The sequence below is a fragment of the Apodemus sylvaticus genome, chromosome 3, assembly GCF_947179515.1.
Source record: "Apodemus sylvaticus chromosome 3, mApoSyl1.1, whole genome shotgun sequence".
Lineage (NCBI taxonomy): Eukaryota > Metazoa > Chordata > Mammalia > Rodentia > Muridae > Apodemus > Apodemus sylvaticus.
Window position 1 is genome coordinate 143,844,664 of NC_067474.1, and position 70,545 is coordinate 143,915,208.

General features: G+C 49.7%; 2 protein-coding genes and 1 pseudogene across 2 annotated transcripts; all 3 read right to left on the reverse strand.

Moving 5' to 3' along the window:
* Nucleotides 1-1,109: 1,109 nt before the first annotated feature.
* Nucleotides 1,110-10,544, reverse strand: Tinagl1 (tubulointerstitial nephritis antigen like 1). Its single transcript, XM_052177508.1, has 12 exons — nt 10,432-10,544; nt 9,588-9,902; nt 8,686-8,749; nt 4,778-4,870; nt 4,481-4,595; nt 3,423-3,546; nt 3,191-3,341; nt 2,901-3,090; nt 2,770-2,815; nt 2,410-2,533; nt 1,804-1,849; nt 1,110-1,705 (listed from the first exon to the last, which is right to left on the reverse strand). Exons 2-12 carry the CDS (start codon nt 9,892-9,894, stop codon nt 1,565-1,567), a joined length of 1,401 nt encoding a protein of 466 aa, XP_052033468.1. The 5' UTR covers nt 9,895-9,902; nt 10,432-10,544; the 3' UTR covers nt 1,110-1,564.
* Nucleotides 10,545-26,585: 16,041 nt separating this feature from the next.
* LOC127680116 (10 kDa heat shock protein, mitochondrial-like) lies at nt 26,586-26,875 on the reverse strand (annotated as a pseudogene).
* A 12,391-nt stretch (nt 26,876-39,266) lies between these two features.
* Nucleotides 39,267-49,376, reverse strand: LOC127680117 (antizyme inhibitor 2-like). Its single transcript, XM_052175683.1, has 9 exons — nt 49,236-49,376; nt 48,281-48,454; nt 47,107-47,279; nt 45,792-45,926; nt 44,369-44,534; nt 43,404-43,551; nt 40,743-40,843; nt 39,820-40,037; nt 39,267-39,323 (listed from the first exon to the last, which is right to left on the reverse strand). The coding sequence occupies exons 1-9, from the start codon at nt 49,374-49,376 to the stop codon at nt 39,299-39,301; spliced, it is 1,281 nt and encodes a 426-aa protein (XP_052031643.1). The 3' UTR covers nt 39,267-39,298.
* Between the last annotated feature and the right edge of the window lie 21,169 nt (nt 49,377-70,545).

The window sequence follows — 70,545 nt, forward strand, 5'->3', positions numbered from 1 at the left end:
AGGAACATGTGGGAACAGAGAGAGCCAACTGGACACAGGGAGCAGTCCTTTTATGTGTCACCACACCTGGTGGCTACGGTTAACGGCCTCGATTGCGAGGTGCCTGGGAGGACCCTAGCGATCGCCCATAAGCCAGCAGTCTGGCTACGTGCTCATCATCTGAGGAGCAGAGAGGACCTGGGGCTCTCACATTCTGACAGAGTTTCACGTAACCCAGGCTGGCCTTGAACTTGCTCTGAAGCCTTCTGCACCACCGAGTACTGTGACTGTAGGTGTGTACCACTGAGACACGGGGCAGGAGGCTCATCCGTCACACAGGTCCCTGAGTCCTTGATATTAGACTGGGGTCCGGGAAGGGAGAACAGCTCTGATCATAGGAGACCTTGACAGAAAGAGGAGGGAGGTTAAGAAGGACAAGAGAAGGGGTGGGGAGGAAAGAAGGAGGAGAGAAGGGGAGGGGAGGGGAGGGCAGAGAAGGGAGAGGAGACAGAAGGGTTGCTTACCACCAGCTATTAGGCACTGGGAGCCTGGGGATATACATCGGAGAGAGGGCTGTCAGGTGGGCCCAGCTGGTCTCAGGAGCAGGGAAAGGCCAGGGTCAGTCCCTGCCTACTGGATTACTTCTGCTAATTGAAGGGCTAGACGGCACCCTCCCATTTGTCACCCAGTGCTGCCTCAGCGTCCGAAAGGTCCTTCCCAAGCCAGGGCAGACATTCTCCGGAGGTCAGAGGTCATGCTATCCATGTCCCTTCTACAAGTGGCTGGGCACCGAGGATTGTGATGGGAAGGACACTAAGATTTCTTCTTTACCCACCCATGCCTGCCACCCAGTGGTGTGCCCTTCTCTCCCGCCCCTCCCCCTCCCCTTTCTGTCAGGGTCTCACACACTCCAAGGCTGTCCTCAAGTTTGCTACCTAATCCAATGATAACCCAGAACTCAGATCCCTGTGCCTCCACCTCCCAAGTGCTGGGAGCACAAGCTTGTACTCTTGTTCCCAGCTTACAGGCAGTTCTTTCTGTTGTCTAGCCATGGGCCACCCCAGCTCTGATGTGGTTTTTGTTTGTTTGTTTGTTTTTGTTTTCACCTTGAAGACTCCCAGACACTATAATTATCAATACTTTGGTTTTATTTTAATGAAAAGAAAAATAAATATCTTTAAAGAATAAGAAAGCAGTATTGAGGATGGAAAAGAACAGCTGGAATGGAGGCGGGGGAGATGGGCAGAATTCACCAAAAAGAAGGAGAGGATGAGGAAGAGGGTGGGTAGGAGGATGGAGAGGTTGGGGTGTCTTAGCCCCCGTGGTCTTGGGCTGGCCGACCAGGGGTCTTGGATCTATATTCCCTGCAGTTTCCAAACCGGGCCCTTTCCAGTTCCGGCTGTGACATCTGGGGGTTTCTGCCAGCCTCCCACATCTTTGGCTCCCAGGTGGGGTTCTGCCCTAGCGCAGATCTGAGTCTGAGGGGATTAGCACCTGGTCCCAGAGTGCAGCCGAGGCTTCACCAGGCGTGGCTGCCAAGGCCTGTTCTGTGGCTGTGGATCCCACCTCGCCCTGTAGCTGAGACTCAGTGGTGCCCCATGTCCTCCATGCCCACGCGGCCCCAGACGCCCAGCACGAAGGTCTCGATGTCACACTCGTTGGTGCCACGCACGATTCGGAAGTGGCCCCTCTCACCCCACCATGGGCCCCACGAGTTGGCAGCAGTCTGGGAGTGAAGAGGAGAGAGACATGAGGCAAAGGATGGGCGAGGGAGCACTCAGAAGGGCAGGGGGCTCGGGACTCGGCCTCGCACCAGAGACTCACCCAGTACTTAATGGTCCTTCCATCCGGCAATGTCTCCTCTCCCCACCTAGCGGCAAAGCAAGAGATGCGGTGGCTGCTTGTACCGGGTCTCAATACCTGGAACGCAGCACCCCCAAGCTACTCCTGTGGCTTCTGAAATCTGAGCATAGCCAGGGATCTGACGTGTGTTTACCCCTCTCTGCACAGCCTGTCACTCAGTGATTGGCCAGAGTTGGGACAAGTTTGTGTTTTGAGACAAACTAGCTGTGAAGTTACTACACAGACAAAGGTGGCCTTTTAACTCCTAATCCTTCTGCCCACATCCCAGTGCTGAGATCTCGGATGTCCCCCTCAACACCATCCCCTCCACCCACCACCCACCCCCGTTAACTCTTGACTTCTCTATTTCAAGGGGAGAGTCTCACTGTTCCCAGACACCCTTCAAAGCTCCCCACGGTCCACGCACCCCTGCCAGCAGCCCCTCCTCTCTGTGTCTGTTTCCTCTTTGGCAATGGGATGAGGGAGGAGCGGCCTCAGCTTGGCAGAGAACACCAAGATTTTCAAAGAATTCCCAGTGTAAACGCTGCCGCCACAGCTCCTAGTCCCTTGTGCCCTCAGGAACCTCACCCTGTGATCTTGACGGAGTGAGTCCCGTGTCGGCGGTACTGCTCTGGCCTCCCCTGGCTCACAGGTGTGTGGCTGTAGATGCCACGCTGGTACAAGAAGAAGTCCTCGTGTACTTCCATGAGTGCTGTGGGCAGAGACAAAGGCAGGGCTCAGCCTGTTACCCTGAGCATCCAGACATCAGGGGCTCATGTCAGAGACATTGACCTCACTAGGGGCTTATTGCAAAGAAAGGGTAATGGACCGGTTGTCCACTCCTATTACAACTGCACTTGGTTCCTAAAGCCGGAGAATCCTCTTAGGCCCTGTGCCCAACCTCCAGCAGGAAGTTTCTGGAACCAGAGAAAGCCTGGGGATATTTACCTTGAACGGGGCCATTTTCCATTAGCTCCTTCATGATCTCCTTCTCCTGGGGAGGAAGGTCCATCAGTGTAAGGTTTATCAGACCAAGACCCCAACCCTAGCTTCCACTCCCTCCCCATGTTTGGACTTACATCGGAGCCCAGGCGGTAGGCAGGCGTGACCTGGTAGATGTCATTGGAATCAACTTGACCATTGGGGCAGCGGGAAGTTGCCTGGCGCTTGCCCCGCCCCATGGCACGGCTGTGCATCATACAGCGCGGAGTGGGGCTAGCCTCGTTCTGCTCACGGCCAGAGAATGGGTAACAGTTGTCAGATACCACCCTAGAGAAGGAAGCAGGAGCCGTAATGCGGTGCCACCGCCAAAGCCCAGGCTCTGCAGGGTGCTCCACCCTCTGCCAGTCCACGACCCCTGCGTGCGTACCCTCGACGCCGCAGGAACCACCAAGCGCCATCGAGACGCCCACCTCGGCAGCCCTGCTGGTGGTGAGTATCACAGGACAGCAGGTTCTGCGGTGAAAGGATGGGTGTCATGTGTCCCATAGAGTGGATGGAGACGCGGTCAGACGCGACAGCTAGTGGGGAAGGCAGAAAGGGCTGTCAGAAGTCAGACCGTGGCCCTCCTCTCTGGTGCCAGCTCCTGCCCCTGGACACACCTGCTGTGGAGAAAGCCCAGGAGCCTGCACAATTGCCCTGGTCCAGTGGCTCATGGATCAGGTTGGGCCACTTCTCGGAAGCCTCAAAGGCAGTGGGTAGCACTTCCCCTTGGCCCAGCACCGTCTGTAAGACAATGGCGATCCCACTTGCTTTCTAGCATGGCCCAGCCGTCCCACCAGCCCACATCTTGGAGGCACAATGACAGTCCAGAGCCTCCAGCATTTGGAGCTGGTGTCACCCTTCTTCTCGGGGTTGGGAGATGGCATGCCCGTCACTTCCAACTTGAGTGGAATAGCCAGCCCTGTTCAGGGGCTCCCAAAGATTACACGTGGGGTAGGTAACAAGGCACCGCAGCCAGGGCCACCAGCTTCCCACTTTCTTCTCCTACCACTTGTCTTTGTACCTTCTGATCAGCCACACCCTCCTTCCTGCCGTGGCAGTGGCCTCCAGGCCCCAAAGGACAGGGGCGGGAAGAAACAGTAAAGTCCCGTGACCAGGCAGGCCGCCAAGACAAACTGCAGAAAATAGCAAGCAGCCCCAGGGAGAAAGGCAGGGCCAGGGGCTGGTCACCCTGGCCTTGAGCAGAAGTCCCCAGGCCTCTCCCTGTCTGCTTTGATGGACAGTAGAGCCCCGCCCAGGCCTGCTGCATGGGAGCCTTTACCTTCCCCCACTCTCCCTTTGACTGGCAGGGCCTGGTGGAAAAACAGAAGCCCCCTCCTCCCTAGGGGCATCACTGAGTCGGCATTTTTTCCGAGAATTGTTGCTTTCTGGCCAGAGCTTTCTGTCGCTCTTTTCCTAAAATACCAAGGTGACCCCCGGCCCCTTGGGTCTTGCCCCAGCTGTACTGGACCCAACATCAATTTTCCCAGGCTGAGGAGACAGGAGGGCCTCTGCAAGCTCCAGAAGGTTTAGAAGCACAGTCCCTCCAGAGAAGGCAGCGATGTGTCCGAGGACACATGGCCTCATCCTGGATGCCAGGACAAGAAGAGGTTCATCGTCCCCATGCGCTAGGCCGTTGGGAGACAGATGGTAGAGATGTGGGCGAGAACCGACTTACATAAATCTCATTCATATTCATGACAGAGGAAGATGGACGGATTGTGCCCAGGCGGTAGCGAATGCCCTCATCCAGGGTCATGCCCCAGAAGGCACTGTGGTTCCCAGCCTGCCACCTGGAGGAGAGAAGGGAAGTCACAGGCCAGTCAAGGCCAGAAGCGCTGGCGCTGTGTGTGATGGCTACAAAGCAAAGGAGTCAACCCCAGAGTGTGCGCCTAGCACAATGACCGTGTGTGATGATCACGTATGTGGACATGTATGTGCCGTCCTGTGCCCACTGATGCCCAGGCCCTCTCACCCGTAGTTGCCCCGGTTGATGGCTTTAATCATGTCTGGGTCCACTAGACACGGCTCCTGGTCACACTCCCAATGCCCCTTCTCATGGCAGGTGCTGGAAAGGAAAGAAAGGAAAGAAAAGAAATTGTGACTAGGGGCTGGGGGTCTGTGGAGCCCCAGAGGTGCACATGGGTCTGGGATTCTGAACCAGTCACTAGAGTGGAACCCCTGAGTGGTCCCACCCGGCCTGGTGGCTTCAAAAGTCAAGTTCACAATTCTCAAATTCGTCTCCGCTGCCCAGGATCTCACGTTCCTCAGCATCACCATTGAGGGTGTGTGTGTGTGTGTGTGTCAACAGGTTCTGCTTAATGTGAGTCAAAGTGAGTCCCAGATCCTGTCACTCCCTGCAGCTCAGACTCAAAGCCTGGAGTCACCTTTGACCCCTCACGCGTCGATCCAGTGCACTCCAGGTCCAGACCATGACCTCATTCTCTCAGCAGCCACATCGGCCCAGCCACCTTTCACCTGATCGCTGCTGCATCTCCCTGCTCCGCCCTCTGCCCTGCGCCACCCCACGTGCCTGAAGGAGATGTTTACACACTGGCTGCCACGCCATCCTTCTAAACCTAAGGCACCTCATGCCTCTGCTCTGCTCCAACCCTCCACTGCCTTCACACTGCAGAAAAAGAGCCAGAGTCCTTGACATCAACACGTGCTGTGGGATCTGTTCTCCTGTCCTGCCTGGCCCCTGTTCCTCCCAGGCCTGGATTCTAACCACAGTGGTTATTCACACCTGCCACACTCCTGCCCAGGGCCTTTGAGCCACTCTCCCCACCACGTCTTCCCAGGTTCCCACTCATTTTCTTCAAACGTCACTTCCCAGAGAAGAGTTCTCTGGTCAGCTGTTTTTTTTTTCTGTACTCTTTTTTTTTTAAATTTACATTTCAAATGTTGCCCCCCCCCTTCCTGGTCTCCCCTCCAAGAGCTCTTTACCCCATCCCTCCTCCCCTTTGCCTCTGAGAGGGTGCTCCCCCACCCCCAGCATCCCCTTTCCCTGAGACATCCAGTCTCTACAGGATTGGCTCATCCTCTCCCACTGGGGCCAGACAAGGCAGCCTTCTGCTACATATGTGCCAGGGGCCTGGCACCAGCCCATGTGTGCTCTTTGGTTGGTTGTTCAGTGGTCTCCATACCTTCTGCCCCAATCCCTGCCTCACAGTGTCGTCCCTTAGCCACCGACACCTGGTGTTCTACTGTTTTCATCCCCCACCCCACACCGACCACTTTTTTCTCTCAAGTATCAGAAGCTGGCCTAGAACTCACTATGTTGCCCCAAATGGTCTTGAACGTCTGACCCTCTGCCTCTGTACTGCCACGTCAGGCTTTAGGTGGGGCTGAGGATCAAACCTAGGGCTTCTTACCTGCTTGGCTGGCACTCTACCACAGAGCCACCTCCTCAGCCCACTTATCCCCATTCCAGGGGAAAGCCAGTAAGCAGTGGGCATTCCATAAATGATACTTTCATTGTCTTTGGGACTGGACCCAGGCCTTGTGGGTGTTAGGCAGAGATTCTTCCCCAGGCCATGGTCCCAGTCCACTTTTGACTGTCTTTTGAGACAGGGTGTCACTAAGTTATGCAGGCTGGCTTGGAAATGACTCTGGAGTTCCAGCTACCTTTGGACTTGGCATCCTCCTGCCTCAGCTGGGATTATAGACCTGCATCCTCCTAGTTTATGGCTTTTGAGTGTATGAAAGTGGCTAAGCCCATGGACTGGCCCTGTTTTGCAGCCTTGGGGAGGTTATTTTAAGAGCCCCACCGCCTCTGTCTATGTTCTCATCCGCTGCAAAGCGAGGACAATACCTAGTACCACTTTCCAGGGATTCCACGGCACGCCTCTGAGGTGCTTGACCCATTGTGAGTGCCTTCGGCTTTCATTGTTCACGCATCAGGAACCCTGGGTCCTCCCCCCCCCCCTCTTCCACAGCTCATGTCCAGCTGATCACACCTCCAGATGTGCAAGGGCATTTCAGATTAAAGCCACCCAGCCTTCCCCTGGTCTGCTCCTCCCGCTGTCCTCATCTTAGAGGTCAGGTGCTGAGGTCTATGGCGAATCTGACATGGGCCCCGTCAGTGCATGCCAAAGACATATCATGAACCCATCTTCACGCCCCCTCCTGCTCTGATGTCAAACCAGGTCAGCTCGCTCAGCAATCCCTGCCCCAGATGCTCTGAGGCCAGGCAGAACCATGAGTGATTTCAGTTAGACTCTTGAAGGAACTTCCCTTAGATACTCAGAAACTGGAGCATGGCTGAGCCTTCTCCAGTCTCTGATGCTTGAGGGTCCCACCGAAAAGAGCTCACCTCCATCCTGCCTTCCCCGTGCTTACGTCCCTTACATCTTACACTCCATCATAAGGCCAGGGTCCCCCTTATCTTCCCTCCCTGTGTAATATCCGTGGGAGTTCGGCGTGACATCACATGTGTTGCTTTCCCACGCCCTTCCCTGTGACACTACAAGCTCCCATGGATCAAGGCCCGTGTCTGTCTCCTTCCAGCTGTAACTCCTGGGCCCGACACAGTCCCTGCGACACAGTAGGTCTTCAGTAATTAGGCATCTGCTGGAGGCCTGAATTCTAGGGATTCTACAATGTTTTTACAAGCTCATAACTCTGCTATTACAAGATGCTAACCAGCCTCCTTCCAGGCACCCCAGGGCATCCGCCTCCAATGCCACCTTATAAGGAGCCTCAAGGGGAGCCAAGCCCCAATATGGCTGGCTCTTTAGCCCTGATGCCTGCGGGTGGTGCTCAAGAGAGCAGGAGAGGGCTGCGGGGGGTAGGGAGGCCCCCTCTTCTACCTTCCTCAGCACCCCTCAGCATGACCTCCAGAAGAGCTCCTGTGTGGTGTTGTCCAGTCTGGAAGGCACATAGACATTCTCCCACTCCCAAGTGGGGTTCGTGGGGCCACCAGGACCGGTCCTGAAGGGGTCAGCTAGTACTTTCCAGTCCCCATCTCATGAGTCCCAGGGCTGCTCAAGCAGGTCTAGACAGGACTGGTAGCAGCAGGTCCCAGCATTCCAGAGGGGCCTGGGAACGTTAACCCCTTGGCAGCCACCCTATCAGAACAGCAGAATTCTGCAGACATCCTGCCCTTCTGAGCGCACACACACATACACACACACACACACACACACACCCTCAGCACCCACGCACACATGCACGCATGGTCCCCATTCCCACAGTGACCCCGGCACCCCTCACCCAGTGAGGCAAAGCGAACAGCTATGCGCAACACATTCCTAAAAGTTTCCTTCTCCCAGGGGCCTCCTAGTCCAGGCAGAGGGAGGGGTGGGGCAGGCCCAGGGCAGCAGAGACCCTGATGTTTCCAGTAAGACCTCCATAGTTCCCACCTGCTCTGCTGCCCAGCTCAGACTGAGGATGGGCTAGCCATGGCCCCCTCCTCCCCCTGCCTGGAAGCGGGGGGGGGGGGGGGGTTGAGGATAGGGAGAGGGCACATTCCAGGGAAGGCCCTGCTGCTGGCGGCTGCCCAGCTCAGTCATCCCTGACCCTCATCCCGCCCAGGACAGCGGATGCTACAGAGGCTTCCTTCCTGACGTCCCCTTGGACTCTCCTGTGACAGCAAGCCCAGCTGGGAGGGTGGCCAGCCCAAAGCAGGAGTGGAGAAAAACTCCCGGCTTAGGTGCGGCCCCCAGCCAGGCCACGAGGTCTGACCCCTCCTAGGCTTGTGACTAGACTCCTATTATATGAGATGGCGTGATCAGTTTGAAAGTTTCCATATTACTGATGAAAACACTTGAGGCCCAGAGAACAAAAAGGACTCATCCCTGGGAAATGGGTGATAGGGTTTGGTGCCAAGTCTGTTTGCCACATGGTGCTCTAAGTGAGCCCACCCCAGTCTCTCACACTCACCATCGATTGCAGTTGTCCCAATAGGTTCCGAAGACTGGGTAGATCCGGCCTCCATGCATGCATCCTACCAGAGGGAAAGAAGGAAAGAAGAGATGGCCAAATCCTCAAGGCCAAGTAGCCTCCAACACCCCCCGCCAAGCGGGTGTTAATCACAAACCAATCCCAGCCCAAGGGAATCTAGATACAAACTATATCTTAGGACATCGGTGGTCCGTTGTGCCACACACAGGCTGCCACACACGAGCTGTTCAGGGACTCTGTTTGGGTCTGTGTCGTTTCACCTGGATGCCAGCCATGACATTCTTGGTACCCTTTGTCACACAAATGAGTTGGGACTTGCCCATGGGCATGGTGGGAACTTTAGGAAAGAAACTGAAGCCCAGGGAGGGCAAGCAACCCCCTTTAAAAGGCACAGCATTTTGACATAGCAACTCAGGCATGGGTTTTCCTTAGCCCAAAGCCCAGCAGGCTGTGGGAGGCTGCAGGAAGGACTTCCCGTAATTCTCCTACTGGGACAGGGAAAGGGCACATAAAGGCCAGTCTCAGAGGTACAGAATCCTAAGTGAGGGTAAAATTGCCTGGCTATGACAACCTGGCCTGCCCTGTGTGCTCTATCAGCAGCAGGGTGAGTCAGCAGGCGGGGCTGCCACCTTCCCCACACTGACTGAGAGATAGGGCCTGTCTGCCCTGCCCTAGGGCCTAACAGGACTACTATTTCAGTGTTGCTTGAAAGAGTCAAATAAGACCACGCGAGGGACTTCCAGAGCGGCAGGAAATAGGGTGAGGATTTCTTTCCTACATTTTTCAAAGCCTGGAAATGTCCACTATCAGCCTTGTTCCTGAGCCTCGTTGGGACTAGGATTAGACAAGGTGGCCGCCCTGCTGGCTGTCTTGGTGCCCACCTTGGACGGGAGGGAAGGGGGGTGGAATCCCCAGGCAGAAGTCCCAGAAGTCAGGGCAGCAGTCAGAGACGGTGCGGTTGCAGAAGAGGTCACAGTAACAGGTGGCTCCCAGGTAGGGCAAGGCACACTCGTCAGCACGGCCGCGGCAGCACATGTCCTGTTCCTGGCAGTATCTGCCGCCGGCGTCCCGGATGCCCCGCAGGTGCAGCCCTGGCGCCAGCTCCCTGCGCCAACGACTCCGCCGGGCTTCCAGGGCAGCCTGGCCAGCTAGCAGCAGCAACAGCAGCCCCAGCCGACATGCCCACATGGTGCCTCCTGGGCCCGGGGAGGGCAGAGGTCAGGGGTCAGAGGTGTTGGGTCTGGAGACTCCCTTACACACTTCAAGGGAGGGTCTCCCTTCACGTGTCCTGGAGCCTTTCTAGGAGGCTCAGCAAAGCGTGGGACCCCGACTCCTGAGCCCCCCCCCCCGGGGGTGGGAAACACAGCACTAGATGTCAGTTCACTCGTGGGACAAGGGGATATGCAGAAAGAAGACCCCCCCCACCTGTTTAGGGGCTGTCAAGGACAAGGAAATGGGACCTTGACATTTCCAGCACGCGTTCTCCTCTCCTGCCCTTGGTCCCTCTACCCCTCTGCCGCATCTGAGTTGAATTGTTGGCTCTGTGTGTCTTTCCAATCCTGTTTCAGCCACCTCCCGATGCATGCCCCCACCCTTCTGTCCTCGGCGTCCCTCTGACCCTCTCCTCCGCGTCCCTCTGCCCTGAGTCCTTCTCCCTCTGTGTGCCCCCTCCTCCTTGCTCCTTCTCTCTACACCCTCTGCCCTCTGATCAGGGAGCGTCCCTACCTGGTGAGGGGTGTGGGCTGGACCCAGGCTGCCCTGCGCGCCTCCGCCTCCAAGCTGGAGACCGCCAGACCGAGTCAAGTGAGGAGCGCAGGGCGGGACGCTTTTTGTACCGCCCTGCCGGCAGCACCCGCCCCAACCCGGGACTGTGGGAGGGGAGGGCGGGGCCCGCTTGTAGGTACCTGGAGTTGCCCAGCCCTGAGGGGATAGCTTAAGGACAATGTGTATGCGACTGTCCTCCCTGGGGGTCTCTTGTCAATGGAAGCCTCTTCCTAGGGACCAGAACTGCAACTCGCAGAGAAATTGTGGACTGATCCTAGGAAGGACTTTCCAAGCGATTTTATGGGGCCGAAAAGTGGGTAAAGAAGCAACTACGATCAACGTTCGGAACTTGATAGGGACCAAGAGCTAGGGACAAAAATCTCTAAGCCGGGCCCCCAGGCTTCTTCAGGAAGAAAAATAGCCATGCACATCCTTGTCCCAGTGACCCTGGGCTGGGGGCCACTCCAAGCCACAGCAACTCCCAGGAATGACAGGAATTCCCAAGGGATGATTCAGGAAGCTGCTTACGCTCAGGGAGCTCCGGGCAGCCCCTCCCCAGGAGGTGGGTGCGGTGCGGGGTCTGAGCGTGCCCAGCCGCCCCTTGTGGGGTCTGCCCTCCCCAGTGTGCTGGGCACCTTGCCCAGCACCACCCCCTCCACCAGGCCCAAGGGCATCCTTCTTGGCACAAGGTCCCATGGCGGGCCCCCACATCAAGGGCCCTGGCAGCTGGGGCCCCCTGCAGAGCCCCCTTCCGTTTCTGGTCTAACCTTTGCCTTGCCCTCACACAATGGGGCTTCTGTCCCTTGAGACCTTCCGGCTGTCACTTCGAGCTTCTCCTTTGTGCAAGCTCCCTCTTCCAACAGGTTAGGCCCGGGGCCAGAGGGCTTTCTAGGCGGAGGAAGGACACCACACCTAGACAGTTATCCCAGCCTCCTCGGGGGCAAGCAGGAGCACCGGGATCTTCTTAGTTCTCCACACCCCCCTTAGCTGTCACTCTGCAGAGGGAGAGAGAGAGAGAGAGAGCAGTCGGTACAAGGGGTTCTTGTGGCTGAGCTACTACCCCCTGCTGTGAGGCATGGGTGGCGAGGCACCAGGGGGTGCTGAAGCACCCAACATACAGACCTATCCATTCGTATCCTGCAAGGACCCGAGAGCACAAAGCCTAAAAGATAAACTGAGGCTCAAGAGAACAGACACGGGCTGGAGGCAGCTTCCTTGGTAGAGTGCTTGCTTAGCAATGTAAAGAGCCCTGGGTTCGAGTTCAGCATCGTATAAAAATGGGGATGGTGAGAATGGCTCCGTGACTAATGGGGCTTGCCACTAAGTCTGACGACTTGAGTTCAGCCCCTGGAATCTAGGTGGTGGAAAGAGAGAATAGTTTCCATTAAGCTGTCATACTTTTAATGCACACAAACGGTATGCACACACACACACACACACACACACACACACACACACACACGTGCTGTAGCAAATGTCTGTATTCCCAGCACTCAGGAAGTGGAGGCAGAAAGATCAGAAGTCCAGGTGTGTAACTTGTCCAAGGCCACCTTAAGCTTTGTGAGACTCAGGTGGTGGGCGGGGGGGGGGGGGGTCAGGGGGGCGGGGCACAAGAGTGCAGACTTACCCAAGGTTACCTAGCTAGAACACCGGCTACCCAGTGTGCTCTCTCCCCAGAGGCACCCTTAGTCACTATGACAGGCTTCCAGATCCTGCAGGTTGGGAACCCCCCACTTTCCTACTCCGTCTCCATTCATCAAAGCACAAGGCAGATAGATTCCTCGGAACTGCCAACATCATGTCCTCTGGGAGAGGCTGGTGTCAGCAGAACAGGCCTGGGTACCTGCTTTCATGGGTCGGTCTTACAGTTCTGAGAGCTGGAGGCCATAACGTTGGGTCTACCTTTACCCAAGAGCACCCCTTCCCTGTTGTGTGTGACTCTTCTCTGGCACGCACATGTGTGCTTGTGTGTGTGTGTGTGTGTGTGTGTGTGTGTGTGTGTCGCTATGTCCCTGTGTGCCTGGACCTTTTGGATGTCTTCTGGTTTTTACCTGCCTACCAATTTACCTGTCTGCCTGCTAAGCTCCAGTGTTTCTGACAGTGTGGACAGTGTGTGTCTCTGTGACTGTCCTGGGTCTGTCAGCGTGTCCAGTGCCCATTTGTGTAAGCTGCTGGTGTCGAAACGTGGTTGTTCCTCTCCAACTTGTGAACACCTGTCTGCTAGATGCGTGGACGAGCTGGGGGGCAGGGATGGGAGGGGTAGCTGTTTGCCTGTCTGCGTCTGTCTGTCCATAGGACACAGGAACTGGGGGGCAGGGAGGAGGGCAGGGCCGGATCACCCCTCCGCCCCTCACCCCTGTCATCACAGAGTTTGGCTCTGAGCCCACCTCAGTGGAATCTCATGACTCACTAGATTCCTTGGCCAAGAAGCAGAGGAAAAGGGCAGGGCCAGGGGGTGCCAGAGACCCCCACTTTCCTGTTCCACGGAACCGTCCTGGTGACTCACTTTCTAATTCATGCTCAGAATGGGACCTTGTCCTAGAGGCTTCAACAGAACAGCAGGCAAAGGACACCAGCAAGGTTCCCTCTGTGCCCAGCCGTCCTCTGAGACTCTGTGGTGACTATCCTCCCTCAGATGGGACCCTTAGCAGGCTGTCCCTCTCTAGGCCTCGTTTCCCTGCACGTTACCACAGCCTCCCAGGGCCTTCTTGAACTTTCTTCTTCCTACAGATGAGGGGAAGCCAGCCAGGACTGGTAACGTGTCTAAAGACCCACAGCAGAGGGCTCCTTTTGTTTTCCTGTAGAGACGCAAAGCTCCTCTCCACTGTTCCTGGAATTCAGAGACCGTTTCGTTCTCAAGAGGCTGACCAGGGCAGCCATGCTCCACTGGGTGTCTGGAATTGAGCAGTCCAAATGGCACTCGGGCCAGGGCTAGTAGGCTTCTGTGTGCCCCTTGGTTATCTGGGCTTCAGGCAGTGATGCTGGAGACTGAGACACAGATCCACACGGGAAGCGATATCACAGTCTATGGGGTGTGTTGTTGTGTGCTGGACTTCCCTAAGGTTAAGGTATGGTAATTGTGCTTGAAGACTCTCCTGGCACATGCAATCAATCTCAGGACTAGGAGGTAGAGGAGGGAGGTTTAGGAATTCAAGATTGTCCTGGGCTATATAATAAGTTAAGGGACAGCCTGGGCTACTTGAGACTTTCTTTTTTAAAAATAAAAATAAAAGTTTTAATCGAGACCTAGTGGTACACATTAAGTGTATTGGAATACAGAGGTTGTGGGAGACAAAATACTGGTCGTGAGGGCTCAGGCTGTACCATCTCATGTCCTGCTTGTTCTGGTAGCTCGTTTTTGTGACAACCTGACACAAGGTAAAAATTATTGAAGAGGAGCCCCAGTTGAGAAAATGCCCCCATATGTGGGTGGGGCCATCTCTGGGCTTCTATAAGAAAGCAGGCTGAGCAAGCCATGGGGAGCAAGCCAGTCAGCAGCACCCTCCATGGCCTCTGCATCAGCTCCTGCTCCAGCTTCCTGTGCTGTTTGAGTTCCTGTCCTGATTGCTGTCGTGGATGACAGTGACTCAGAATTGTCAGTCAGTCGAACAACCCTTTGCTCCACTGGTGGCCTATTGACCATGGTCCTTTCATCACAGCAACAGAAACCATAACTAGGAAAACTTGTGTTAGGTTCCTTCTATCTGCTCAGTAAGGACTTATGGAGCTCCACCTACATACTGGGCTCTGCGACAGAAATGGAGCCTCGAGGGTTGATGTGCACAGACCCGGGTCCCACTGGGAAGTCCGAGAGGGGGATGAGCAGATGAACAGACATCACCAACACCGAGTGAGGTGAAGCTCACTCGAAGCCTGAGGACCTGACTGATGTAGGTCACTGTGGTCCCAGAGGCCAGGCGGTGTCTGAGCTGACATCCGCAGGAGGAGACTCGGGAACAGGCCTCGGGCTGGGACTGGTACTTAAGGACTTTGGATGCTCAGAAACAAAGCCCTGAGGCTGGCCACAGGTGAGTGTGCTGGAGCAGGAGGGCAGGGACAGAGGAGCTGGGGGCTGGGCTACTGCTGTAGAAAGGGGGCGGGTTGCCTTCTGCCACCGAAGAGATTTAAATCTGAATAAAGCCCAGGATGATGGCTCACACCTGTAACCCACTTGGGAGGTAGAGGGAGAAGGAATGTAAGTTTGAGGCCAGCCTGGGCTACCTAGGGAGAATCTGTCTATAAATAATCAATTAATCAATCAATTAATTAATTAACCAATTAATCAATTAACTGGTTTATACATGCAAAGGTCCTTTCTGCTGCTTGGTAGAAAACAGACTGTCATGGGCCTAGAATGGATTCTGTTTATTTGTTTGGTTTGTTTGTTGGTTGGTTGGTTGGTTCAAAGATGGGTTTCTCTGTGTAGCCCTGGCTCTCCTGGAACTCTCTCCATACACCAGGCTGGCCTCAAACTTAGAGATCCACCTGCCTCTGCCCTGCAAGTGCTGAGACCAAAGGCATGCGTCACCCCCACTGAACTAAGAATGGATTCTTAGAGGCTGTGTAGGAGGCAGCAAGGAAGCCCAGGCTGCTGGTCTCTGGGCTAGAACGAGCCACTGGTAGTGGGGATCAGAAGTGGGCCTGTTTGAGGCATATCGTGAAGGTGAAATTAGCCAGACTTGCCACAGAACGGGATGCCAGGAGCTCGAGAGACTAGAAATCAAGCAGGGCTGCTGGGTTGAAGGTCTGGCTGCCAAACCCCTGCTCTCCTGCCCACTGAGGGGCGGAGCTCCCTTGAATCTGAGTGAGCTCAGGAGAGTCTCCATGGAGGGAGCCAGGGTGACCTGTAGGGGACTCACAGTGAGGGTTGGAAAGGAGAAAGCCACCCCAGGCCCTGGAGTCTTTATAAACAGGCTGGCAGGGAAGCCAGATACAGGGTATGTTCCCTAGCTGTCCCGGCTGCTTCTGAGGAGGCAGAGGCAGGAGGAAGGAAGATTTGAGTCAGAGTTCAAGCAGGTTCAACATAGTGCAATATCGTCTCTAAACCTCTGACGGGGAGGAGGGGGTGGCCCGTGAGATGGAAGAAAACCAGGTGTGTCCAAAAGACAACAGGGATGGTTTCTAGGAAGGAGAGGATTATGGGTACAGCTGGGACACAGTCAGTTTATGGGAGACCCTGGGGGCAGTCCTGAAACTGAAAAAGGAGGGAGAGGTGAGTTTTGTGCTGTGAGCATACATCTATCCGGATTAGCCCACAAGGAAGTTGGAGCGAGTTGGCTGGGGCAACCTTACTGAGGAGGCGGGGAGACAGAACAACACACGGACACGACGCCCACCAACCCCAGTGGCTGCACAGCAAGTGGGGCAAGGGACTTGGAGGACAGAAGCAGAGGCGGCTCGTTGGTGAGCCTTCATGTGACGGAAGCAGAGAATCAATACTGGATAGAAGGGACACGAGGGTCAAGTGAGGGTTTTGTCCAAATATGGGAGATATAAAACCAAACCATGCACACGTGCCTGTGAGCCCAGAACTGGGGAGGGAGAGGGAGGAAGATCAGAAACTCCAGGTCATCCTCAGCTACATAGCACGAGGTCAGGGCCAATCTAGGCTACATGAGACCTCATCTCAAAATAAAATAAAACCATGTTCTGTGCTAACAGAGATGGCCTAGAAGAAGGAGCTAAAGATGTGGAGAAAGGGTTTACCGAGGAGGGAAGTCCTGTGTGTGTGTGTGTGTGTGTGTGTGTGTGTGTGTGTGTGTGTGTTAATGGTTGATGATGATGATGTTGGGGAATTGAACCCAGAGCCTCTTGCATGCTGTGTCTCTGGCCATGCAGGGTGACTAATTGAAGCCACTGACCCCGGCTACATAGTGACCCCAATTTGCTGTTAGCTAGCTATTTTGTAGAATGTTATCTCTCACACTCACCAAGCACCAAGGATGAATCTTTTCCTAACTAACATTATTAACTCTGCTTAGAAATGAGAAAGTCAAACCTCAGAAAGATTCTTGAACTTGCTCAAGACCACCCATCAGTCAAGGGACAAAGCAGGGTCAGGGGCCCATGCCCCAAGAGACCCAGTCACGCTGTTTCTGCAACAGCCACAGTCTTCAAAGGATTAGGCCAGCTCTCACACTGATAATTAGGTTGCCAGTTGTGTGTGGAAGTGGGGAGGTACGGAGGGAAGACACAGCTTTCTCACTGTGTCATATTTCTGGGCCCAGTCTGTGTCAGGAGTGTTAGGAACCAGCTGAGCCTGCAGGGCCCTGGGTGCTGAAGTTGGCTTGCCGTGTACTGACACCGTGTCTCCACCAATAGTCACGTCTAGAGTGTTAGTTCTTCAAACCCTATGCCAGGAATCCTGGGATACTCGGAGCCGACACCCCTCTTGCTCCTTTTCTACAGCAATAATGGAGACTGCTAGCAAACGCTTTCCCCTGAGATGTACCCCCCCCCAGCCCTTTTTACATCTTATATCAAGGCAGACCTTCAACTACAGTCTTGAATTCATGCTATAGCCCAAGGAAGCCTTGAACTTGGGATCCTTTTGTCTCAGCTTCTCCAACTGGTCCCACTTCTTATCCTTAATTCTTGCTACTCGGTCGGATCCACTTTCACTGAAGCACGAAGTCCAGGATCAACAGCTCGCATCCTCCTCATGCGGAGGAGCTCAGAGGTGATGGTCTCCCGGCAGGCGCCTGTTTACAGGAGCCTGTGGTCCAGGCTCCTGGAGCTGGCACTATTCCCATGCCTGTTTACAGGAGCCTTTCCATATCTCACTTACATTTCCGGGAAGTCTCCGTTGTCCCAGCCAGGAAGATCAACAAACACAAGAGCACGGGATAAGTGCAAGGTTTCTCCCAGGGCCAGCGGTGTGGGTCACACTTTCCCTTTTTGTCCCATATCACAAACAGTAAGCCCCCAGTGTTGGGATGAACCCCAGCCCTGTGAGGAATCTCTTTCTTTCTCTTTGGAGAAAGCATCAGCACATGGACTGAAGGGGTGGGGCCTTCAGAAGTCCACGCCCCATCCCAGTCCCTGGCTTTAGAGACCGGTTCTGAGCTGGGAAAAGGTCTTTGTAAACTGGGTGTGCTGGTACTTCTAGCCCTTGGGAGGTGGAGGCAGGAGAATCAGGAATTCAAGGCCAGCCTGGGGCTACTTGAAGCCCTGTCTCAGAAAAGGGGAAAAGAAAGAAAGGGAGAGAAGGAAGAAACCCCACATTTTGTCACCTTAAATGGTCAAGTTGGTGGAAATGTTATCACGCCCACGAAGCTAACAATGGTCCCCACCTGAAAGATGCACGAGACCTTAGATCCTGTGTGTCAGTTGAAATGTGCTAAGATCAAATCCAAGTAAGGAGGGAACCAGCACAAAGCAGCCTGTGCTGCAAATGAACTGGCTCAGGGGATGTCAAGTCGTCCCGAGGCCCAGCGGGGTGGGGTGGGGCACCCGGTCTGCAGGAGGACCATTAGTCAGTCTGCAGTTTAACTCTCAAGAGAAAAGTCACCTTGGAAGGGTGTGGTCACTCGCCCACTCTGCAGTAATCTGCAGTAAGGACGTGTCCTGCAGAGACTCTGGAACCAGAAGAGGCCCTATGCCTCAGTTTCTCCATGTGTGAAATCAATATTACTTTACTGATAGAACATTGTGGGATCCTATGAATTTTTAGCTGCAAGGCACAACTGACAATATTGACACAGCACAAATGTAAAACAAGTGTCTACTGTTATTACACTGATGGGAAACAAACCAGTCACGACCTCCGAATGGTCCAGCAGACTTCAACACGCTCCAGCCGAGCCCGCCCCCAGAAACATGGTAGAGACCAGCCTGCACAAACCTCCCGAGTTAATGCCCCCTAAAACCAGATTACACCAGTCAAAACAGGATTAGTGCAGTCAGTCTGGGATCCTTGCATGCTGCTCGCACCCACGCAGGTCTTCCTGAGCTCTGAGCACGTCGGCTTTCAGAACAGTCTGGCTCCCAGGGGTGGGCAGTGATGCCCAGGCAGAGAGGGCGGAAGTCGACTCGGAAGGCGGGCAGACACACCAAGCAGTGTGACCGCTGCTAAGAGAAACACTCAAATTCCCTGTGTCAGCTCGAAGCTGCTTTACTCAAACTAAACAAGAGACAGGACTGTGGGGTCCAGGGTCCCGAGAGCTGGCTCAGCGGGGGATGGTACTCGTTCTCCATCCTGACGCCACCTTGATTCCTCAGGCCTCAAACGATGCAAGGAGAGAAGACTCCAGCAAGTTGTCATCTGACCTCTATGTGTACACTGTGGCATGTGTGTGCTCCTCAACTCTGTCTGTCTGTCTCTTTCACACACACACACACACACACACACACACACACACACACACACACACAACACATTTCATGGAGTCTGCCAGCACTGCCGAGACAGGGTGACTTCACGGTCAGGAGCTGTGTGGCAATGGTGGCTGCAGGCGGTGGTAGTGAAGTAGACAGGGCTGACGTAGTGGGCAACAGGGCCATCCCAGCAGTCCCAGGCTCTCCTACAAACCATCATTGGCAGAATAGTGTTACTCTCTGCCTCCTGGTGGGGCAGACGCTGGAAAGGAGGCTGGGTGGCAGCAGTCTTCCTAGGCCAGCCACCAGACCCTGAGAAAGTAGAGGGCCCAGGAGGGTTTCCAAGTCCCCACATGGCTTCTTTGACACATGCACCTGAGCAGAGAGGCATGCAGGCTGCCAGTCAAAGCCCTCCCCGCCCCGGGCCTGTTGTGTTTCTGCCGTGCTTCAGTGTGACAGAGTGGCAGAGAGCAAGTCACCACCCTGTCAGTGTCTCACAACCCCATATCTGAAGTGAAGCAGCGTCTCTTCTGCTCACCAATGGGGTCAGAGTGCATGGAGATCCAAGGGTTCATGGGGCCCAACCCTCTAGCTGCAATTGAAGGAGCCAGGAGGAGTGGATCATGCTGGGCGTCTCCCAGGGGCAGCGCAGCAGACTGAGCATCACTCCTGAGTTATCTCATTCCTCCCTTAATACCTGATAAGTTTTATCATTCCCATTTCACAGATGGGAACACTGAATCAGTCAGAAGACCTGCTCAGACACAGATCTTTAAGAAACGGGCCTTGTCCCTGGGGCCTCTGGAGCAGCAGGCAGACATGGGGAGGCCAGAGATCAACGGCTGGATGGAAAAATAGCCCAGAATCAGCCTGGACCCAGGAAGGAGCTTCTGTGATGCATTGCACAAAGATTTCTGATTTTCTGCCTGTTAGTGTGATGTTATGGTTCAAAAAACATCTGTAAATGGGTCATGGTGATTCAGGCTTGTAATCCTAGTGTGTGGTGGCTGAGACAGAAGGAGCTCCTTGAGTTCAAGGCCAGTCTCAGCATCAGAATCCCTCTGTCCCTGTCTGTCTCTGTCTGTCTGTCTCTCCATCTCCTTCCCTCTCCTTCCCTTCTTCTCCCTCCCTCCCCCCCCCCCCCTCTCTCTCTCTCTCTCACACACACACACACACACACACACACACACACACACCAGGAGGGGCTAGAGAGATGGCTCAGTAGATAATGTGCCTAACCAAGCACAAGGATCTGAATTTCAACCTCCTGTATTCACCTAAAGCCAGATGTGCAGGCTCACATCTATAACCCTAGTGCTAGGATCTGGTGCAAGGATAGGATAGGGCTTGGGGAAGGACAGTCTTCTTCTTTTTTAAAGATTTATTTATATGTAACTATGCTGTAGCTATCTCCAGACACACAAGAAGAGGGCATCAGATCCCATTACAGATGGTAGTTAGCCACCATGTGGTTGCTGGGATTTGAACTCAGGACCTTTGGAAGAACAGTCAGTGCTCTTAACCACTGAGCCATTTTTCCAGGACAGTCTTCTGAGATGGCAAACTCTGCGTTCACTCAGTGAGAGGCCCTGTCTCCAAAAATAAGGAGAAGAAACCATTGAGGAAGAAATCAGCCTTCGGCCTCCACACTCACCTTTGAAGAGAAAGACTCGACTCCACCACACAGAACAAAGCAAAAACTAAGGCGTGGAGAGAACACGGCAGGGTGCATCGCTGCACTTGGAGGACTGAGGCAGAGATCTAGGAGTTCTAGGCCAGCCTTGGCTATAAAAGGAGTTTAAGACCTGTTGTCAAACAGCAATAAAATAAAATAAAACAAAATGTCTTGCTCTGCCTTGTCCTCCTCTGGTTCTCTGTCCCCACCCCTCTCAGGTCACCTTCCCTGGATTCTTTCAGAGTTTGTTTATATACATGCAAAAGTGACTGCTTACTAGGTGGGGACTGCGGCAGTGGTCGCAGCTTCGGAGCTCACCTTTAATCCCAGCACTCAGGGAGGCAGAGGCAGGAGAATCTCTGTGAGTTCCCAGTCAGCCTGGTCTACAGAGTGAGTTCCAGGACAGCCAGGGCTGTTACCAAGAGCAACTCTGTCTCAAACAAAACAAAACAAAAAACCTGACTGCTTGCTTCTAGCACTCGTTTCCATAGAAACGCTGGCAAACAGCACCAAGCCATCCCCCTTCTCACTAGCAACGAGCGGCTGAGATCAGTGATCAGAGGTCTTCCTGGCTCCCCAACACCGTTGTGTAACACCTTGCTAAATACACTGAGGTCATTCATAACTAGATCTCCAGAGCCAGGATGGGTTCTGGAGTCACGTCTGTTGGTTCCGTCTTGTGCTAGAACCCACAGCCCAGCACGTGTTTCCTCTGAGCTCTACCCTCTGCCCCAGAGCGGTTCTTACCTTATATCTCTGTTGTTTTGAGACAGGCTCTTCGGTGGTAGCCTTCCTTGGCTTACAAGCTCACAGCAGGCCTCTTGTCTCAGCTGGGGCTATAGACACAAGTCACCAGATCTGGCTTATTTTTTAATCTTAGAATCGTAAACAGTGCTACAACAAACCATTGTGCGTACACTGTTTCAACCGTGGGCAAGAATATTGACAGGCTAAGTCCCCCAGCTACACTGAAGTCACTAGATTGATTTTCTTTTGATCTTTTCTTTTCCCCTTCTGGCTCTCCTGGAACTCCCTCTCTATAGATCAGTTTGGCTTCAAACCCAGCTGCCTCTGCCTCCTGGATGCTGGAATGAGAGGAGATCCCACCACCACCACCACTGCCCAGCTTCAACGGGCTTTCTATTGCTGCCTATCAGATTACCTCGCACTCCGAAGTTAAAGACAACTGGTGTTCAGCACTTACCCCGTGCTGGAAAGTCTTTTCAGATGCACGTGAGGCTTAGCTCTCACTTGGAGATGCTGGAAGGGAGCAGCTTCCAGTTCATTCCTGTACCAGCGTTTGGTTTCTGGAAGCATAGTCCTAGGGCCCCTGCTGTCTTGGTGGCTACCAGCCTAGAACTCCAGAGTCCCTCTTGCTTCCTTCAACGGCAATCGAGAATCATCATGATGGCTTCCCCCCCCACCCCCACCCCCGCCTTTGAATCCACAACTTCTACTGGGGAAAGCCCAGGCTTCCAAGGGGGTTCCCCTGCCCTGTCTCCATCCACCCAGGATAATCTCCCCATTCCAGATCAACTGACTTGAAGACAGGGGCCTCACCTGCCCGTCTTCAAGCTCCCTTTTACCACTTAATGGGCTCTAAGCACTGAATTCTGTCTGATGGACACAGGGCCATGACACATACCAGTGCATGGCCTTGTGGAGATGAGACCCATGCGGGTCACCTCAGGATTCTGCCTCCTGTGGGTATTTTTATGATTTTGCTAAAGATTGCCATCTTGTCCCACATAAGGGCTGCATGAAGGCGCGCCTCTCCCTAGCAGTAATGTGCATGCCTGCTCGCTCGGGGAAGGCTGCCTAAGAACGTTATCAAACTGGGCTTCTGCCAATCTGATAGGAGAAAAATGGAATCTAAATGTATTTTAAACTTGCGATTATGTTATGCATAACAGCGAGCATTTCTTCAAAAGCATAAAAACAGTTTCTAATATTTTGCGGCTTCCAATTTTTTAAATTTTAAAAAATTATGGTTAGGGGGAGGTTGGAGTTTGGGGTGTACACAGAGGCCGGAAGAAGGAGGCAGGGGGAGACTCTGCCCTATTTGAGGCAGGGTCTCTTCCTCAACACGGGGCTCATACTTTGGGCTAGGCATGCAGCCAGCAAGCTGCAGTAATTCCCACAATACAGACATACTCTAGACCATGAAGTTTCAGCCTGAGAATGTCTGAACCCAGGGCCCTTCAGGGACCCAGATCTGAGCCAAATCACTATTTACATATGGAGAACTCAACTCTCAAAGACAGCGCTTCCAGAAAGAGGAGAAGAAAAAGCAAGTGTGTGAAACCCAAGTTCAGGTCCTCAGCGTCTCAACGCAATTTCTCTTAACCACTGAGCCACTTCTTCAGATCCCAGGTTTCTTCTGTTTGTCTGTTACTTGCTGCTTTAAATACTTTTTTTTTATATGTATGAGTGTTGCCTGTATAGATGTCCGTGGGCCATTTGCATGTCTGATTCCTATGGAAGCCAAAGAGCATCAGATCCCCTGGAACTGAAATTATAGATAGTTGTAAAAGGCCGTGTGGGTGCTGGGAATATCTTTTGGAATCACCCAGGTCCTCTGGAAGTGCAGCCAGTGCGATTAACCACTGAACTGTCTCTTAAGTTCACACTAATGAAGCCTTTAGTTTTAAGCCAAGAAATGCCATTCTTTCAAACTACAAAATTAAAATGTTCAGATTTATTTATTTTATATGTATAAGTGTTTTGCCCATGTGTATGCATGTATGCATGTATGTATGTATGTATGTATACCATATACATATCTGGTGCCCAGAAGAGGGAGTCGGTTCATGAGGAACTAGTTATGGTTATGAGCTGCCATGTGGGTGCTGGGAATCGAACCTGGGTCCTCTACAAGAGAATAAGAAATTGCTCAATAACTGTTGAGCCATTTCTCTAGCTTTTCCAAAATTAATTTGAAAAATAAACTCTTCTCTTTTTTCCTTGTAATGTAGTTATACGTCCATTGTTTGCTTTTGTAATTTCTCGTTTCGGAGGGGGGTTGCTTGTTTTTCGAGGCAGGGTTTCCCTTATGTATCTCTGGCTATCCTGGAACTTGCTCTGTAGCCCAGGCTGACCTCAATTCAGAGATCCACTTGCCTCTGCCTCCCAAGTGCTGGGATTAAAGGTGTGGGGCTACCACCACCAGGGTGTCTCTCATGTAGCTCAGGTTGGCTTGGAACTCACCACTTAGGCAAGCGTGCCCTCGAGTTCCTGCTGTGGATCTGCTGCTGCTGCCCTCTTCCCTCAGCCTCCCAGATTCTGGGGTTACAGGCCTACACATCTGTTTTTATGTGCTGAGACTGAGGACTCCTATGTGTCTTACAGGCCTTCTACAAACAGTTACACCTGCAAGCCCTGGTTAGGTGGGTGGTTATAAAGTCTTGCCATGTAGCCCAGGCTATACAGGTTATAAAGTCTTGCTGTGTACCCTCAAACTTCTGCTCTTCCTGCCTCTGCCTCCCACGTGCTAAGATTACAGGCCTGTGCTACGGTGTCCCAGCTGGTGCCATTTTTTAAATCTAGTGGCTCCTGGAGCTGGACCTCACAAAGCGTGGGCTTTGGGAAAGAAGCAGCTGTTGGAGACTCTATCCGTGATACTGGCTTCTGCCAGGCCAGCTGCAAACCCTGCCCAACTCCGCCTTCCCACACTCACTGAATCCTCGCAGCAGGTGTGGGGTGGAGTGGGGGGAGCTGAGTCTTAAGTGTGAGGTAGTGAGCTAAATATGGTAGCCTACGACTTTAGTCTCAGCACTTGGGAGGCAGAGGCAGACAGGTCTCTGTGAGTTTGAGGCCAGTCTGGTCTACATAGTGATCTAGGATAACCAGAGCTACAAAGTGAGAGCCTGTCTGTAGATGATAGATAGATAGATAGATAGATAGATAGATAGATAGATAGATAGATAGATAGATAGATAAGAGAGGACGTCTTGGAGCAGAGATGCCTGCCATCAGCCTCTGCAGTTAGGAGGCAGAAGCAAGCCGACCTCTATGACTTTGAGATCCACCTGAGCTGCATAGTGAGACCCTGTATCAACAAATAAAAAGATGGAATGGAGAAGACAAGTTCATCCGTGTAGTGCAGGGAACAAAGACGGGCAGGTGTGAGAACCAATGGGAACTCAGCCTGGAAAGGGTTAGCAGACCCCATATCCTCAATGGTGGGCATGACTTACCTCGGTGCCCCTCCCCCATGTTAGAGGAGGCATCTCCCAGAGCTTGTTAAATGGAGTGAGATGGAAGGAAAACGAGGTTTTGAACCTTAAGAGAACTCATCTTCTCTTTATTCCCACAGCGAGGAGCAAAGATAACTAAACCTGGCCTGCAGCGTCATCGCGGACCCTGGGCTCTCGCTGCACACCACTGCCATCTTGTGGGCAACAGGGAATTCTCTGTGTCAGACTTTCCCGTGCCAGGTCTAGTTTGGAACAGAAGGTAAAGCGCAGAGACCCAGGCTGAACCACTTTACTCAGTGGAGAAATCAAGCCTCAATGAGGGCACTGCACAGACTTGGGAAGAAGAGGCTAGACCCCACGTAAGCTAGCTCAAAGTTTACTGCACAGCTCTGTTTGGGTTTTTGTTTTCTTTTAAATTTTTTATTAAAAAATTATTTATGCCGGGCGGTGGTGGCGCACGCCTGTAATCCCAGCAATCTGGGAGGCAGAGGCAGGCGGATTTCTGAGTTCGAGGCCAGCCTGGTCTACAGAGTGAGTTCCAGGACAGCCACGGCTACACAGAGAAACCCTGTCTCCGAAAAACCAAATCCAAAAAAAAAAAAAATTATTTATTGCCGGGTGGTGGTGGTGCACGCCTATAATCCCAGCACTCTGGGAGGCAGAGGCAGGCGGACTTCTGAGTTCGAGGCCAGCCTGGTCTACAGAGTGAGTTCCAGGACAGCCAGGGCTACACAGAGAAACCCTGTCTCAAGAAAAAAAAATTATTTATTGACTTGTTAAGTACGAGTGCTTCTCTCACATGTATGTGTGTGCACTTGCATACCCGACATCCAGGATGGTCAGAAGAGGATTCTCTGGGACTGGAGTTAGACTAGTGTGAACTGCCACGTGGGTGCCGGGGATTGAACCCTGGGCCTCTGGAAGAGCAACCAATGTTCGTGATCTCTAAGCATTTCTCCAGCACGCCTGGTTTTATCAGATGTAAGGGCCCGAGCAGGTGACCTCATCTCTCTGAGCCACACTCTTCACCTAAGCAGAGGCTGCTCTTCCAACTATATAGCAAGTTTGAGGCTAGCCCAGGCTACATGATATCCTTTGTCAACCCTGCCCCGCCCCCTCCTAAATGATATGACAGCTGAGGTGGTCAGGGTGCTGGGCAGCCAGGGTCAAGGAGTTCCCAGAAGAAAGGGAGTAGTCACCATAAACTGAGCAGGAAGTCCCCTTTTATTGTGACATTTATTGGACATTTCCTGCCTCTGGGCAGTTTGGCCTGTTGTGCTGATGACTCCACAAAGGACGACAGATAAAAGTTCAGAGCACAGGTGGTGTCTGGTGTGGTAGCACACGCGGGGAACTTCAGCACGCAGAAGGCAGAGGCAGGTGGACTTCTGTGAGTTCTAGGATAGCCTGGTCTACATATTGAGTTCCAGGACAACCAGATCGACACAATCAGACCCCATCTCAAAACAAACACACGAGCAAAAAAAAAATGTAATCACAGAGTTTGCAGGAAAATAGGTGGGATTTAAATACTAAGCTAGGTCACAGACTCTCAGAAAGAAAAAGAATGCATGTCCTGCCTCATAAGTGGCATAGTATTTGCATATGCATATATGCAAATGCCCATGTAAGCACAGGATAACATGTAGAGACGGAATAAAAAGAGAAGCAGAGGAAGGGCTCCGTGACTACTCACATAGACGTTCTCTGACTTGTGTAGCTTTGGGGCTGGTTAATTCTGGTGTGTGATGGTTTTCATCAACAATGTTTTTTATAATAAAGATTTTTTAAAAGATTTATTCATTTTTATCAGTTTAGGCATTATCCGTTTATTATAAAGGGGAGGCATGGAAATTATTTACATGAGGAAATAGTTCAGAACGTCAGTGGAGTGGGCAGTTTCATGCGACATCATTTCAACAGTGATTTCAGTCGACAAACTTCCCAAGAATGTCACTCTCCCTAAAGAAGAAAGAATTCTTTGGTGCCTCCATACTCTGGGAGAAGAACTTTATCTCCAACTTTCACACTGACAGGCTGAACCTCTCCACCCTTTCCTTTCTGCCTGACCCCACAGCCGCGACTGTTGCTTGCAAACTTTTCCTTGAGACTTTTCTGGAAGCATAAAGCCACCTTTGGTTACAGTTTCAGCAGCACTCCTTTCAACCAATACTCTGCCAAAGAGCAGAAGAAACTTCCTAAAAGCTTGTCTAGCCATGACTTGCTCGGCTGCCTCAGCTCTGGACTCTGCAGTCAGCGATTTATTCATTTTATGTAAGTGAGTACACTGTTGCCACTGTCTTTAGACACTCCAGAAGAAGGCATCAGATCCCATTGAAGATGGTTGTGAGCCACCATGTGGTTGCTGGGAATTGACTCAGGACCTCTGGAAGAGCAGTCAGTGCTCTTAACCGCTGAGCCATCTCTCCAGCCCTATAATATTTTTAAAAACATAAGCAATCCGGGCGGTGGTGGCGCACGTCTGTAATCCCAGCACTCTGGGAGGCAGAGGCAGGCAGATTTCTGAGTTCGAGGCCAGCCTGGTCTACAGAGTGAGTTCCAGGACAGCCAGGGCTACACAGAGAAACTCTGTCTCAAAAAAACCGAATCCAAAAAACTAAAACAAACAAACAAACAAAAACAAAAACATAAAACAAAGCTTGGTGGCCCAGTGGATTGAGATGTCTGCGTCACCCTGACAATCTGTGGTCAATCTCCGTCTCAAGGGTGGAATGAGAGAACTGCTCCTACAGGCTAGCCTCTGACCACCAAGTATGCACTGTGACACACCCACGCCCCCTCCACACACTAAACGAGTAAACTTATGACAGTAAATAAGACCAGTGAGACTGAAGGAGCACAGAGCGGAAGATAAAATGGCAAATGCCCACAGAAGGGTCACCTTGTCACAGGAGCCACCATGAGCCAGCCTTGTCACAGTGAGCCAGCCATGCCACAGTAAACCGCACCAATGGAGTTGAATTCTAGACTTGAATTCTATTTCAGGGATGGTCAGTCTGTAATCTCAATGCTGAATGTGGATTGAAGTGATGTTGACCATTTGTCCCTCTATTCCCTGAAAGATGAAACTTAACTCTCTGGGGGAAGCACCTGGGATCATGTTAGTCACTAAAAATAACTTTTCAAACTCACTGGCCAAGGCGTAGTGAACATCTTCATGAAGAATGAAAATTTCCAGAAGTGACTACAGGGTTTTTTGCTTTGTTGTTTGTTTCTTGAGACAGATTTCTCTGTGTAGCCCAGGCTATTCTGGAACCCACTCTGTAGACCAGGCTGGCCATGAACTCAGAGATCTGCTTGTCTCTGCCTTCTGAGTGCCACCACCACCAGGCTGTGACCATTAGTTTGAAGAGACCAAAGTAAACTTCTAGAAATGAATAACAGAGTAATGAAAAGGCAAGAAAAAAAGAAAAAAAGAAAGTGGTTGGGGTCGAGCTAAAAAGAGAGAGAAAAGTCTGGGATGAGCATGGGGACAGGGGACTAACATGTAAGGCTAGTGAGAGGCTCAGCGGGTAAAGGCACCAGCTGTCACCCTGATGGCTGAAGTCTGGTGCCAGACACACGTGGTGGAAGGAGGGAGCAGACTCCCACAAATTGTATTTCAACCTCACACGTGCTCTCTCTCCTCTCTATGTGTGTGTCTGCCTGTCTGTCTCTCTTTGTCTCTCTGTCTCTGTCCCTCTCTGTCTCTGTCTCTTTCTGTCTCTCTGTCCCTCTCTGTCTCTCTCTGTCTCTCTGTGTCTGTCTGTCTGTGTCTTTGTCTCTGTCCCTCTCTGTCTCTCTGTGTCTGTCTTTCTCTCTCTCTTTCTGTCTTTCTCTCTGACACACACACACACACACACACATGTAAAAAACATTCCATTCCCATGGTGTCACTTAGCTTGGAGGGTTGCTGTAAGTTTGAGACTAACTTGGTCTACATAGCAGGTTCTAGTCTAGCCAGGGTTACACAGTGAAATCTTGTCTCAAACAACAACAACAGCCTAAAGTAATACAAAGAAAGGATACAAGATAGAAAGACCATGAAAACACACCATTGATTTAACTGGAAGAGCAGAAGGACAGGGAGGAGTCAATGGCTGACCGTCCCCAGCACCCACCAGACACTGACTTACTGATTCAAAGAGCAAGACGAATCCCCAGCCAAGTATTTTATTTTATTAGAATAGATGGACCGCACCCGTCGGGGTTGCTAATGGGGAGAAAAGCTGCCTGCACTGGGCCAATTGAAAGTTCTTCACTTTCTCCCTTTAGACTGTCCTTTAAGAAGTCTGTTAATTAAGAAAAATGCACCTAGACGCATCACAGAAAAACTCAAAATACTACAGACAAAGAGGAAATCTTAAAAGCATCTAGGAAATAAAAAGGTTCTCTCCAGAGACACAGAGATCGGTTACAAAGGGGTTAGTTAGCTACCTTGACTCAGCTGACAGGCCAGATGCAGATCTCCAACTTCCTACGGATGATTTATGAACACAGACTGTACTCTGAAGCTGAGGAGAAGGTCATCGAACTCAAAGGCTAGAAACTGTCCATACACAGTGTGCTTCTGAGCACAATTCAGTTAAACTAGAAAACGATGAGTGTGAAATACTTGTAAATCACACAATGAGCTGCTAAATAATATATGGAGAAGTCAGGAGAGAGATTCTAATTAAGACAGAATATGTGAAAATGAGTGGTTGTAACGAACACAGGCTCGTAGAGTGATGCAGGCTTTGGTGATATTAAGAAGGAGGAGGAGGGGAGCTGGAGAGATAGCACAGTGGTTAAGAGGCTGTTCTTCCAGAGGTCCTGAGTTCAAATCTCACCAACCACATGGTGGCTCACAACCATCTGTAATGGGATCCAATGCCCTCTTCTGGTGTATCATATACATAAGATAAATAAATTTTTAAAGAAGGAAGAGAGGGAGGAGGAGGAAAACTGAAAATGGAGTGACCGCCCAAGCAATCGTGGGTCACGAGTTCAAGGTCACTCTCAGCTATACAGAAACTTAAAGGCCAGCCTGGGCAACACGAAGTTTAGGAAGACAACAAAAAGACTTTAAAATGAGAAGCAAAACACAGAGTTAAGTAAGAAGAGGAAATACGTTTTTAAAGGAAAAATTTGGATGGGATGGCTCACACCTGTAAACTCAGCACTTGGGAGGTTGAGGCAGGAGGATTGTCATGAACTCCAGACCAGCCTGAGCTACAGAATGACACCCTGTTTTAAAGAAATAAGTAAACAAGTAAATAAATAAATAAATAAATAAGTAAACAAGTTAATTAATTAAGCAATAAGAGTTTTTAAAGTTTTAAAAAATATAATTCATAATATGTATAAACCTCAAACAAGAATAAAGAGAGAAAACCATCGGCGACAGAGTGGGGGACAGGGGAGAGATGGCTCAGTGGTTAAGAGCACTGACTTTTTCCAAAGGTCCTGAGTTCAAATCCCAGCAACCACATGGTGGCTCACAACCATCTGTAATAAGATCTGATGCCCTCTTCTGGGGTGTCTGAAGATAGCTACAGTGTACTCACATATAATAAATAAATAAATCTTTAATTAAAAAAAGAGCATGGGGCATGGTGACACACACTTTTAATCCCAGCACTTGGAAGGCAGAGGCAGAGTTAGAGGCCAGCCTGGTCTATAGAGGAAGTCCCAAGACAGGCAGATCTATGTAGTAAGAACCTGGGAGAAGGAGGAAGAGATGGAGGGAGACAGAGACAAAGAAACAGTATCAGAACAGCAGGAGGGAGCATTATTGCAAATCCTACACATGCAAAAAAAAAAAAAAACAATAAGGAAATATGATGAACTTCTGTCACATGATCAAACAACTTAAATAAATCATTTGAAAAAATAACACAGCTAAACCAACACAGAGAGGAGAGAAAACCCAAGGCAGCCTTTTATCAACCAAGGTCATCGGAGCTTGAAGGGCGTTACTGGTGTCCCAACACTGAAGGTAAAAATGCACCAATCTCATACAAACTCAGAATATAGTGGAAGGAGGACCATTTCCTAATACACTTTATTAGATCAGCATAATCTAAGGCTAAAACCAAAGAAAATTGTTATTTTGAAACCACAGGCCGACATCCTCCATGCACACAGTGGCAAAAATCTTTAACAAAACATTATAAAACCGAGTTTAGGGGGCTGGTGAGATGGCTCAGAGGTTAAGAGCACTGACTGCTCTTCTGAAGGTCCTGAGTTCAAATCCCAGCAACCACGTGGTGGTTCACAGCCATCCGTGATGAGATCTGATGCCCTCTTGTGGTGTGTCTGAAGACAGCTACAGTGTACTCATATACATAAAATAACATGAGGAAGAACTATCACCATTGTTGGATAAGATATTTCAAATCCCAGAATCCTAGCACTCAGGGCCCTGGGAGGCAGGAGGACTACAGGTTTGAGGCAACCTAGGCTACATAGTAAATCAGTTCATCGAAGTGATGCAACAAACATTATTCTAAAAGAAACACAGTGTATTAGTATTTCATAGCACTAATAGCTTTAAAATATGGCACTTTTAACTTTGGAGCAATTAGGACTTTTGTACACGGCTGATGGGAATGTTGATGCAAACTGTTGTTAAACAGTCTCCGGAAGCAGGGATTTATCCGCTGTAATAACTAACAACGCCACCTCTAGATGCTTAGCAAGACCGCTGGTCCAATTTCTGGTCTGCAGTAAGCAATGCACAATGAGAGAGGAGGGGTGGGGGGGGACGGGGCACAGGAGGGAGGGAGAGACACACAGAGAGAAAACACAACGCAAAGGGTTTCCTGATGCTGAACATTCACTCCTGTCAAGGCGGGGGGGGGGGGGGAGCAAATATAAGCGGGATTAAGCCTGTAAGAGCTATGGCCAGTGAGCAGGGAAGTCGGTGGGGGACACGGTGGGGCTGCACTAGGCAGCCACTGCTGGGAAAGCCTGACAAATGGCCTGCTTTCACTAACAAATGACTTACAAGAGGAAGAGAGATAGAAAGGCTAAATAGGCTGAGAGGAAACATCAAAGCAAACACAGCTCCGACTCCTGGACAAAGAGGGACCCGGTACTCTGCCTTCTCCTGGGTTTTTTATTTTTTTATTTTTTTTTAAGCTGTGTTTTGCTTCCTGTCACTGGGATCAAACACTCTGAGCACAAGCAAAAGCCGCTTGGGAAAGAAAGGGTTTATTTCAGGTTACACCTCCAGGTAACCACGGAGTCAGGGCAGGACCTCAAAGGCAGGAACAGAGGCAGGAATGGAAGCAGACACTGCAGGGGGAACACTGCCGGCTGACTTTGCTCCCTCCGGTTCACGCTCACGTCTGGCCCGATTGATCACGGGTGGCATCCCTGACAGCGGTCTGGACCCTCCCACATCAATTTACAATCAGCCTCAGGAGCAATCTGGGAAGTTGACGGTAAGGATTAACCAGGGCAGTTGGGATCTGGTGACATTGGCTAAAAGTGTTGTCTTTGTTGCAGCTGGATGGACCGCAGTAGGATGGATGGAAGGCAGAAGGTGTCCTAAAACTGATCGCGTTTTCCATCATAAAAATTAAAATATAAATTACACTCCAAATGTGACGATTAAAGGGTTTCAACATAGTGTTATCAGGAATCTCCTAGGAGACAGGCTTCTGGGCGTGTCCTCAAGGGAGTTTCTAGATTGGGTTAAATGAGGTGGGAGAATTCACCCTAAATATGGGGTGAACCAGCCTGGTGTAGTGGCGCACGCCTTTAATCCCAGCACTTGGGAGGCAGAGGCAGGCGGATTTCTGAGTTTGAGGCTAGCCTGGACTACAGAGTGAGTTCCAGGACAGCCATGGCTACACAGAGAAACCCTGTCTCGAAAAACCAATAAAATAAAATAAAATAAAATAAAATAAAATAAAATAAAATAAAATAAAATAAAATAAAAGGTGCACCATTGCCTGGGCTGGGGTTCTAGGCTGAATAAACCGAAGAGAGAGTACCTGTTGAGCAGCCGCAGTCTGTCTCTCTGCCTCCTTCGGTTCCTGTCACCCCGCTGCCTCTGCAGTGATCATCGAACCCTGAGGCAGAATAAACCCTTCCTCCCTCATGCCGCTTTTGTTTTGTCACAGCAAGAAAAAAGAAACTAACATCGAAATTGTACAAACCCCAAACCATATACATGAGACGTAGGCAAAAAGGAGGTTGGGGTCATGTTTTCTCTTTGGGCACAGGGGTGAGAACCTGGCAGGAATACGGTTAGAGCCCTGCCAGCAAATGGTAGAGACCTGGCCAGGCCTCAGACGCCAGCCGCTGCTGGGAACTTTGCTTTACACTGGTTTTTATTTATTTGTTTGTTTGTTTGTTTAAGATTTGGGGTTTTTTTTAGATTTTGTTTTAAGCACGTGTGTGCCTGTGTGCATCCATGCTTGCTTGTGCTTTCGCGTCTCTGTCTATATTTTCAGGTATCTCTGGAGGTCAGTGAAGGGCATCAGATCCCTTGGAGCTGGAATTTCAGGCAGGTGTGAGCTGTCTGATGTGAGCTCTGTGAACCAAGCTTAGAGCCTCTGGGAGAGCCTCTGGGAGAGCGTGTGCTCTTAACCACTGAGTCGTCTCTCCGTGGCGCCGTTTGGTTGGCTTGGCTTCTCTTTCTTTCTTTCTTTCTTTCTTTCTTTCTTTCTTTCTTTCTTTCTTTCTTTCTTTCTTTCTTTTTCTTTCTTTCTGTATTCACCATTGCTGTCTTTAGACAGAAGAGAGCATCAGACCCCATTGCAGATGGTCTGTGAGCCACCATGTGGTTGCTGGGAATTGAACTCAGGACCTCTGGAAGAGCAATCAGTGTTCTTAACCACTAAACCTTGGGGTTTTTTTTTTTTTTGTTGTTTGTTTTTTGTTTTTGTTTTTGTTTTTTTCAAGACAGAATTTCTCCATGTAGCCCTGGCTGTGCTGGAACTCACTCTGTGGACCAGGCTGGCCTCAAACTCAAACTCAGAGCTCTGGCTGCCTCTGTCTCTGGAGTACTGGGATTAAAGGTGGCCTGGCTTCTATGGTGGCTTTTAATCAGTGTGGCTTCCTGTGTTTGTGCTGTATTTAAGCATAAAGCGATCTGGTGGCCAGGAAGATGGCTCAGGGGATAAAGGCCTTGCTGCCAAACCTGACCTGAGTTTCATTCCCTGAAGTCACACGGTGGAAGGAGAGAGCCAACTCCCTCCGCTGTCCTCTGCTCTCCACACGCATGCCACGGTATGTGCCCCACACGCATGCCACGGTATGTGCCCCACATGTATGCCACGGTATGTGCCCGCTCTCACTCCTCAACCCCCACTCCCACTCCCCCACTTCTGACAAAACAAACAAATATAAATTAATGTTTAAAAATTTTTAATTTCATTGTAGAGTTTTGAGTTTTTAACTTTTTAAAGATTGGTTTTTATGTATGTGTATGAGAGTGCATGTGTGCATGCGTGCGTGCGTGCGTGCGTGCGTGCATGAGTACTGCACACCATCTGCATAGGGGTGCTGGCAGAGGTCAGAATAGGAGGTCCCTGGAGTAGAAGCTATTATAGGGAGACTTGTAAGTCACTTGATGTGGGTTCTGGGGTCTGAATTCAGGTCCTCTGCAAGAGCAGCCTGTGGTCTTAAGTGCTGAGCCACCTCTCCAGTCCTTGGATTTTAAGGAGAACCTTCTGGACTACTTTTTAAACGTGCAGACTCCTGGTCTCACCTCCCAGAGATGATTCAGTGAGTCTGAATGAAGATCAGACTGGTGTAAGCAACTAAGATGTTTGGCGGTAACAATAACATCTAACTTTTTCGGGGAGGAGGTTATATACGAATTTCCAGCATTTGCCTTTTTTCTTTTCATACAAAGCTCATATTGCTGTGTGGATGTCGTGGCACATGCCTGTAATCCCAGCACTCGGAGACTGAGGCAGGAGGCTCGTGAGTTCCAGGCCTCCTCTTTGACCTCCTAGATCAGCCCACACCTGTCAGCCTCCCTGGTCAGGGCTTCTGGGCCGGCTTCCTCCCCCGCCTATGAGCTGTATCCGCTGGTTCCTCCACGAGTCATTCCATCCCCACATCACCTTCTCCGGCACTCCCAGAATTCCCTTAGTCATCCAGCACGTTCTATCATTCTCTAGTTTATCTCCTTGTCCACTTCCTGTGGACACTCCCTCCACTCCCACACAGGATGTCCTTGCTAAAGAGCTGTGATCTCTTTTGTTCCCTTCCTGACTAACCCTGGTGCCCCCGGCAATGTAGCACAGAGTAAGTGTTCAGTAAGGATTATGAATGAATGGATTAAGTAGGCAAGGACAAATGACTACTTAAAATCGTCTCTTTAGACTCTTAGGGCCTCAGGATTTGCGGGATGGGGTTGCAGAAGTAAGAGAGGAAAAGGAGGCAGTGCTGCAATGGATCAACGTGTCTTGCCACCAATCCTGGTGTCAGGAGTTCAATCCTCACACCTCTCTTGATGGAAAAGGGGGGAACCAACTCTTGGGAGTTATCCTTCGGTCGCCACGTGATCACCGTGGTAAGAGCGTGTCCCCTGTAGACACACTCACACACATACAAAATAAACAAAGGTTTAAAGAGGTAGGGGCAGTTGAAGGCCACGGGTAGTGGGGTGGGGGAAAGAACTCGACCAGCCTTTCTTTTTCAGTTGGCCTTTGTTAACCTGAGCCCAGAAACCCAATTTGAGCTCAACCCAGGCGCAATGCCGATCACGGCCAGTAGGTGGCAGAAAGGCAACATGGCTGAAGCATAGACTAAGCAGTGTACCTAGTACCTGGGTTGATCTGAGAGCCACGCTTGCTGTGCGCGGGCCTCGCTGAGGAAAGGAGCCCACCGAAGACCGTAGACTTTAATCCCTGGCTTTGGCATTGGATAGGGGACCCAGGAAAAGCTGCTTCTGCATGTGGGTAGGGAAAAGTCCCGAGGACTTCCGGGGTCGTGGATAGAGAGCCTGGATCTGCAGAGATCCCGGGCCACCTCAGGCGTCAGCCATCTCCCAGTCTTTGTACCTCCAGCAACCTCCACCCACTCTGTACCTGTGCCTACGGCAGGACACGGGTGAGGGCAAACCGCAAGCTCGCTGACTCCAGCTGTCCTTGCACAACCCGCAGCGGTTCCGCGAATCTGCTCCCAGCCATGTTCTGGCTGTGCTCCTGTTCCTTTCTGGGAACACGAAGCTCCTCCTGCCCCCTTCTCTTCGCGATGGCCTTGGTACTTGAATACTGGGAAGCGAATCTGAGGGAAATGCTCCTTTCCCTCACCCCAGATTCCCTCCGCCTGCTCGCTCCAGTGCTCTACACAGGCTCCGATGCACCGTTCGCCCTCCAGCTGCCCTGCTGGGCTTGAGGGTCCACCCGCTTCCTGCATGTCTTCTAAGCCTGCTTTCTCATCCATAACGGATTTTGCTCTTGAAATTCAGATCATGATTTCTCACCCTAAAATGAACCCTCCTCTTCCCTTGGTCCCTGTTTCCGGCACCCTTCCCTTCTGTTTCCACTATAGAACATCTCCCTAAGAAATTGCCTGTGCTGGGATCCACACACTCCTTGGACCCCCCCACCCCCAAGCCCTTCAGTGGCCTGGGAGCTCTCCACCGTTTCCTCTCATCTCATCTCTTACCTCAGCAGCCTTGGACACAAATGAGCATCTTTCTCTTCTTTTTCTGCTGATGCCCTTGATCCCACAACTGTGGTGGCCACCCAATACTGACCCCTCTCGCTCTCCCATCTTGATCTCGCCTTAGAGATTGATTCTTTTAGGGCTCGTTTGGAGGCCTATGCATCTTCTCAAACTTGTTGAAGTAGTTTTGATTTCCACCTCCCTAAACCTCTTCCTCACCCTAGCCATGAAAGGGCAGCCCTGACCCTTAACCCTGAGGTCTGATTTTTACTTCCTCTTATAACCCATTCTCTGCCTCGCCGCTGGGGGTGGTTGTTACAGCTGCTCAGGGGAGGCAGATCGCACTCCGTGATGGGATAAATTCCGAGGATCTCTGGTCCAGCCTGAACAAAAGGTTCCGTGGGGCTCTGGTCTGGTGCGAACGGCCAGAGTGTTACAGCTCTCTCAAGGGAAGCCCGTGCAGGTAGGTAGCCGGGGTTTGTCCCGCTACTGCTACCATAGCGGCGCCAATGCCAGCGGCAGCAGTGGTGGCAGGTAGAGCAGCCCAGAACCACAGCAGGAGCTGCTACAAGCCCGCCGGAGGAAGTAGCTACCATGGACAGCGAGAAAGGCGGGCAGTAGCTGCGGGCAGCAGAGAGCTGGAGCAGGGTTCAGGTTCCAAGGTCCAGCGATGACTGTTTCGGGAGAGAACACTCTGACCTAGAATGCTACAGCTCAATAAAACTGCCACTCTCAGATGACTCTTGGTGAAATAACTCGTGCACTTTATTCCATGGGGATGACGACTTCATAAACATTTTGGGAGGAGGGTGGGAACCAGGGTTAAATGCTTCCCCTTGGCTCCGTCTGAGATGCTAGGGATGCTCTATTTGATTGTCTTGTCCCTCTCAGTCGGGTATCGAGCTTGGCAGGGAGCTAGTTCCAAACCTGCCAGTCTCAATTCTGAGATTACCCCGGGTTTGAACCTGCTTGACCAGACTAGTTCTTCTGTCTGGTGGCACAGCCCACTGGCCCAATACCCACCCCCTCTTTTTATTTTTTTAAATTTTATTTACATATTTTATGTATATGAGTGCTCTGTTTTCAGACACACCAGAAGAAGGAATCAGATCCCTTTAGAGATGGTTGTGAGCTGCCATGTGGTTGCTAAGGATTCAACTCAGGACCTCTGGAAGAGCAGCCACCACTGAGCCATCCTCCCCATCCCTTCTCTAACAGAGCTGACAGAAGCCTCCTTGCTGCCTCTGCCTTCACCTGTTGGGCTGGCCAGGCCCCTGCCCCTGCCTCATCCTAACCTCCCAGCCCCACCGAGCTCACTAACGTGGGTCTTCTGGCCTTTCTTTGAAGGTCACCATCCTGACCGTTGACCTTTGGACCTATTTGCCGCGTAGGACCCTCTTGGGTGAACTCCACACTTCCTCTAGGGTCTGAGCAGTCACCTGCCCCGTGCCGCCCACTGCTGCTCAATTTCTCCTCTTTCTTGTTCATTCTCTTTGCAGGACTTAGGCTCCCACACTCCTTTGTGGGATTGACGATATTCTGCCTTTTCTTGCCTGTAAAGTAAAGCTTCCCTCTCATATTGAACATGGGTCCTTCGGGTCTAGAAGAGTACCGAGGGATGGATGGGTGATGGATGGATTTATGGACAGATGGATGGATGATAGATGATAGATGATGGATGATGGATGGAAGGAGGATGGATAGATGGATGATAGATGATAGATGGATGGATGATAGATGGATGATGGATGGAAGGGAGGACGGATGGATGGATAGATGGATGATAGATGATAGATGGATGGATGATAGATGGATGATGGATGATGGATGGATGGATGGATGGATGGACAGATAGATGGATGATGGATGGACAGATGATGGATGGATTTATGGACAGATGGATGGATGGATGGATGGATGGATGATGGACAGATGGATGGATGATGGATGGATGGATTGACAAATGGATGATGGATGGATGGATGGAAAGAAGGATGAATGGATGGATGGATTGACAGATGGATGATGGATGGATGGATAGATAATGGATAGATGGATGTATGGATGATGGATGGAAGGATGATGGATGGATAGATGGATGATGGATGGATGGATTGATGGATGGATGATGGATGGATGGATTGACAGATGATGAATGGGTGGATGGATGAATATATATAAATATCCATAGTCCTAGATAACTACATCCATAGAACAAGCAGAACACACCAGCTCTTACATCTAAATAGTTTTTTATTTTCACCAAAGCTCAATCATATCTGTACTTTGAAATTCCTTTGATAGATAGAGATTAATATTCCCACTCCTAAGTTGCAAGCTGTGGAGAGGCCAAGTGAGCGTCGCACTGTCCCGAAGTCTGGGCCTTTCCCACATCCATGGGAGGGGTCTGAAGCCCACAGGTTCCACTGGATGTCTCATGGTGGGGGATTCTCTTCCATTCAAAGATGCTAGAAAATTCCCTCAGAAGGTGGAGCTGGGTTGTGACACAACTAGGCAGGTCTTGAAAGTCTTGGAAAACTGTGGATCCCAGAAAGTGCCATCAGGCAAAGTTTAGAAAGCACACAGGAAGTAGTAGCTTTGCCCGGTCACTCCCCCTACCCCACCCCCACACTTCATTCTGAAGCACTCCTAGGTGCCCTTTTGCTAGTGTCCTTCCCGGGGGACACAGTCTTTTTTTGAGATTAAGGTGCCTAGCTCATGTGTCAGCACAAGTCTGACATTCCTTGTCTCCCCCATTCTCCTTGGGGATACTATTGTCGAGGAGATCGAGAGCCAGAAGGGGAGCCAAGCCAACCACCCAGGACAGTCATCTGGTACTTCAAGCTTACTTAAGAAGACAACTGTTTCCAACGTATAAAAGGATCTCATCAGTGTAGAAAAGGCCAGGCCTCATTTTCCCCCAAGGACCAACTGTAAGCTTCCCCCACAGGCCTCTAACCATAAGCTTTCCCCAGTGGGCATGTCATACCAGACTCCTCTCCGTTCTGGGCCATGTCCTGGCCTAAGGTCCTGTCTCCAGGAGGCTCCTGTGGAAAAGTTGCTACAGTTCAAAGCATTCATAGGGCTGCCCCACCCCACCTCTTCTGGTGGTGAGTCCTGATTTGGGCAGAGCAGGGTCCCCAGGGCAGGGGCTCGTGTGAGGGATAATCCTGAGACTTGGGGAGCCATCACAAACCACTAGAGACTGTAGGGTTTGAGCTATGGCACCAAGAGTTTGATGAGTCCATGGGCTGCTTGATTCTACACCCCCCACCCCCCACCCCCTACCCCACCTGCAGAGGCTCCAGACCTCAGCTGGCTGGCACAGCTGGAACCTCGGACATACCCGAGGAGAGGCAAGGTCCGGTCAACCCGGTCAAGAGACCGGTGGCAAAGTGAGGTGAAAGCCATGAGGTCCTGCTAGGGTCAAGGTCCTAAGCTCGGGGCTCCCAAGTTCAGCTACCAGCTCTCACTGCCAGGCCCAGAGCCCGGAGAAAGCCCCCCCCCACCATGGCCGCCCTCCAAACCCTTCCCCCTGGACACCTGAGTTGGGGGCTCATGGCATCATAGATGGTTGTGATCGGGAAGCCATTGAAGGTGGAACACATGCAGCTACTGTAAGCACCCATGTCAGGGAAAACCAGCCAGTCGCCCACATCCAGCTCTGGCAACTGAACCTCTGTCGCGTAGAGCCGGTCGAAGGCATCGCAGGTGGGACCATAAAGAGTGCAGGGGAAGAGGCGGGGCTCCGAGGGGAGCTCCTGCGGGGGGGGGGGGGGGGAGGGAGGTGGGGTCAGAGAAGGAAGAGTCTTTCCGCATTGTTAGGATGCTATACATGGTCCTGGAGGACATGTGGCCTTACGCCAGCAAGGACAATACTATGCAATTGCTGGGAACAGTAACAGAGTGGCTGCTCTGTGCCAGTGTTTAGGACACACACAAAGGCTCTGCTGTCCTAGAGCTTGCAGCCCACAAGCGCATCACACATCCGTGCTGGGAACGAACCCAAAGACCAGGTCTCAGAGGCCACTGCACATTGGAGTCACCTGGGGAGTTTTAATGATGAACCGATGCTGGATTCAACCTGAAGATTTATATCTATCTCTGTGTATGAGGGCATGGCCGGGCAGTGGAGACTTTGACAGCTTCCTAGGTGGCTCTGATGTAAAGGGGGCTTAGGAACCCACTACTTCCCAAGTCTCCTGAGTTTCCAACATTCCAGGGTTCTAGAAGTATACACAGCCCCAGAACATACAGAGATGCACATAGAAGCACTCAGAGCTGGTCAGACCCATACAACCTCCACAGATGTGTGTGGGGGCACAGGCATGAATCATCAGGTATACCCTAGGAAACATGCAGAACCTTGCACCCTTGCCTAGCATGACAACCTTCAGAGCATGGGTGACCCAAGACCCTGGCTCTTGGGACAGAGGCTGGTCACAAGACACAGAAGGCCCCCTTACCTTCACCACTATGGGTATCCTGGGGACAGGGATCCTGGGGAAGGCTCGGAAGACACCATAATAGCCGTCATTAAGGTAGTATGTCAGTTTCTTGTGGCCTCCTGGAACAGGGAGTGAACTGGTGAGCTGGGCTTGGCCAGGTGTCCGTAACGAGTCTCCTCTCCCTTGGCAGAGGTCCAAGCCTGCTGTTCAGTACTGCAGAACTCCTGCCTTGTCCTTCAGGGTCATCCCTAACCCCTCTCCTGCCATAGCATGGGCCCGTACCAGTCCCCGGTGGCCTCTGCTCCCCACATAGGAACACTGAACAGCAACCATGAGTATGAGATGATCTGTTTTAGCTCCCCATGTGAGGGGTGTGTTTATTGGGTACCATGACCCCTGCATTACAGTTGGAGAAACTGAGTCTTGCTAGAAGTCCACGGGAGTAGGCAATAGGCTAGGATCATCCCTGGACACAGGTTTAAATTCTTGGACTAGGTTCCTGAGCACCTACTGTGTGAGGCAGGACAAGAGTGAGCACCTAGTGTGTGCAGCAGGACGGGAGCACTGCTGTTTATTTGATGTTTCGCTTCGGGACTCGCTAGTGCGTCTATTTCCTTCCTTTCAGGAATTCCCGTGTTAGCTGCACCTCCTCCTTCCTTCCCTTCCTCCTGCTCTAACTTACATGGCATTGGTAGAGATTGAAGGCAAGGCCTTGCTTTTGCTAGGCATGTGTCCTACCACTGAACTATATCTGCAGACCTTGGCTTTTGAGAGAGACTCTTATCATGTAGCCCCGGATGGCACCCATCTTTAGGGGAGATGTCTCACACCTCTATGTTATTCCGACAGAGACTACACCAGATCCTAGGTCTTAAAGCTGTAGAACCTACCCTCATGGCCGCATGTACTTTGTAAAGGAGTTTTCATGTGGCCACACCTTAAGCTTTAGTGTGCACCTGTGCTTAGAAAGATGGTTGCCTGGAGACTTTTTTCCAAGTGTAATTGTGTTTAAATATGTCAATAAATCCCCTAGGATCAGACTCCCTGAAGGCTGATCCAGGTTAACGTCCATCTGAACTGAGTTTTCACTCTCACCTCCCCCCTCACTGCCTGCCTACATCTGCAGAGACCCCCTCAGGTGGCAAGGCCGGGTCAGCCTAGACTCTATGAGACCTATTTCCACAGGCAAACACCCCGGTAAAGACCCTGGCCTTCTTTCCCTTGTCCATCCACTTCGTGTGGATGATGCACTCAAGGACTCCTGTCTCTGGGAAACTGTCACATTTTATCTGAGGCATGCCTCCATGGGAGTATGTCTTGCCATAGCTAATTAGAACAAACCCTTAGGACAAATCCTGGGTGTGCTGAGAAGCAGCTCACAGCCCCACCAGCTACGGGCGGCCCCATCCCCTGAACACTTGGCCTCTATTGGTGTGACTCAGATAAGGGCGTGGCAGCTTTCTCCCTCCATCCCTCATGCTCTTGTCACAAATCCTGCAGACACTACATTCCGCCAGCCTGCTCTCCACAGCCATCTGAGATTGCCTTCACCCGGCTCCCAAAGCTGCATTCAAGATTTCAGAGTCTCTTAAGGCAGTCAGCTGCCGCTTAGATGCTGACTTGAGTACAGACTTTCTCCGATTGCGTCCTTTCTCCTCCCCTCCCCCACCCTCAGCCCCAGCAGTACCTGGACCGATTCTGGGTTGAGTTAATCATGATGCCCGGGGTGAGGACCTGGGCAAGCTGCCTTGCTAATGAGCTGTAGTGCCTTGGAGGAGCCCTCTCTGAGTCTCCATGTCTACACGTGTTCACTGAGGGTTCCCCCAAGCTGTCTCACAAGATGGGTGAGCAAGCCTGAGGTAAAATATGTATTTCAGCTGTCATTGATTTCTGCATATTGACAGCTCTTGCTTTTGTGGACAAAACCGTCTCCCGAGTCCTTGTAATTATCAGGGGTGGAATGACTGAAGAGCAGTGTGCTACACCCAGCATCCTCCAATGAGACACTTCATCAGAAGAGCAGGGGAGGGGATCAGAGTGACTGACCAATGAGACACCTCATCAGAAGAGCAGGGGAGGGGATCAGAGTGACTGATAGATATTTGCACACCAGTGTCACTCTACCCAGAAGATCAAAAAGCGCTAACCCAGTGGCTGTATACCTGTAGTCTTAATTTTGCCATGAAAATATTTCTCGGTCATGCTCTGGGATCACGGCCACCCTACCTTCCTCCCTCACTCAGAGACAAAATAGCTAAAGAACTCTCCTGGGAGACACAGTGATGAGTGCCAACAGCTAACTGTCCCCAGAGGATGTCAGTCACAGTGATGTATTCCATCACAGCAGTCCATCCTGCGACATCCTTTGTGGGAACTTGTATGCTCTGGAACTGTCACCTGCTACACTCACGGATCTGCTCCTGATTGACCGGGTTTAAACATCGGATGTCGAGGGCCTCGTAGGCTGTACCTTGTGACTGCTCCCTTGGTGCAGGGTACACTTACCTTGGTCTCCGCCCTTCACTTCCTCTCTGGGCAACAGTTAACAGTACACAGACAGGGCCAATCCCATCCCCATCTCTGATCTCACTTCCTATAAGTAGGCACCCAGGGTATATCCCAGCCCTACTGTCCACTCTCCTCCTGTGTTCTGGGGACACCAGGACAGTGGTTACACACCTGGCTCCAGGGAGGCCTTCTTGCCTATGATGTTCACAGCAGCTGTGCACATGGACTCCACAAAGAAGCGCCCAGGCTCCGCAATGACCTCGACACCGGTCCCCTCTGGGAAGTACTGGGCCAGGGCAGCGTTGATCGCTCTCGCCATCTGTGGTGACAGATCCCACCATCTCTATCTTGAGTCTTAGCAACTGACATAATCATCCTCCCTTTCCTTTGTCCCAAAGCTCACAGCCAGCGCACAGGCTCTGGCACCCTTAGGAAGGTGACGTTGTAAATAATTGGCACGTGGTCAGCAAAGACAGAATGTTTGCTGAAGCTAAGGGGTCATGAGTATCTACCAGGCACAGCCAGGGCCATCGGCTAACGTGTCTAAGGGATGACACAGGAGCTGGAGAGATCGCTCAGTGGTATAACACTTACCCATTTCATGACAGGGTAGAGATGCAAAAGAAGGCAGGGGAGTGGGAAGAAAGGGGATGGGATGGGAGGAAGACAGGAGAGGAGGAGGAAGAAGAAAAAAGAGGCAGGTGAAGGATGAGGAAGAAGAAAAGGAAAAGAAAGCAAAAGAGGAACAGAAAGAGGAAGAGAAAGGAAGAGGAGGAGGAAAAGGAAGAGAGAAGGAAGAGGAGGAAGAGGAAGAGGAAGAGGGAGCCATTTTTAGATGTAGCTTCTGATTTGTATCAGAGCTGGGAGACAACAAGAAGACACGCAATAAGAAGAGGCACACACACTCACACACTCACACACACACACACTCACACACACTCAGACACACTCACAGCTGAGCATGTAGTCAGTGAGACGTGTGCCAAAGGCAAACCCCAGTGCCCACAAACAGACTCCCAGTTATGCAAGGTTATTACATACAAACACACACAAACACATGGGCGTGCACACACACTTGACCCGCCCACACTCCATTAGCATGACTGCTACTCATGCCCTGGGGCTGTCCCTCTCACCTCTTCAAATTTGGCTTCCGAGCCCTCAAATCCTGGGAAGCCCCCTCCAAGATCCAGAAGGCTCATGTGATGGCCGGCTTTGCAGCCCATCTCAAACACACGATGGCAGTCAGCGATGGCCCGTTCGTAGCTCTGAGATGTTTGGCATTCAGAACCCACGTGGAAGCTGAGTGTGGCCATGGATGTGGAAGACACACAGGTGGAGACTGAAGTCAGTGTGAGGAGAGGTGTACGGGGGAACACCCACCCAGGGGCTTCGAGACTTGGGCCAACCAGTGCGGAGATTGGCACCCACAGAGGTATGTGTCCACATCCCATAGTAACCTATCATGGCTCAGGACAGAGCGATGTTTTCTCCCCGCTGCTCACTCCCAATGCCTCTGTGGAAGGGGCTCCTGTTCTCTTACCTGGACGTCATTAGAACCCCACAACCCACTGCGCTCTGAAGATAAGCTGAGTAACCACTTAGATGGGATGAGAGGCGCGAGGCTTCCTCATGAGATGCAAATCTCGGCTGGCCAGACTGCTCAGAGCATAAAGGCACTCACTGCCAACCCTGACTACCTCAGTTCACTCCTGAACCCTACCTGATAAGAGACAAAAACTAATTCCTAAAAGTTGTCCATGGCATGTGAGCACTCTCTCTCTCTCTCTCTCTCTCTCTCTCACACACACACACACACACACATACACAAACACACTCACACTGAAATAAGTGTAAAAAAGTAAAAAAAAATTAACTCAAACATTATTAATTTTAAAAAATGTAAGGGGCCAAAAAACCACATAACTAACTAATGCACTGTTTTTTAGATAGTACTTCATATAGCACAAGTTAGCCTCCAATGTGTAATATAGCCAAAGATGACCTTGAACTTCTGTCCCTTCACTCGCCACCTCTGGAGAGCTGAAGTGCTGGACTTTGGGATGTGTACTGTGGCTGGTTTCATCCAGTGCACACCAGACAATCACTTTTCCAGCCTGTCCCTGACTGTGACTTTCCTGCATCTGCCTCCCGGAGGGCTGGGATTCCAGCCATGAGTCCCCATGCCCAGGGCGCAGAAAGAATAAAATGAATCCAGGAGGAATTAAATGTAAAAACTTCAGACGGAGACTGGATCTGTAATAGCAATTAGACCCCAAGGGGAAAAAGGAAGTCAGCTACACTACTCCTGACTTCATTTAAAATTCCAGACTTTCTCAACATGGAGATTTTGCATTTGTTTTGATTCTTTTAAATACTGTTTGAAGATGTTACATATCTGGAGTGTTATGTTTCTTTGATGTTGACTTTGATTTTTGTCCCCAAGGCCTCACACCCTCTAGGTTTAGAAAACACACAAAGCAGAGGTGTCCCTGAGAGTCCTTGGCTGCCTAGGGACAGCAATAGAAATGGAGACAGGGAAGGACAGTGCTCACTTACGAGGCCCCCACGACAGCCAGCCCCAGCTCTCTGGCAACCTGGAGCAGGTGCCCACATGCCTCCAGAGGGGCCCCAAACTTGGTGTCCAGCCGGAAGGTGCTTTGACTGTCAGGGGTCTGTATCCGGAGGACCAACCTAAAGGAGGAGAGAGGATGGCAGGGGTGCACAGGAACCCTGAGACCCCCAAGACCCTCCAACCTTCCCACCCATCCCTGCCTAGTTGCTCCCAACTACTCAGCATAGACAGCAAAGAGCAAGCTCATATGCTTACAGAATTCTGCCAGGCAAGTGCAAGTGGGACAGATGACATCGGTAAAGCAGTCTAAAGAATCAGGGACGGGGCTGGAGAGATGGCTCAGGGGTTAAGAGAACTGACTGCTCTTACAGAGGTTCTGAGTCCAATTCCCAGCAACCACATGGTGGCTTACAACCATCTGTAATGAGATCTGATGCTCCTCTTCTGGTGTGTCTGAAGACAGCTACAGTGTACTCACATACATACATACATACATACATACATACATACATACATACATACACACACACATTTATATATATATATAACCAGTTAGATGGGTATATATATATAAAATAAATGAAATCTTAAAAAAAAAAAAGGAGAGAGAACCAGGGGTGTAGGCTGGCAGAGGCAGGTGGATCTCTATGAGTTTGAGGCCAGCCTGGTCTACAGAGCGAGTTCCAGGACAGCCAGGGCTACACAGATAAACCTTGTCTCAAAAAAAAAAAAATTAACCAAACACGACAAACAAACAAAGGAATCAGAGATGTTATACAACATATGGCTTATGAATCTGAAATGTGAGCCTCGGTCTGACTCTAGTGCAAGTACTTTTTCTATGACATCATGGATGTCAGACTTTCTCATGCTGGGCTCTGTCCAGTGTCTCCTTGACGCTGGTGTGCTCCAGAGAAAGCACTGGACCTTCTGATCCAACACTTGTGCCTTCAGTCCAACATTCTTGATGGCAGAGGCTTTCTTTTCTTTTCTTTTCTTTTCTTTTCTTTTCTTTTCTTTTCTTTTCTTTCTTTCTTTCTTTCTTTTTTTTTTTTTTTTGGTATAGAATAGAGTTTATTCAGGGTAGAGGATGGGAGTTACAGAGGCAGAGAGAGAGAGAGAGAAAGAGAGAGACAGAGAGAGAGAGAGGAGGCTGGCCCTGACCTCGTGGAGAGAGGGGGAAGGGGAGGAGAGCCCAAGGGGCAGAGAAGTGAGAGTGGGGTGGAAGAGAGCGAAGAGAGAGCAGCCAGAGGCCTTCTTGGGGACCCACTGCTTCCAGCTGAACCTCTGCCAACTCACCTGGCCCCGGGGTAGTGCCTTGCCAGCTTAGTCAGCTCCTCCTCACTGTCGAAGGTCATAAGCTGCACCCCACAGCGGGCTGCGTACTGGATGTGGGAGACCGCCTTGCAGGGGTTGGCGAAGATGATTCTTGATGGGGCCACGCCCAAGCCCAGCACCTGCTCCATTTCCCCCTGGAAGGGGGGAAAGCCAGAGTTGGGGCTGCCTGCTGCTCCCACCTTTCCTGGCTCTTTGGGAACAGGACCTTAGCCTGAACTAATGGGGATATCTTCCAATGAACCCCCTGTGGAACCAAGTCCTTCACTGGGAGAGTATCAAGTCCCAGAGAAACCCCAGACAGGTCTCCCTCAGTACCCGGGGCTCCTCAGGCACCTCTCACTCTGTCTCCCTCCCTAAACCTCTCCAAGCCAGGGGCTGGGCCTTGCTTCTCTCCCCACAGTGTCTGATTCCCATATAACTCAGCAATTTGGCCACACACTGTCCTGGTCCCCATGTGCTCGCTTGGTCCTTTTGACCTCTTCTCTCTCTTCTCTTCCTCCCTTCCTCCTCCTCTCACAGCCTGGCCTATTCTGCAGGCCATGCTCAGTCTAGACTCTTCCAGATGCTCTGGCTGGTCTCTCCTTCTATATCCGCAATAAACACCCTTCTCCTCAACCCTACCTACGAGTGGTCTTGTCCTCACTTTCATTAAGTGTTGGTCCCATTTTAAAGAGGGAAGAACCGAGGCTCAAAAGGATGATTGGCTATGCCAAGAAGGGACCTGCTCCCTAGTTCCGGTTGTTTGGTCTTGTCTCATAGCCAAGTTCAAGGCTGACTGGAGCAATCTACTCATTTATTCTTTGAAAAGTCCCCGAGGGGACAGGCTGTAGCTTGGTTGGTAGCTTGCTTGCATAGCATGCACAAAGCCCTGGGTCCAATCAGCACTGAGAAACTATGTCTGGGAGGATCAAAAATTCAAGGTCATCCTCAGCTACATAGTTAATTCTAACCTAGCCTGGACTACATTACACAGATGAAAACCAACAGCAGCAACAACAAAGTCTCAAGCGCTCAGCACACCAGATGCCATCTTGGGGGGCCAGAGTCCTCCTTCCTGATCTCCTGACCGTTGGCAATATTTCTCCAGAGGGTAACAGGCTGTGGAGAGGTGACTGGCAAGCTGATACAGGCTCACCTGGCTGGCACAGTCAAAGCTGGTGCCTAGAGCAGCCAAGACGAACAGCACCCAGGGCCTGTTGTTACACTTGACTGCATAGAAGGGCTGGACTCGGGGCAGGGCCTGGAGGAAGGTCCGATGGCGGATGGCTAGCACATCCAAGTTGGCCACCATGAAAGCATCTTGGCAGCCCTGTTAGGCAAGGACAAGAGAGGGAGATGGGGGATGGGTTAGGTCCATGAGGCCTCTCCACTTTATGACAAAATCATCACTCTTCCTCTGACTTTCATTTCCTTTCTTGACAATTCACTTTATTTTTCATTTTGTTCATTTGTTCATTTGTTTGTTTTTTAGACAAGCTTTTACTGTGTAGCCCAGGTCCCTCTGTATTCTCCTCAGTGCTAGGATCACAAGTGTGTACCACCACATCTAACTTGTTTCTTCCTTTTTAGGACCAGAGAAAACAGGGTCAAGGACACACAGCAAGAATATGACAAAGAGAAGATTTGATTTTCTTTTCTCATTTTTTCTTTTCTTTTGTTTTGCTTTGAGACAGGGTTTCTCTATGTAGCCCTGGGTGTCCTGGAACTTGCTATATAGACCAGACTGACCTTGAACATACAGAGATCTACCTGCCTCTGCCTCTTGAGTGCTGGGATTAAAGGAATGCATGGAAATTGTGTCTGGCAAAGAAAGGATTAGAACTCTGGTCTTTTTATGTCTTGAAACAGGTGCAGGAAGGCAGCCATCTGTACAGGAAAGCTGGAGACAGGTGACTTCAGCCCCAGAGAATGGCTTGGTTGAGGGTGAAACCCTGAGTGCCAGGAAAGCAGAGCTATAGAACAGCAGAACTCACCCAGCAGAGGCCCTGGGAAAGCCAGGTCTGACAGCTTCCCAATCGGAAACAGGAAGCCTTCTTGGGTAGCAATAATGACCAGTAATGGAAGGGGTGGGACTTGCCCCCCCTCCTTACCGAGATGGACAACTCCTGGATCTTCTTCAGGACCAGCTGCCGGGCAGATGCCTCTGGCCCCAAGGTGATGATGGGCTCTGATGGCCACAGGCTTTTGGTGGCTCCCTGCGGCTCCCTCCTGCCTTCAGAGGGTGTGTTCATCCTGAGACTCTAGTTGAGGAGTTTGCTGGGCACAGTCCTGGCACCATAGAAGGGACAGCTCTGTGGACCAGTCTCTTCCTTCTGTCCCTCCCATAGCTAAGACAGCCAAGTCACTAAAGCCTGGGTCCCATTAAGCCCCATGAACTCCACCTAGTCCTACTGATATCTTCAAGTTTTACAGTAGGCCACTGATGGCACGTGGCCTGAGCCACTGATTGCAGATGATAAGCAAGCCACAGCACCCATTCCCTCAGAAGAGAGCATTTGAGTCTCCTCCAGGCCCCTTCCCATTCACTCCTACTCAAGATGAGAAATGGAAAGGCAGTAGAGCAGCAGAGCCCAACTCTAGATCAGTCACAGGAGATGAGAGGTGAGACTTGTGTCTCACAGGGAAAGAAAGGTACTTGCCTCAGGTTGGGAGGTTGGTGGCCCCTGGGGTTCCCTGGAACAGCCAGGAGATCCCTCAGACTAAAGTTGGGTCCCCAGCGGCCACAGGGATTCTTGTGGGCTTGTGTACCAGAGGCTTTCCACGGAGATCTCTGGTCCTTCTGGGTGTGAGGGTTCAGGCAAAGGGGAGAAAATGTGAGCAGAAAGGAGGAGTCGTCTCTGTCACCTCCACTGCTGCAACTGGCTCCACCTCTGTCTTCAGGATTGGTCTCAGTTACTCTCCTGTGCTGAGTAGGGCAGAGCTAGGCTGATGAGAGGCCAACTAGCCAGCAAGGAATGCAGGGGAGCTTCAGGTGGTGGTGTTTCTGACTCTTATGAATCTCTCAGATGAGTAGTTCTCATACCTTTATTCCTCCTGGATAGGATTTATATACAGTTTGGGGGTGGGTCAGGGTCTGACAGCAGGTACCTCTCATTGGCTTGGTCTGAGAGCTTGGGGATACCTTATCTGCATGTGGGAGGGCTGGTGCTGCTCCTACGTGACTGATAGGTCACAGACCTCTCTACAGGGGACTGTGGGAGGCTGTAGCTACATGACAGGAGACAGGAGTCCAAGGTGCGTGACCAAATGTGACCTGCTGGGTCACTGGAGTTTTAATCCTGAGCTCAACCAGGGGCCAGGCTGCCTATGACAACTCACCACCCCCACAGTTTCTGGTCCATAGTAAGGACTATGTCTAAGACCCTTTCCCACATGACTCACCCTATGGCTGTCATAACCTGCTTCCTCAAATACAGTCCAGAGAGCCCAGATGATGGTGCTGTCTGGGTTTCGGGGCAATATTTGTGAGAAAATCCAGTCCCAACAAGATCTCAGGGTATAGGAAACCTACCTTCGGCCCAAACTTCCAGGTGAGATCACACCTTCCTGTAGCTGTCAGCAGCTATTGTGAATGGGTTCCTGGAACAGAAGCTGAGGGATAGATGGGGAAGTGGCAAAAAGACCGAGGGCCAGATGGAGGCCAAGGTTTAATGGAGTTCTGACCATATAACAACTTGGGCAAGCCCCTCCTCCCAGTCTCTGGGGTGAGTTCCAGGGATGTGGTCTGGTTTCCTTGGCTCCACTGTCAGCAGGTGGCCTGCTGGGATCAGGAAACTGCCAGTCTGGCAGATCCAGGGATGCTACAGGTGGTGGCTGACTGTGGCTCCCAGGTGAAAGCAGGAAGCTGTATTGTTCTATTAAGAACAAAAGAGCTGGGCGGTGGTGGCACACCCCTTTAATTCCAGCACTTGGGAGGCAGAGGCAGGCGGATTTCTGAGTTCAAGGCCAGCCTGGTCTACAGAGTGAGTTCCAGGACAGCCAGGACTATACAGAGAAGAAACCCTGTCTTTAAAAAAACCCAAAAACCAAAAAAAAAAAAAAAAAAAAAAAGAACAAAGGGCCAGGGACTTCACCGGCCTGAGAACTAATGATTAATGCAGAGATCAAAAGCCCAGCTCAAACCCTGGGGGAGGGAACACCTTCCAAGGTGTGCACTGACAGGTGTTCGGGTGGATGGGGATGTCTATGGAAAGAAGCACTGGCCACCTTCAGAAGCAGGAGAGCCTAGAAACCCTTTCCCCTCTTCCCCTCTCTTCCCTAGAGATGTCCAGGTCACACTGCAGAGCAGGTAGGCCTTGGTGTAGAATCAAACCCCCAAAACTCTAGTAACAGGTGGCCCTGCAGGCTGGAGGTCAGCTGGGCGATCATGGCAACTCTTGCTGCCTGCTGCCTATTTAAGTGGGATGGTAAACCCGCCCCTGCCACTCTGTCTTGTCCTACCTACTCTCCTAACCCTCCCTTTCCGTGAGATCTCTAAGGCCTGTGACCTGAGGTCCCTCCCAGGATGGAACCACCACCTTGGGACAGGGCGGCTTTAGGATGTCAGCTGCCACTTTTTGAGGCCACCTTCAAGCTACTACCCAAGTAAGTCCAAACATTTCAGCAGAGAACGGCTGAGGAATAATCCTATCTATCCTTCATATTGCACCCTCCCTTTCAGGACAGAACAGGTACAGCACTAGCCAGCGATGGAAGGCCCCAGGCCTTCTTATCACAGGAAAGCTAGAGACATGTTTGGTCTTAACCCAGAGATAAACCTACTCATTAGTTTCTTCCTACAGCCTGTCTCCTGCCTACAGCCCTTCTGTGGTCCTCCTTCCTCAGGAGAGCAAAGCCTGCCTTCCCACTCTAAAAATGTGGTGGTGGGGGTGTCAGTTGACTGGTCTGAGCTTCAGTTTTTTATCTGGAAAATGGGATCCCAGAAGACAGAGCAAGAATGAGTCTGAAATAATAACCACGCAGGGCCTTGGGGCCAACACTACTATCTAGATGCCCACTGCTGCAGAATGCCCAGACACACACACACACACACACACACATGCACGCACATACACACATACACACACACACACATACACACATACACACGCATACACACATACACATACTCACACACACACACACTCACACACACACATACGCACGCACACATGTCTTTTGAGGTCATGGAGCCTCCTGCGTTTACTAAAATGAGAGCAGAGGGGAAGAATATGTTTTTCCCAACCCACAGAACCTGCTATCCTGTGATGATCTTGGGAAAGAATGGATGGGCCAAAGACAGACTCTGAACAAGAGACTTCAGCCACTGTCCAGCAAGGGCAGGCTCACAGAGCACACTGTGGGTGGTTTTAAAAAAGAGCTTGTGCCAATAAAATTAATGTGGAGTTGTTCAGGGAGCTAGATGTGTTTATTTTATTTTACCGTTTGGTGTTTTGTCTGTGTGGCAGAAAATCTAGTAGAATCATTATATATAGGATAATAAACATCAGAATTAGCAGCTGTTTTCTAGGAGTGCCTTGGACTCTTTGTAGGAAGCAGTGGTTGTTTACTGTTGCCCGCAGAGCTGTTTTTCTGGAGGGGCTTTACAGCCTTCACGTGGCTTTGGTCACAAGATGGTCCAGGCACACTTGGAACATTTTGCATTATTGCATACTACAAACTGTGCACAGCAAGGACTAAAGTTATATGGGTGTGATGTTTTTCTTCAGGAAATACGGATTAGATCAGGGGCTTTGGTATGAGTAATTTGTTTTTCAAAAAAAAAATCAACTTTTATGAAACAATCAATCATTACGCTTTTGGGCCGCTGTTTGACATTCCGTCCACAGAGGCTGGATCTCCCTGTTGCCAGGGAGGCCTTAACTCATCCTTGAGTTACTTTCTCTGATAGACCAGAGATACTCAGAACATCAACATGTCTGCATGTAAGTTTACACAACATATGCATGCTTGGTGCCCACAGAGGTCAGAAGAGGGCACTGGATGCCCTAGAGTCAGAATTACAGATGGTTGTGAGCCACCATATGGATGGTGAGAATCAAATTTGAGTCCTCAGAGAGATCAGTCAATGCTCTTGAGCATTGAGCTGTCTCTCGGGCCTCTAAATAGGGGTTGTTAAACAAGTCATAAAAATACATGAGTTAGCAGAATGAAATAATGTATCTACCTGGAATGACCCTTTAAGCTCACGTATGACCAAATAGAGGGTAAAGGATTGATTATATCAGTTTATGAGTAACACAAATGCACAATCACAAAGCCAAGTGCTTCTTGGTATCAGGAGATGTGGGTCTTGCTTCCCACCTAGCTTTGACTTGATGTTGGTATGACTTAAGTAGTGCCTTTGACTTAGGGATGTATTATTTTGATACTTCAAATCTTAGATCCCATGGCTTATAACTGCCCGCAGTTACATTGAACGGGTTACCTGGAAGGGAAGCTGGGGATGTACGGGAAGGCGGCAAAAAGAGATGGAGACCAAGACAACATTGCTGTTCAAGGTCTCAAAGTTTAATGGAAAACTCCAAATATATAGGCAGGGGAAAACCCTTCCCCAAAAGGCTGGAAGCCTCTCCACAGAACTGGTTCAGTTGTTCTGCCGGTGGCTGGTGTTTCTCAGGAAACTGCAGGTCGTTGAAAAATAATGGGCTTCATCTTGGTCTGAGGGCTCCACCCTAGGTGGAGGGGATTATGGCTAACACAGGAGTTCCCACTCAAAGGCTGGGAGAGGAACTTCACATTGGTTGATGTCAAGTTCCTGCCAGGTCCCCTTGGTCATTAGACAGGGTCAGGATGTCCTGTGGGAGAGGGAGCTTAGTGATCCTCTGCTGAGAGCCTCCAACTCTTTCCTCTCCCATGAGGAACCAAAGCTCTCAGACTCCCAGTGACTCAGGAGTCCAAGCCAGGACAACAGGAGGCACCCAGAGTGGGAGGAGGATGCTCAGAGGATCTAGGGATCCTAGTCACCAGGGCCTCCTGAATTCCACTACCAAAACATGGTGGAGTTGAATAAAGCCTCCAGCTTGTGGTTCTAAACAAGAAGGTGAAAAAGGTCCCCGTTTCCATGGAGATGCTATCCTCTCTCACCAGGTGACTCTGGAAGAGCCTATCTCTAGCTCTGCAGCTCCCTTGGTAGACCCTGGGTAGGTACTTTGCCCCAAAGCCTCAGCTTCTGTCTCTACCTGACAGGAAGGCCCTGAAGATGGATTGGGATAGGATGAGGTGAGGTGAGAGGGGATGGAGAGGAATGAGGGGGCAGGAGAGGGGGCAGGGTGGGAGGGGATAAGATAAGATGGGTTGTGAGGACATAAGATGGGAAGGCAGGAGAGGAGGGAGAAGGGGATGGGGTGGGGTAGGGAGGGGTGGAATGGGGTGAGATCAGATGGGGTGGGATAGGACAGTGGGTTGGGGTGGCATGGGATGGAACAATGGGTGGCTAATGTTAATTTTCAGTTTAATAAGGTATAGAATCATTGAAGAGACACAATTTGGGGTATGTCTGTGAGAGATTTTCTAGATTATGTTAACTGAGGTGGGAAACTCCACCTGGATGTGGATGGCACCAGTCCCTGGGCTGCGTTCTGAACTGAATACAAAGGAGAAAGTGCGCCGAGCTCCAGCGTCCATCTCTCTCTGCTTCCTGACTGTGGGTGTGCTGTGACCTGAGACTCAGGCAGCCATGACAGACTGCGAGCCAAAGGAGGCCTTCCTCCTTCAAATTGTCACTGTGAGATGTTATCTCATAGCCATGGGGAAAGTAGTTAATACGGATGGGAGGGGAGGAAATGACATTGCAAGATGTGAAATAACATGAGATAATGTGACAGACAGGTGGCAGAAGTTCTCGACTGTGAGGAGCTTAGTTAATAACTAGGACAGTAATGTTGTCGTCGATGGCAGCAGCGGCAACGGCTGTGGTCCTGGGAATCCCAGGGTCTCACGCTGGGCAAACAGTTCACTGTTAAGCTACACTTTCAGCCCTAAACTTTGATTTTTGATTGGCACATAAATGTTTATCCCTTACATTAAATGATTACTGTTTCCTTGTGATGAGAGCATTTTAAATGATCTCTTTTGGCTATTTTATTCTTTAACTTTTAAGGTTTTTCTATTTATTATTATGGTACATGTGTGTGCGCATGTGTGTGCAGGCATCCCTGTGCCACAGCACACAGGAGCAACTGGAAGATAACTTTCAGAACTAGGTTCTCTGCCCACCCTGTGGGCTTTGGAGATCAGAGACAGGTCCTCAGGTTAGCACTTTGGGCCTTTCTACCCACTGAACCATCTTGTCTGCCCTCTTCCAGCTGTTTAAAAGGACACGGTTTAAAATATATTCTTGGGGCTGGAGAGATGGTTCAATGGTTAAGAGAATTGTCTGCTCAATTTCAATTCCCAGTAACCACATGGTGGCTTACAACCATCTGTAATGGGATCCAATGCCCTCTTCTGGTGTGTCTGAAGACAGCTACAGTGTATTCATATACATAAAATAAATAAATCTAAAAAAATATATATTCTTAACTTTGTCGCTGGGCTATAGCCCAACTGGTAGAGAAATTGCTGGGGTTCAATCATAAATCAAGCATGATGGTATAAGCCTTTAATCTCAGCACTCAGGAGGCAGAGGGAAGCAGATCTCTATGAGTTCAAGACCAGCTTGTTCTACAGAGTGAGTTCCAGGCCAGCCAGGACTACACAGACAAACCCTGCCTCAAAACATAACAAAAACAAACAATCAATCAAAACAAAAAAACAAAACAAAACAAAGCAGGAGTCAAAGACCAGCCCAGACTGTGTAAGACCTCATTTCAGACAAAAACCCTCTGAAGTCGTGTGGTAACAGTGAGCCCCAGAACATTTGTAATCTGTTCTGCTGTGGTTAGCTCAGCATCAACTGCTTTCTCAACCCACCCCACCCTGTGCTGTTCACTCCAGATCTCTGTGAACCTGACTCCGATTTCACGTATGAGAGAGATCATCTGATAGGCACTCCTCTGAGCTTGACTTATTTCACCAAGGAAGACTCACCCGTTCATGCTGTTGCAATTGTCAGATCTTTGCAGTGAAAACGCCCACGGTGCAAACCAAAGCAGACTCTGGTTTTTGGGGGTTTATTAGTTTTTGCAGATTGGTTTGCTTTGTTTGTTTTTGGTAATTTTTGTCAGACTGGGATTTTATTTTAATTTTTTTTTCTTGTTTTGTTTTGAGAGAAAGAGAAAATATGAAGTTGAATGTGTTGGGAGGAGTTGAAGGGGCAAAGGGTAGGATCAAAATGTATTTGGGGGAAAGTTTTTAATGTAAATAAGTAATAAATAAATGAACTGTGGGGGGGTTGCATACGTGTTTGCAGGTATGTGCGTGCGTTATGTGGGGAGGCCTGAGTTGACATCAAATATCTTCCTCGGTTGCTCTCCATCTTTATTCCCCTGAAGCAGGGTCTCTTGCTGAGCCTGGAGTGCACCAGTTATAGCTAGTCAGCTCAGCAGTGTGTCCGTGGAAACTTCATCTCTGCCTCCCAAGCCACGGGACTGTATGATGTGGCCATCATGCCTGCCTGACTCTTAGATGGTTATGAAGATCTAAACTCCTGTGCACATGCTCACAGCGCCTTGTCCACCAAATCATCTCCCCAGCCACTGAAAACACATTTAAAGCAATTCGTCAATCTAAGGAAGAAGAAATATTTACAATGATAATCAATGGATGAGAGAGACAAAATGAAAGATAAGGACACAGCCTAGTGCACGTGAGATGTGCACACCGACTGCTCTATCTGAGTGACTCGCGGAGCCTCCGCAGGAACACAAGGACGCAGGTCCGGTCTGGGCCGGCTCCATAGCAGAGAAGACTCAGAGCATCAGCTGAGAACAACATCTAAGATACAACTGGCAGGAACCAGCCTCAGATCGGTGGAGGGTCCTGAGCAAGGGGTGTTTGGGAACGGTGGACTAAAGGACTTGAAGTCACCGATGGGTGCAAACTGCTGGTTGTGTGTTCTGCTTGAGATGGTTCTCTAGGCAGATCTCTGGGTAGCTAGAAAATTTCTAAAAGAACTGTTAACTCTCTAAGTAGCTCTGTCTTCAAGACCAAAGCCACAGTCTTTTATTTAAATATCAATTTAGTCATTTACCCCAGGTTCCCTTTTGATTATCCCTTGAATCAGAATTTTATGACCTTAGCCCCTTAGAAAAGGACAGCAAAGCCGGGTGGTAGTGGTGCATGCCTGTAATCCCAGCACTCTTGGAGGCAGAGGCAGGGGGATTTCTGAGTTTGAGGCCAGCCTGGTCTACAGAGTGAGCTCTAAGACAGCCAGGGCTACACAGAGAAACCCTGTCTCAAAAAAACCAAATCCAAAAGAAAAGGACAGCAAGTACATTTTTTTAACATAGCAAACGAACTCAGAGATCTGCCTGCCTTTGTAAACTCAAACAATAAGCTCAGCTGGGTGGGACCCTATCCCACCCTGAGATCACCATTCCCACCATGCCTGTACGTAAATTTGGTCTGTTCCAGGCTGATCGTGAACTCAGAAAGTCTTCCTGTCTTTGTAAGCACAAACAGTAATTTTTTCTGTGTGTAATCTTGTCCTAAGATCACTACTCAATAAATCTCTTTATCTCCTTTTTTACTACCTTTCTGACAAGCTGGCTCTTTAGTGCAGCTGCCTCTGCTCTTTTAGGTCAGTGAAGCCTCTCAAACATTTCATGTTGCATCCTTATATAATAAAACACTGATTTATATATTTTTGAACTCATGTTTTCAGAGTTCTTTCCCATAGCCTTAAGGGCTGCCCTGAAGGTCTTAGCGACACAGAGACACATTCTCACTTCCTGGAATCATGCTACCTCTGATTACCAAGGAGTCATTAACCTTGGCAGAGAGGACATTCCCCCAAACAAGGAACAAAAAGTAAAATATATACATTATTATGCAAACAAGCCTTATGTCTAAGCACACCCATGGAGGCCCACACCCTGCTGGCTGTGCACCAGGGGCAGGAGCCATGTCGTGCCACCCCTTCTGCAGATGTGCAACAGTGTTGGCAACACAACATGAGCACCTGCTAACTCAGCACCTGGACAGAGAGTAAGCAAGAGGCTCCTCCTGAGTCCCCTGCACAATGTTCAGTGACACTGTCGGCATGGAGCAGGACAGCTGTCACCTTGTATCACCTGGAGAAAACCAGCATTGTGGCTCTAGAGAGACAGATGTGAATGCAGTGAGATACTCTACCTGTCTCTCTATTATCAGATTAAAAACACGTATCACTATGCTCAGCCTTTATTCTATTAGTTAGTAAGTGAATCAGTTAGTTAGTTAGTTAGTTAGTTAGTTAGTTAGTTAGTTAGTTAGGTTTTTTTGTTTGTTTGTTTGGTTTTGGTTTTTTCGAGACAGGGTTTCTCTGTGTAGCCCTGGCTGCTCTAGGAACTCACTCTGTAGACCAGGCTGGCTTCAAACTCAGAAATCCACCTGCCTCTGCCTCCCAGAGTACTGGGATTACAGGCGTGCGCCACCACCGCCCACCTTTATTACATTTTATAATAATTAATTTTTTTCATACAATATATTTTGAACATACTTTCCCTTCCTTCAAGTCTTCTCAGATCCTCTCAACTTCCCTACCTACCAAACTTTGTGTCCTCTCCCTCCCTCTCTCCCTCCCTCTCTCTCTCTCTCTCTCTCTCTCTCTCTCAAATCAAAGAAACAAAATAAACTCGAGAATTCAAAAACAAAAACCACCAAACTATAAAACAAACAAAAAAGCACATAAAAGAACATGGAGTCTGTTGTCTGTTTTGTTTTGGCCAACTACCCCTGGGCATGGGGGCTGGCCTGGAGTGTGGTTGCTGCCCAGTGACAGACGCTCCACTGGAGAAGACTGATTTTCCTCTCTGGACAGGCATCCACTGCACATAGCTTCTTGGTTAGGGGTGGGACTTTGTGCATGTCGTTTTTGTTTGTTTTGTTTTGTTTTTCTTTAATCATAGGTTCTGAGGACTAAACTCAGGTGCTCTTGACTGCAGGCAAGGACATTTACTAAGGGGGTCATCTCAAGCTCCCGGGACTAGGATTTTTACTGGGTATCTAAGTTACATTATTATCTTCTCAGATATTCTGTATTTAAAAATAAAGTCTTTCAAGTTTGCTTACATTTTTTTACATGCTGGGTCCTTCCGTGGGTAGGGCCTTATCCTTGAGACTCCTTCCCCATTTCCCCGTGCAAAAATGTGGCCTCTCTCTGACTCTGCCTCTCTCTCTACCACGCTCCATGTTCAGGGTTGCTTTGTCCACAGGTTTCTCCTTGTTCATTCTTTTCTTCTCACAAAACTGCACATTTCCCCGCCTTTCCCTCTGCCTCTGTCCTCAGTTCTCACTATAAATCTCGCTAAATGCAGCCAGCCATTGCAATGCCATAGATCGGATGCTATCCTGCGCTATCTTTAAACTTTCTCTACCAATATAATGACATTTGACTCAAATTCTCAGGACTTAAGACAAAACAGCCGGACTTTTTGCCAGAATGTAACAGTAACTAGTGCAGTTCCTAATGATGTCCTTGTTGCCATCTGAAACCCCTTGAGCTGTCTGTACACTTCTGGCTACATCTGGCCCTCCACCTCCTGCCAGAATAAAGCCCCTTTGCATCGTTCTAGAACTTGCTTCCTTAGCCCTCAGCTCCTCACTCTACCATACATCAGCCTGGGTTGGCGGCTGGGACCCACACGATCGATTTTATCATAGCAGCAAGCCCAGCTTTTGGTGCTAATTTTTCTGTTACTGTTCTCATCGCTGTGACAGAATCCCTGACAGGAGCACTTAAGGGAGGAGGGGTTTACTTTAACTCATGAGTTCAGGGCATCCTGGTGAAGTTCTGGCCTTTCTCTCCCTGGTGCTCAGATTATAGTCAAACCTGGAAGGAGCCTGTATCTTTCGCTCCCCTGTTTGTCCTGGGTCTGAATCCCAACAGTGGCCACAATATATAAGTATGAAATAATGGTTAAGAAAATTACCTGGTGTCCCTGAGACTAAAAGCCCCATGAAAAGAAGGCTTTAGTGAGCTGGGGCTGTAGCTCAGTGGTGCAGCACTGGCCTAGCATCCACAAGGTGCTGGGTTCGATCCTTGCTACCACTCATTAAAAAAAAAAGGAAATATTTTAGGGACAAAATACCCACTGCTCTGAAATACCACACAAGACCTGAGAAATGGGTTGGAGCATCCACTGTGTTCTTCTCATTGAGCTTTAGACCGAGGAGAGAGACACAGCTCTCTGGTTAGCTGTCAACTTGCCACAGACCACAGTTATGCAAGGGAATGAGTCTTAACTGGAAGGCTGCATTCATCAGATTGGCTTGTGAGCAGGCATGTCTGTGGGGCCTTTTCTCCATTGTTAATAATAGTAGTGCTCAGCCCACTGTGGGTGTAACATCCTAGGTGTGGTCCTGGGGTATATATGAAAGCTGGCTGAGCAGGGGCCAGAGGGGCTCAGTCAGTAATCCATGGTTTCTGCCTCAAGCGTGGGCCTTAAGTTCTCTCCCCCACCTCCCTCAGTGATAGACTGTGACCTGGAAGTGTAAGATAAAATCATTTCCTCCCCAGGTTGCTTTTAGTCAGAATGCTTTATCATAGCAACAGAACACAAGCTGGAACAGTGACCAACAACATTGCAACTTACTGGCAGGATCTGTGCCTAGAGAATTCTCAGCTTTGTACATTGGACACACCAGGAATCTCTAAGAGGGGTCTGAAGGCACACACCTAGAGCCCAGCACCCAGGAGGCAAAGAACGCAGGGCTGCAAAGTTGAGGCTAACTTGGGCTACATTGTGAGACACCCTATCTCCAAAAAAAGGAACTTTGACCCTGACAGCTATAAAATGGCTAGTGTTAGAACACAGACCCTCCAACTGATGCTTTCCTGTGCCCCTCCCCCCACCACTCTCTGCTCAGGGCAGAGAGGAACAAGGCAGATCCAGCATTCTTCTCCTCTAGGTTCATCACAAAAAGCTGAACCCTCCCCTGTCCCCTATATACCTGGGATCCAAAGAAGCTTTACCACGGCCATACCCCAGACAGCCCAACTCCCCTTGTTTGGCATCTGTATGACTCTTGTGTCTAGTTTACATGACAATCAAGCCTACTTCCTCCTGGCCAGGACCTCCTAGACTCTGGTTGAGAGTGGGAGGGTGGGGGCATAGGAAATGGAATAAGGCCTCTCTCACTGATTCTCCCTTTACCGTTGCTGTCTGCTGTATAAATAAGTCAGTAAAGGTCTCATCTGAAGGAGATTCACTATTAGAGGTTAGAAACGGGGTTTGGACACCCCCCTCAACTGGACTTATGGGCAGTTGGGTTCCCGATACCGTGCTGGGAACTGAACCTGGGCATCCATTAGGTTCTTCTCATTGAGCTCTAGACCTAGGCAAGAGGCACAGCTCTCGGGTTAGCTTCAGCTGTCAACTTGAAGGTCCTCTGCTGGCAACAAGTGCTCTTCACCACTGAGCCAAGTCTCTAGAAATCATCTCATTCTTAAATATAAAATTATATTTAAATTTAATATATATTCATATATAATACATATATGTTTAACTATGAGCATATATAGAATGCAGTAGAATTTACAAGCAAAGTATAGTGTATTTTATGGGCTAGTATACAGAAATGAAAAAGGCCAAGCAGTGCTAAATATTAGCGAATGCTGAACATAATTTTGAGCCAAAGAAGCCAGGCTCAATACTACAACTACTTCTACTATTACTACTATCTGCTATACTTTGAATGATACTTTATAATTCTCTTTTTCACATGCTAGGTAAGCCCTCTACCATTGACTTATATTAATAGGCTTTCATTTAAAAATGTTTATTTTGAGCTGAGCATAGTAGCACATGCCTTTAATCCCAGCAATCAGGGAGCAGATGAAGGTGGATCTCTGTGAGTTGAGGCCAGAGTGGGATCCCAACTGCCCATAAGTCCAGTTGAGGGGGGTGTCCAAACCCTGTTTCTGACCCAGGGTGGTCAAGAGCACAAGATAATGGCCTTTCCACCAAGTCTCAAGGTTTCCTGCACGGTGGCATCTAACATAGACCGAATCTCCAACTTGGAAGCAATGTGGGACTTGCAAGTCTCCTTTTCCTGAGTAGGCCTTCGGAGCTGCTTCCATGCTCATTGCCTTACCCACTCGAGCGCCTTGAGCCTAGAGAACAAAGGCCTGAAGAGCACAAAGGGTAGGAGAGCCATCCAATCATTAACACCAGTCTCTGTGGTCAGTTTGGTGAGGGTCTCTTTTATCAGGGTTCCAGCAACTGTTCCTGAAGCCTTCTTACATAGATCCAGTCACCTGTCTGGAAGCAGTGAGGAGTCTCTGGCATGCTTGGAGCATTTAAGGCAGACAGTTTGAGCCAAATCTCATGCTGTGGTACACCTTCTTGGAGGACCCAGTGGACAACAAAGGAGTTGGGGTATCAAAGAGGCTCTCCAGGGGTGTCAAGTTAAAATGGCAGGGTCTGTTCAGAAACAAGGGGAGAGGCACCACCCTGTCTGATCAAGTCTCCAAGGTCAATTTAGTTAAGGTCTCTCATTTTGTTTATTTTCTCTACCTGTCTTGAGCCCTGGGGACAGTACGTCAATTAGTCCCCAACATCTCTGTCAATTTCTGACTTACATTAGAAACAAAAACAGAACCATTGTCTGATCCAATTACCTTGGGCACTCTGAAACTAGGGAAAATTTCTTCTAACCCTGGCAGCTGTTTCCTGCTTGTCCAAGATTTCCTGTTGGTTTCCTCTGATGTGAGCAATCCTCTTGGCATATATCCCTGTGGACGTGGGCTGTGGCAAAGGCATACCTGTTATCCATGTGGATGTTGATTTTCTTGCTGGCTTCAAGTTCCAAGGTCTTGGTAAAGGCAATTAGCTCCACTTTCTACGTTGACATGCCAGGGGTTAAAGATTCTTCTACCCAGATGACATTTGTGCTGTCCACCATAGCAGCACTTGCTTGTCTCTGTCCTTCATAGAGAAAACTGCTCTTGTCTGTAGCAACTTTCAGCGGGGGTCAGTCTCTCTTTTGGGGCCAGTTAGCTGCAGCCCGTTGGGCAGGAAGTATATCTGCCCCCTCCCATTTTGGAGAGTATGTCTTGCTCCAACAGAGGCTATGAACAGCCTGGGGCAACACTAAACAAATGGGCTACCCATCCCATCCCTAGGTCCACTGTTCTTCGGGTAGTCCATGAATACATTTTGGTGCCAGTGACTTCTTGGACCCAAGATTTATTCTTGGAAACAGGGCCATTGGCTTGGAAGACCTAGTGTTGAGCCCCTGTGTCCATCAAGAACTAAGTGGGTTTCTCTTTCCCTCTCACAGTTATCCTGGGTTGGAAGAGGTGGTCAGAACTCCATTTCCCCTAGTCATTGTCTTCACCAGGGCTAACACCTTTGCCATTTGGGGGCACTTTTCCCAAGACCTGGGAATTTCTGCTCCCAGCTTCTATTTGTTAGGGCACACTCTGCACTCTGGCTCAGTGGCCTCTCTCCTTACAGTATGCATACTGGTCCTTTTCTGTCTCTCTTCTCTGCTTTTTCTTTTCTTTCTTTCTTCCTTCCTTCCTTTCTTTCTTTCTTTCTTTTTTTTTTTTTTTTTTTTTTTTTTGGATTTGGTTTTTTCGAGACAGGGTTTCTCTGTATAGTTCTGACTGTCCTGGAACTCACTCTGTAGACCAGGCTGGTCTCGAACTCAGAAATCCACCACCTGGTTTTCTCTGCCTTTTCTAACTATTATAGCCAGGATTTTCTGTAGCTTTCTTCTCTGTCGTTTCTTCTTCTTTTTTCATTTCTTATCCTCCTCTGTCTCCCTGTCTCAGCAAACTGCACTAAATCTCTCTACAGACTTTCCTAACAACCTGCATTAAATCCCTCGACAGACTTTCTCAGCAAACTACACTAAATCCCTCTAGCCTGGGGTCATAAGGTGTATGGCAGAATGCTTCTATAATCTGCTCTAGAAAGGCTGCAGGTGACTCATCTGGTCCCTGTTTAGCCTCACATACCTTGGTCAAATTTGTGGGCTGCCATGCCCTTGAGACCTGCCAATGGAGTCCGGTGTTGGTCCTTCAGGTGCATCTTACCTTTTGTCTGAGGGGATATTTTTTTTTGCTTCCTGTATTACAAATAAAACAGTCTCAAAGAGATTAATCAGTTTCTTGGGAAATATACCCCTAGAGAGCCACCGTGGTATCAGGATAGGTGGTCTCAGGTCTCCTCCTGCTCCACTCTGTGGTCCTCTCTAAATATAAATTGAGCACACTATTACCATTTTGTAAATTCTAAACTATAAGATAGACCTACAGAACCTTTTTCTTCTGTACTATCTTGAAAGACTGTAAGAATTAACATCCGACTCATGTCTTGGCTATAAATCTTATGTCACATGAAAATCATCTATTTAAATCTATATCAGCTTTCTTGGGATTAAACAGCTTGGGCTGCCTATGAGACTAACAGTTTTCAACCCTGTCAGAAATCCAAAAGCGACAAATATTAACTGAAAATATATAGGAAGCTTAACACAGCTTCTAAGACTTAGTCACATGATAGAGACTGCTGAGCACCTGGAAAGTTTATACTTCAAAATGTTGGAGCATCGGTCTTCAGCCTTCTGGCTCATGAACATCTGACAGACTTAAAGAATCAGGAATTAATAAGCCATATAATAATCTACAGACATATTAAGTTTGTCTGTAGATGAGGAGAGGCAATCTTTGCCTCGTGGCTCTCTTGCCACAACAGGAGCAACTCTACAGGTGCTCAGTTTATTCTTTAAATCCAAGAAAGGGAAGCTGTTAGGAGCAGACTAGTCTCTATAACAAAAATAAATAACATTAAACATCACATTCCATGGATTTCTGACATTTTTGAAAACCAACTATCTATGTAAAGTAATGTGGACTGTTGTCTGTTAAACTATCTTCAGCTATTTCTGATTAAAACCTGAATAAACTCAGAGCCTTATATTTCTATTTGGCCTTAAATTCACGGGCTTAAACATCTCAGATCTGTAATAATAACAGTAAAGAAGAACTGGGTATAAATTCTGTACTTTTAAAATTTTAGTATTTATACCAATGAAAACCTTGATTTTGTATCAAATAAGAATTTAATAACAATTATAAAGATTTTTATCAAATGAAATTATGTCTATATAATTAATTTTATTTTCTACCTGTTTTAAATCTGACCATTTCTATATTCTCTAGAAAGACAATTTAAAAATAATAACCCTCTCCGGCCTCGAATCCTAGGGAATTGGGTCAGCGACTCTCTATAACTTCTTCAAGCTGAATATGGGTGTTGAGATATGAAGGGGAGTGGTATTTTCTGTAATATAAATCTCAAAACAAGATTTTAGTATCACAAAGACGGATTTTTCACTTAATATTTTAGAATCAAGTCTTTTGGAGGTCTCCCTTATTTTGATTTCTCTCCCAGGGGAACAATATAACCACAAAGTTTAACATCACATCTATCATAATAATCTAAACAATTTAAAATAAATGAAATACACCATCTGTATCAACTTAAACTCAGAATTCCCACCCCCGCCACCTTGAGTGTCTTGTTAAGATTTATTTTCCCCACCAGGGGGCCTCAGAGCTCAAGTACTTTGTCTCTCCTTTTGTTCTAAGTTGGTTCCCTTGTGTCACATGACCAGATTTTGGCCCTACAGAGAAAGAGAGTTGCTTTTCAATCAGTCTAAAGTCCAAACAATATCATCAGTCTAAAGTCCAAAAAAGTCCAAACAATCTAAGTTCTTGTCAGTCTAAGTCCAAGAACACAGAACAAGATACAAAACAACACAGAGAAAAACAATCACCACACAGACAGCCTGACCCTGCCACCATCAGCCTCTAGAACCAAGAACACAGAGCAAGGACAATCAATACACAATTCGCCCCTAGATGGTTTCAGAACCCAGGTGCCCCTGCACACGCTGCAGGAACCAGATAAATCAGATTTCAGCAAAACTCGGCTCCTGCCGTTACTGCCTTGCTGTTTACAGACGGAGAAGAGTTTTATTCAGCCCTCTCCAGGGCCTAAAGTGTCCTCTAGATCCCTGCGGTTTCGACTCTAGCACGTCTGCTAGTTGAACTCACTGCACCAGACAAGCTCTCAGAGCCCCAGACGCTTGCAAGCAAAACCGAAATTTCAGACAGGTTTACAGACTCAGACTTTGACAAACAGTGAGGCAGACAGAAAACAAACCGTGGTACTCGTCCAATGGACAAACTGTAGACAATGACACACAAGACAAAGACACACAAAACAGAAACCAATAGATCCAGATCCTTGCAACCTGTCCATATCTCCCACAAACAGGCGAAAGAATCTGACGGCCACAGAGGGGGAAGTTTCTGCTTCAACAACACAACTCGGTCCTCTGACCGACAGCAGATCACCAGGCATCCCTGACTCTCCCCACCTCCCGGAGCGTCCTCCAGGGCTGCAGCCTGTGATCCTCCTAGCACAGCTGCCAATCACGGTCCTCCGGTCCTTACAGCCCGAGAGGACAGCTGCACACCAAAAGCACGTGTTTCAGACTCAGAAAACAGAACAGAGCACTCAGAACAGAGATACCGGCCAGCACCCACACATTCCAGAGGGGATCCCTTTACCTCCAAGTCGGTTCTCCGGTGTGAGAGGTGGTCGCAATTCCCAGCCAATGCACCAAATGAAAGACCCTAAAAGCGAGGACTCCCCACGCCTTGACTCAGGAAAGGCGACACCCAAATCACTCACGAGAACCGGTCTTGATGCAAACAGCAAGAGGATTTTTATTCCAGGCACACTGGGGTCCACAGTCCTCTACCCCCTGCATGGCATACATGGACCCCCCAGTCATACGCCACGCGGGGGAGGGGAGAGGGGTAGAGGACTGTGGACCCTGAGTGCAGAATCGGGACAGCTTTTATAGGTTTACAACAAAGCCCGCGCATTGCAAACCAATCATTCCTTAGCATCCAGAGCCTGCGCAGTGCGAGCCAATTGATTTGTACCACTCAGTTTCTAGGCCAATCAGTTTAAATTATCCAAGCCCGCGCTTTGTAGACCAATCAGCTTCAATCAGTTTCCTATAGTCTCAGAGGTCCTCATCTGCACAGACTCCTGGGTGGGGGTTGATGGTGTAAGCAGTTTACAGAAGCTAGATAAACAGTTAGTTAGCTCATTTCCAGTTACCTTTCAGAGCCAGGATCATGTATTCAAGGGCCTGTCTGATGCCCTTTCACCTAGTTCCATACAGAGAGCGGGCTCAAGGAATGTGACCTTTCACCTAGTTCCATATAGAGAGAGGGCTCAAGGAATGTGACCTTTCACCTAGTTCCATATAGAGAGAGGGCTCAAGGAATGTGACCTTTCACCTAGTTTCTAACAAAGAGCGGGGTCTGGAATTTGAGGTATTTGGGGCTCTTAGGTGTGTGATAGCATCCCTAAACTTAGGCTTTGGGGTGTTAAGCTGTATTTCTCATTCTTTCAATTTCAGCATGGGAAGGCAGAGGCAGGAGGATCCCTGAGACTTACTGGCAGCCTAGCTTTGCTGAATTGCTGAGATCCAGACTCAGTAAGGGATCCTGACTCAAAAAGTACAGTGGAGAGATGTAGAGGAAGACACTTGACGTCTGGCTTCTGTGTGAACATGTGGTTCTGCTCCCACACATAAAGACATATATGTGTATACACCACACATAGACATGCAGAAAGGTAAAAGCAATTGTTTTTTTACAAGTTGTCATTTCAGGCCCTTGGACTCATTTGAAATCAGCGTTAACTTGGTTGACTGTACCACAAGACATATAGTGGGTCATTTGGGAAGATTTACAGGCCTCGTGAACCTCCCACCCACAGATCACGACACGCCTCCCTGTCAGCACAATTAATCTTCTCCCCTGAGTGGATGAGCTGTCTCTGACTCCCACAGAGCCATGCTCTGACCTTGTAAAGAGCTGAAAATGACAGCCGTTCCCTCCCTGCTCCACCCCACCACCCCTCCCCTTCTGAGGGCAGTTCCCCAGGGGCAGTAACCGCAAAGATCCCAGCAAAGAAAAGTTGCCAAACCCTATAACTGCAAGTTTTATATAATTTACAGTGTTACGACCCTGCAGGATCTGAGGCAGTGGACACTAAGGGAGTCAGACCCAGGGGCACAGTTAGAACACACCCCTCCCTTCCTAGGAGCTCCAGTTCCCAGATTCTGCCTTTTAAAGATCTATTTGTTTATTTTATGTATATGAATATACTGTAGCTGTCTTCAGACACATCAGAAGAAGGCTTCAGATCTCATTACAGATGGTTGTGAGCCACCATGTGGTTGCTGGGTTTTGAACTCAGGACCTTTGGAAGAGCAGTCAGTGCTCTTACCTGCTGAGCCATCTCACCAGCCTGATTCTGCCCTTTAAATGCTGGCTCAGCTGAGAAAGAGGTTCTGTCCAACATGTCCAAGCAAGAGCCTGTGGACCTCCCAACAACCACATGGTGGCTCACAACCATCCCTAAAAGAGATCTGACTCCCTCTTCTGGTGGTGGCTCACAACCATCTGTAAAAGAAATCTGACTACCTCTTCTGGTGGTCTGAAAACAGCTACAATGTCCTTTTTTTTTTTTTTTTTTTTTTTTTTTTTTGAGACAGGGTTTCTCTGTGGAGTTCTGGCTGTCCTGGAACTCACTCTGTAGACCAGGCTGGCCTCGAACTCAGAAATCCGCCTACCTCTGCCTCCCAAGTGCTGGGATTACAGGCGTGTGCCACCATGCCTGGCTACAGTGTACTTATAATAATAAATCTTTGGGCTGGAGTGAGCAGGGCTGGCTGGAGCAAGCAGAGGTCGTGAATTTAAATTCCCAGCAACCACATAATGGCTCAAAACCATCAGTATAGCTACAGTGTACTCATATACATAAAATAAAACAAAAAGAGTCTGTGGACCACACTAGGATAAAGAGACCATGAATGTAGCCCTACACAACACATATCCTCTTGGTGAGTATGTTTCTTTTGTTTTGTTTTGGGGGCAAGTGTTGGTTTTTCAAGACAGGGTTTCTCTGTATAGCCCTGGCTGTCCTGGAACTCACTCTGTAGACCAGACTGGCCTTAAACTCATAGATATATCTTCCTTTGCCTCTCACGTGCTGGGATTAAAGGTATGCACCACCACTGCCTGGCTTTTTATCCCCCCTGTGTGCATGCATGTGTGCGTGCATGCATGCATGCATGCCTGTCTGTCTGTCTGTGTTGCATGTCTTCTCCTGAGTGACATGAACACCAGCTATCCACTCCAGAAGTACACTGATGACACCAAACGATGCTGCCCTTGTCTAGCTTGGCACATGGTGGCTTGAATAGTAAAGACCCACATAGACTCATGTGTTAAATGCTTGGCCCATAGAGAGTGGCATTATCAAAAGCTGTGGCCTTGTTGGAACAGGCTTAGTTTTGTTGGAGGAAGTGTGTCACAGTGGGGGTGGGCTTTGAGGTCTTCTATGCTCAAGCTATGCCCAGTGTGGCACACAGTCTCCACCTGCTGCCTGCAGATCCAGATGTAGAATTCACGGCTCCTTCTCCAGCCTCACGTCGGCCTGCACACTGCCATGCTTCCTGCTGTGATGATAATGGACCAAACCTCTGAACCTGTAAGCCAGCCACTACTAAATGGTTCCCTTTGTAAGAGTTGTGGTCTTGGTGTCTCTTCACAGCAAATGAGAATCCTAACTAAGACACTTGGTGACTCAATGAGTCTCCTGGGCCCCTTTACAGACATGGGGATGGGGTTGCTTACAGGCACGCAAGCGCCTGGGACAGCTGCTTCACTGAGGACCCCGCCATGGTGTGATGATGAATCACAAAAGCTGAAAATCCACTGAGACCACTACTCTCTCGAACCTGTTATTTACTGCAAACATAAACCCAAGAAGGGGCCCTTGAGCCTTATAACATTCTTGTGAGTTTTGTGAACTTCCCAGCTCATTCCACAGGGAAACTTTGGAAACTGGAGGGAACAGGGCAGGAAGATTGGTAAGAATATTTAATTCTATTCTCAGCAAATTTCAAACACACAATCAGCACTACCACTGTGTACCCATATGGTACGCTGGGTCTCCAGAGCTTACTCACCCCACAGAACCGGAAGTCTGTGCCCTTTCCCCAGCCTCTGCCCTCCATGCCCACCCCACAACCCCCGCCCCAGTCTCTCAGCCCCTAGCCATGTGACCCTGTGTCTCTGATCTGAGCTTTTGGTTTGTACATACGTGATGGCCTGCACAGTTTTGCTGGCTTATTTCACTTCGCCTAACTTCCTCCAGGTTCATGCTGCACACGAGTGAGCTGTGGTCTTTGCTGCGGACGAGCAGCATTCCA

Coding starts and splice junctions, on each gene's coding strand:
- Tinagl1 (XM_052177508.1), bottom strand. CDS start 9,894: ATGTGGGCATGTCGGCTGGGGCTGCTGTTGCTGCTGCTAGCTGGCCAG. Junction 4,596..4,777: donor ATCAACCGGGGCAACTACGG/GTGAGAGGGCCT, acceptor TCTCTCCTCCAG/GTGGCAGGCTGGGAACCACA. Junction 3,091..3,190: donor TGGTTCCTGCGGCGTCGAGG/GTACGCACGCAG, acceptor TTCCTTCTCTAG/GGTGGTATCTGACAACTGTT.
- LOC127680117 (XM_052175683.1), bottom strand. CDS start 49,376: ATGAACACACCCTCTGAAGGCAGGAGGGAGCCGCAGGGAGCCACCAAA. Junction 40,038..40,742: donor GGATACCCATAGTGGTGAAG/GTAAGGGGGCCT, acceptor CCCCCCCCGCAG/GAGCTCCCCTCGGAGCCCCG. Junction 39,324..39,819: donor GCCATGAGCCCCCAACTCAG/GTGTCCAGGGGG, acceptor ACTTTTCCACAG/GAGCCTCCTGGAGACAGGAC.